The 72,089-nt window shown below is 36.1% G+C and overlaps 1 protein-coding gene, 1 long non-coding RNA gene and 1 other non-coding gene across 5 annotated transcripts; 2 read left to right on the top strand and 1 right to left on the bottom strand.

Annotated features, from left to right (window-relative positions):
* Nucleotides 1–48,154: 48,154 nt before the first annotated feature.
* LOC148198364 (uncharacterized) lies at nt 48,155–49,690 on the top strand. The gene is made up of 2 exons (XR_015786725.1): nt 48,155–48,659; nt 49,317–49,690. It is a non-coding gene; the product is annotated as an uncharacterized LOC148198364 (long non-coding RNA).
* A 587-nt stretch (nt 49,691–50,277) lies between these two features.
* On the bottom strand, nt 50,278–57,216 carry LOC124847107 (uncharacterized). 3 transcript variants are annotated; one of them, XM_088091968.1, is made up of 9 exons: nt 57,067–57,216; nt 56,252–56,357; nt 55,634–55,722; nt 55,413–55,551; nt 51,729–51,803; nt 51,450–51,571; nt 51,303–51,378; nt 51,090–51,149; nt 50,278–50,593 (listed from the first exon to the last, which is right to left on the bottom strand). In XM_088091968.1, the coding sequence occupies exons 1-9, from the start codon at nt 57,144–57,146 to the stop codon at nt 50,465–50,467; spliced, it is 876 nt and encodes a 291-aa protein (XP_087948094.1). In that variant the 5' UTR covers nt 57,147–57,216; the 3' UTR covers nt 50,278–50,464. The 3 variants fall into 3 exon arrangements, with proteins under 3 accessions (XP_087948094.1, XP_087948092.1, XP_087948093.1); XM_088091966.1 differs by lacking the exon at nt 57,067–57,216 and adding an exon at nt 55,836–56,019 and having other exon boundaries at nt 56,252–56,356; XM_088091967.1 differs by lacking the exons at nt 55,413–55,551; nt 55,634–55,722; nt 56,252–56,357; nt 57,067–57,216 and adding an exon at nt 53,600–55,151.
* Nucleotides 57,217–63,661: 6,445 nt separating this feature from the next.
* On the top strand, nt 63,662–63,768 carry LOC124847109 (small nucleolar RNA R71). Its single transcript, XR_007029600.1, has one exon. It is a non-coding gene; the product is annotated as a small nucleolar RNA R71 (small nucleolar RNA).
* Nucleotides 63,769–72,089: the final 8,321 nt, after the last annotated feature.

Here is a 72,089-nt window from a genome sequence, read left to right as displayed (position 1 = left end):
CATGTTTCCTAGAGAGGAACCTGCCATTATGGGGCTGCTCTGGTTCCTTTTCCTTTCTCTTGGTTGCCATGGTTTTCAATCTCTTTCCTGAAGAGGATGCCATTCCTGCATTCAAACATAAATCCAAAACCACAGAACATGATGTTAATCATTAGTAAACACAGAACACAACTCCTTTCGAAGCTAAACCACCGCTGAGGGCCAGAATTTCCCCTCAGCGCCACCAGTGGCACATTCAAACACGCAATAAACCAGAAAAAACAAATCTGGCAGAGTGCCGCTCAGCGGTAAATGCCGCTCAGCGGTGATCTGCAGATTTTTGCAAATCTCTTTTTAAAACAGTCCTAACTCCACCCAAATGCAATTTTCAGTTTTCCAGTTCATAATCAAGCAGTTTAATCGGTTCAAACATCAAATATATCATCAAATCATGCATAGAAACTAAAACCCCTAAGTATTCATGCTTTGACAATCACATTCAAATTCAAGAACCCTAGAATGAACAAAATGCATTTTACTTACTTGGGTGGAGATGCTAGATGATATGAGAATGCTTCCAAACTAGAATGCTCTCTTCCAACCCCAAACTTTGATGGCACACTAGTGAAAAAGTGAATAGAAGAGAAATCTTCTAAAGAGGGAAGAGTAGAAAGATGTGGAAAACCTAAGAGAATGTGTGTGGAAGTGTTTGTGCAGAGAGAAGCCAGAAAATAAACCCTTAAAACGCAGCTTGGGGTATAAAAATACCCTAATGGGCTCGGGTCCCGCTAAGGGGAACTTAAGCCCCTCTGCGATAGTACCGCTCAGCGGTAATTGCCGCTCAGCGGCACTTTCGTGAAGTGCTCCCCTCCTTCTTTTCTTGACCTACGTGCCTTCCCTACATGTCTCTCATAGGTTCCCTGTAATTCAATGTTAAAAATGCTTATGCAAATCCTAACTAAAAATAAACAAACAAAAACAATAAATCAACTGGGTTGCCTCCCAGGTAGCGCTTGTTTAACGTCACGAGCCTGACCCAAAATCCACCAACACCCATCAGTAGGTGTTTCAAACTTACCAGCACCCATCAGTAGGTGCAAACTCTTCTCACCAACACCCATCAGTAGGTGTTACAAACTTAGCATCCTTCAGTAGATGCTAGATCAAACAAAATAATATCCAGAATAATATTCACAAATTATAAATTACAAAACCAAATCAAAAGTTTGTAAATCCACTGGGTTGCCTCCCAGCAAGCGCTTCTTTAATGTCACTAGCTTGACCCTGTTAAAGCTCACGTTCCATCTTCTTTATAGTTGACGTAGTCCTTCCACCAACCTTTCAACTGCTTCCTTTGGACTGTCTTAGATTCTCTAGAATATGGAGACTCTATCTCTATCATCTCCTTCTCTTTAAAGCCTTTAATAACCCACAACTTGTTCTTGAGTCTTACAGGTGTGCCAAGTTGGAGTCTTAATTTTTTCCAGTCTCTAGGAACTTCTTCTCCTTTTCCAATCTCTTCTACCTTGGGTGCCTGAAAATACAAACAATGGTTATCAGAAACCTTAAGATTTTTATTTTTACCTCTAGTTATGGGTGCATCTCGAAATGCAGCTTTATAACTGGCTTCTTCCTCCTTTGCTTGTATCTCATCTTTGAACACATCCACCACCACTTTCTCCTCTCTGTCTTGGAGAACCACTATACCTTCATTCACATCAATGATAGCCCTAGCCGTTTTCATAAACGGCCTTCCAAGTATGAAAGGTATTCTCTCAGTTTCCATCTTCATCACCACAAAGTCTGCCAAGAACTGAAGTTTGCCAACACAAACTACAATATCTTCTGCAATCCCACATGGCTCCTTTGAAGATCCATCAGCCATTACAAGATTAACCTTTACAGGTTTTATTTCAACATGGCCAATTTGCTCCAATAGAGAATAAGGCATCAAGTTAACACTTGAGCCTAAATCAAGGAGAGCTTTCTTTACCTTTTTCTTCCCTATAATGCAAGGAATAGAAAAACTGCCTGGATCTGCTGCTTTTGGTGGGAATGATTCTTTCTTAACAGTTATACACTTTTCTTCCTCATCCTCTTTACGTCTTCTTTTTGTAGAGGTTCCTTCATCTGATTTGGTGTAAACTGCTATTTTCTGTAGAATTTGTTCCCAAGGAGCTTCATTATCAACCATTTTGAATAAATCTGTGAAATTCATTGGTTTCTCCTGATTTGTTAGAAAAGGAAAAGTGTCCTTTCTTTCTTCTTCTCTTCTCTCTTCTGTTTCATCTTCTTCCAACTCAATGATCTCTTCATTTACACTCTTGACCACTTTGCACTCTTCTCTGGGGTTAACCTCAGTATTAGCCCCAAAGTTTCTGTTGGGTCTTTCTTCCAATTGCTTGGTGATCTGACCCATCTGAATCTCCAGATTCTTTATAGCAGCTTCAGTGCTCTTTTGAGAAGATTCAGTTTTTTGAATGAATTGCTGAAGAGTTTCTTCCAACTTTGTTGATCTGTCATTAAGCATAGATAATTGTTGCCACAAAGTTGGTTGCTGCTGCTGCTTATTAAACTGATTAGCCTGCCCAGTTTGTCCTTGGCCAATGCTTGGATGTGGTTTCCAACCCTGATTATAATTTCCTTGACGGTATGGAAACTGATTAGCCATGAAGTTAACATCCTCCAAAGCCTCTACTGGAAAAGCACACTGGCCATTGATGTGATCACCTCCACACAGTTCGCACAACTGGGTTTGTACCTGTGCAGCAGATTTTAACTCTTTAGGTAGTGAAGCAAGAGTTTTGGTCAGAGTTTCCAGCTGTTGAGTTAGAATCTTATTCTGTGCTAGCAGAGCATCATGGGTTTGTAATTGAAGAACCCCTTTCTGTTGCATAGGGGCGCCTCTTTCATTGTGAAGCTCATTATCACTTGTAGCCATATTTTCAATAATTTCAGTTGCTTCCTCTGGAGTTTTCCATTTGATATTGCCTCCAGCTGAGGCATCCAGCATCATCTTGGTTTGTGAACCAAGCCCTCCAAGGAAAGTTAGGACTACTTCTTGATCTTCAAAACCATGCGTGGGAGTTTTACGTAACAAGCTTTTATACCTATCCCATGCATGTCCAAGTGATTCTTCCATGCCCTGCTTGAATGAAGATATCTCTTGCTTTCCCTTAGTCACTTTAGATTGTGGGAAGTATTTATTCAAAAACTTTGCAACCACTGCTTCCCATTCTGTGAAACTTTCTTCTGGAAAAGAGTTCAACCAAAGCTTAGCATTGCCTCCCAATGAGAAAGGAAACAAGCTAAGTTTGATAGCTTCGTCTGGCACCCCATTGATCTTGACCGTGTTGCAGATCTCATTAAATGTTGTAAGGTGCTCATATGGGCTTTCATGTGATAACCCAGTAAATTGATTACTCTTTACCAGTTGAATTAATGCTGGTTTGACCTCCATGTTGGCTGCATTGACTCTAGGTCGAGCTATGCTATTGAAGTGCTGAGGTCCAGCAAGATTAGTGTAATCTGCAAGAGTTCTTCTAGCATTATTATTGTTCTCCATACTCCCTGTGCTGTGAACAGAACCTTGTGGTGATGATTGTAGGAGAGTTTCAGGAGAAGGGAAAAGTTCTCTGGACGTTCTGATTCTTCTCCTCCTTCTACTCTCGTCTAGTCCTTCAAGTAGTGGTTCTGTTGTTTTCTTACTTCTAGTTCGAATTGCCTTCTGCATGCACAAGAAAACAAAACCCTAGAAAAGATTTGTTAGCACAAAAAGATATAGAAGAAAATAAAGATTGAAAAGATATAAGAAGATAAAAGATTTTAGAAGATAGAATCAAATAAAATAGAATAAAACCTAATCTAAAAAAAAAATAAAATCTAATCTAAAAGATAAAATATAATAAAATCTAACCTAACCTACAAGATAGAATAAAATCTAATGAAATAAAATCTAACCTAACCTAAAAGATAAAAATAAAATCTAATAAAATCTAACCTAAAAATAAAAAACAGAAAACAGAAAAACAGAAAACAGAAAAATAAAATAAAAATTCGAAAATAAAATAAAATCTAATCTAAAAAGATAAAAATAAAATCTAACCTAAAAGATAAAAATCAAATCTAAAAAAATAAAATCTAATAAAAACAGAAAAAATAAAAACAGAAATTCAAAATCAAAGTCAAAGGTAATCAATAATCACACAAATTAACCAGTTAAACCACGAGTCCCCGGCAACGGCGCCAAAAACTTGATGGACAAATTTGTAAGCACCAAAATATGATGTCACAAACTTGTTTCACAATCGGCAAGTATGACCGAATCGTTCAAGTAATAAAACTTGGTAAGACCAAGTATCGTTCTTCCCAAAGGACTCACGGCCTAGTTTAGTTATGTGGTTTCTTGATTAACTAAGACTTAAGAAAACAATGATTGAAATTTTAATATGCAAGACGAAAATAAACATGTATGCATGAATTGATCAATGGCAAAGACATAAGATAAACACTTTCAATGGATTAAATGAATGAATATGTTGTTGGGGGTCAATTTCATCTCATCCACTCTCATATATTTTAGGAATTCCTCTTTCAAATCATCATTGTTAATGCCACTCTCTAATGTACCATTCTAGATGGCTTCTCCCTAATCAAATAGTTCATACAATTCCTAGCATTCCTAATGATTAGTTCATGAGTGCAGGAGCTTAAGGCAACCAATATAATGTTGTCAGTAAAATATTGGGAGAAATTCCCCGGATCTAGATTTCCCCGTACGTGTCCGTATCAACAAAACCAATAATCATGCATTAGAATGAGTTAAACAATGCAAGCATTGAGCAAAGAGGAAAAACCCTAACTAATGATGAAAAGAAAGCATATGTCTTAATTCAAAGATGTATTCAACAAATCCATATATGAGAGCTTCAAGAGATTACATTGATTCCCCAACAAACATACAAGGTTTAGTTCACCATATTCATGGTGAACCTAGATGAATAACAATGAAAGTATGAAAGAATAAACCCAATAAAGGTGAAGAGGTAGCCTGAGCATCCAAGATCCTCCTTCAAAGGGGTGAAAGAGAGAGTGTTTGCCTCGTTTCTGCCAAAGATACTAACTAAAGGACGTGCAAGCCCTTAAATACTAATCTAGAGTTACAAAAGATTATAAAAGCCCAAGCCCAAAAAGTGCCGCTCAGCGCCATTTACCGCTCAGCGGTGGTTACGCGTCTTCTTTCTTCCCCTCAGCGGCCATTTGCCCCTCAGCGGTTCCAACGCCACCTCTTGAGTGCCGCTCAGCGGTAGTTTGCCGCTGAGCGGTGCCTTCGACTTCTCCTTTTTGCACTCTTTCTTGTCTTTTCTAATGTCCTCTCTCTCATTCTTCACTTCTTTCACCAAATTCACCTCAAAACCTGCACAAAAACACTCAAATCAAGCATAAACCTGTCCAGCTCTCTTATTTCTGAAAATATAAACAAAATGCATGATTTCAAGCTAGTTTCTAAGTCTAAAGGTTGCTTTTAGTATCACTTTTAAGCATGAAAATAACAGTTTTTCAACTGTTATCACCACTCCAATACCCACCACGTCGAATACCAGAAGACCTTCAATGTTTTCTAGTTGGTTTAAAAGAAAAAAGAAAAAAGAATTCAAAAGGGAGTAACTCTTTGGCTTCTTGCTAAAGAATAAAATGTCGAACCTCTATGGGGCTTCGACATTCTATTGATGGTTTAAAAGAAAAAAGAAAAAATAATAAAAAAGGAAGCGACCTTTGGCTTCTGGATGAAGAAGAAAATGTCGAAGCCCTAGCGAATTCGAAGTATTATTAATGCTCTAGTAACAACACATAATTAATGCTACCAACCACTCTAATTCCCATCACGTTGAAGCCCTGGAGAGTTCGATGTGTTGTGGGAGGTTAACAAGGAAAAAAAAGCATAATTGTATAGGGCTTATGGCTGACAATAATACGTCGAATACTTATAGAGTTCGACGTACTATTGGTGGTTTAAAAGAAAAAAAGAAAAAGAGAATGACATGTTGGTTTAAATATATACCACCATAGAACGTCGAATTGTATAGGGCTTCGACGCTTTATTTAAATAAAACATCGAATTTACCTTATGTTCGACGTTGAATCTATTTTAAAGAATTTAAAAAACATAACACAGTCTCATTGTTTCTTTGCGCTTTCATTTTTGCTTGAACTTTCTTCTTCAAAGACGAGTGCAAACAATAAATAAGGTTAGTTTTTAGTTGTTTATGTCTTGCGAATGTCATTTGATACTCATTTACTTTGTTTTTCATTTGATTTGACCAATTAATTTTTGTTTATCTTTAGGCTTTTTGCGTACGTGGTCAACGAGCTTCATCTTCTTCTCTAGCGACACCATTCCGAGGTTATATTTTTTTTCCTTCGATGTATTACGTATGATATATATGTTCATGTTTAATGTTGTGTTTGTGGATTCTAGACCATTTCTAGGTTACTTCTTTTTCCATCAATGTATTACGATAGATATTTGTGTTCGTGTACGTATGATAGTTTTTTTTCCTTCAACATATGATAGATATTGTTTGTTGGTTCTGGATGTAAGTTATCTTTTTTTTTATGTGGATTCTTTGCTTTTATTGTTTTAAAATTACTTAGAGTAGTATAGATCAAAGCTGGATTAATCAGCATCTTATTAGTGAAGATTATGAGCGAGGGGTTTTTGAGTTCAAAGAATACGTTAAAGAACACGCAAAACCAGTGAGCGAGGCATATTTTTGCCCTTGTGTTCGTTGTCTCAATAAAGTATTTGAAGACTTGGACAACATCCGTGATTATCTGTTCATCTATGGAATAATTAGAAGTTATACATTTTGGACTTGGTATGGGGAAGTATTATATAAGCCAACAACGTTAAGAGGTTCGATTTATGTCGACGAATGGATGAGTGATCATTTAGACGAAATGGTACGTGAAGTTGGCAAAGAAAATTTTGGAAGAGCTCATTTATATGAAAGTCTTAAGAACAATTCAGAGAAAAAGTTGTATCCAGGATGCATCAATTTTTCATGGTTGTTAGCAACTTTGAAATTGTTTTGTTTGAAAGCATGAAACAAATGGACTGATAAAAGTTGCACGGAATTGTTGAAGTTGCTAAAGGAGATGCTTCTAGAAAATAACATGTTACCTATCCATAATTACGACGCGAAGAAAATTCCATGTCCAATAGGTTTGGATTACCAAAATATACATGCATATCCCAATGATGCATACCCCAATGATTGTGTATTGTATAGATATCAGTATAATGTTACCAATAAGGAGTATTGGTAAATCTTGAAGAAAATTGTTTTGATGATGCTACAAGAAGTTTTAGTTGAAGAAGATATTAGAATTATTTAAAAGCAATTTGTAGAAATTAAATATAGTAGGAAAGTCTTGTAAACTTTGTAAAACTTTCATTTTTAACTGCAATAATCGATTATGGAATGGCAATAATCGATTATCACAAAGTCATCCAGGAATAATCGATTATCACCTCATATAATCGATTATCACATTTTTGAAAAACCTGTAACGGACTTGAATAATCGATTATCACTTACAATAATCGATTATTCGTGGCAGTTGAGACTTAACCTTAGATATTCAGAACATCTGGCTATATATTGGGTTTCTCTGAAGATCAAAAGAAGAAGTTGTTGAACAGAAGCTCCTGCAGAATACTGTTTGTCAGAGGAAGTTCTCAGAAGCTATAGTTCAAGTTCCCTTGCTTGGTCTCGTGAACAAGAGGGGCTCGCGTGTCGTGTGTCGATAGTCGGAGCAAGCTCTCTTCGAGTTAGCAAGGTGTTCTTCCTGGTCTCGTGAATAGGAGAAGCTCGCGTTTCGTTTGCCGATAGTCGAAGAGGTTCTCTTCGAGTTGGCAGAGTGTTCTTCTTCCGGTTCGTTCATCGAAAGAAGGTTTATTTATCTGTTTTATTCACTATTTGTTGTAATCTGTGAAACATCTTTTTAGTGGAACTGTTAATCAATTTTTATAGTGATTAACGACTAGATGTAGATTCTGTTGAGTCGAACCAGTATAAAAATTACTCGTGTGATTTTCTATTCCCTACATTTTTTATCTTTTACGCATATCAACTGTTCGATAAATTTTCTGAAAGAAAATTGATTTTCTAAAAACAGACCAATTTATATTATAAAGGTGACCGAACACGCTTTCTGCTACTCTAGATTTATTCTGCTGCGTTACACTCTGTCTGGTACCAATCAACATATAATTCAACTAAGGTGTGTCTGACTTGTGGTTCCTCACGATTTAAGAAGAAACTTAATGGAAATAACGATGAAGACAATTGTTAAAATAGAATGACTTAATTTTTAACACCAAGAGGGGGGGTGAATTGGTGAAACACAAAAACAAGGTTTTCTTTAAATCTTTTTCGCAACGTAGATGCCTTTAAAAGGTTTCTTGAAACGCAAGGGAAAAGACTTTGTAGTGCAGCGGAATATAGTCGAATGAGTAAAATATAAAGTCGACTGAATGTAACAGAGTAGGGATAGAAAGATCAAACACTGGGTTTTTATACTGGTTTGGCAAAGCCTACATCTAGTGTCCTTCCACCACGGGAAGCAAATGCACTATAATGATCAAGGTTTTTACAACAAGGCTTTTATAGAGACGTCCACGTCAAAAACATAAAACACCTCTCTAACCCTCTAATCAAAATATAGGCATACAACACAAAAAGACCAACAACAAGATGTCCCCCTCTTCTACTTTCTACACCCTTTTGAGAAACCCCTCAAAGTCAAGAAAGCAGCACGCTCTTCTTCCTGTAATCACAACAGGGAATCAACCCAATCTTCAGTAGATTGTCAACTATGATCTTTCAGTAAACACATCTCTGTGTAGATTTGATCAACTCTTTCAAAGAACAACAATCTTGCTCTTCAAGAAATCAAAAGAGATGATCACCACGATCTTCTTCTTTGATTCTTGGAGCTTTTCTATGTTCTGTAAGATAACACTAATCTGTAATGAATATGAAAATGTTTGAATTCACAAAAGTTCTTACAGAATTCAAATTCACGTCTATTTATAGTTTTTCACAATTCTAACGCTCTCAAGTCGACTTAGCTACTAATGCAGTCGAATACAACACTTCAGTCAAAGCAGTTAACAGTAACCAATGCAGTTAATTGAATGTACAATTAATGCAGTCGAATCAAAATAAATGTTTGGTCAACATATTTAAAAATATAGCCGTTGTAACATTTAATACAAGCATTAGCAGAATTTCAAAACTGTAACAGACTTAGTCGAATGCAGGTTGCATTTAATCGACTATACAACACAGTTAAACATAGTTTTGAAAAACATTTTCTTCAAAAATTCTCACAGCACGCTTTGAAAAAGTTTTTGCAAAGCCACAATTTTTAATCGACTTACTTCATGATGAAGTCGACTTAAAATTGTTGTTTTGACACATATTATAAGTTCAACAAAAGTGCATGTGGTTTTCCTTTTCTAAACCATATCTCATGTATTCACAGATAAGATCTCATGTAAAACACAGTGAATTGCAATGATCAACACAACACAAACATGTTCTCATATATTCATAATCCTGAAAGTAATGAACATGTAACACATAAACACATGAGTTATTAATTATGTGTTGTCATCACCAAAAACCAGAAACTTTGAGATTGAAGGTTCAGCTACACCAGTGCTCCCCCTATCAACAGTCTCAACAACAATGATGATCCACCGGCTAAAGTCATGTGGTTCTTACCTATAGTACCTAGGTTGAAACAATTGTTTTTTGTTAAAGAAAAAGCGAAGAATCTTATGTGGCACGTTGATGGAAGAAAACGTGATAATCTTCTTCGATACCCAGCTGATTCCTCACAATGTAAAAAGATTGATGAAACATTTCCCGAATTTAGTGCAAAGCACAAAAACTTAAGACTTGCACTTGCTACCAATGGTATGAATCCTTATGGCCACTTAAGTAGCAAACTTAGTTCATGGCTAGTTCTGTTGGTGATTTACAATCTTTCTCTTATGTTGTGCATGAAGAGAAAATACATGATGTTGTCTATGATGATATCGGGTCCCAAAAAACCTCGAAATGACATTGATGTTTATCTAAAATTGTTAATTGATGATTTAAAAATGTTGTGGGAAGAGGGCGTCGAGGTCTTCGATTCATATTCAAAAGAAAACTTTCGTTTGCATGTTGATAACAGTTGAAAAATTGTTATTTTTATACTTAAAATTGACTTCAGTTACAACCTTTATGACATAGAAATTAGCTTGAACTCATGATTTTGCTGAATTGTTGGAAATAAGAGAGTTGGACAGATTTTATGCTTGATTTCCTTGTTTTTTCAGGTTTAAAGATGAATTTGATGAAAGAAGTGAAGTAGGAAAGAGATATAGACAAAAAAGGACACAAAAATTGCAAAAGAAGAGAAACAACAAGTACCGCTCAGTGCCAATTACCGCTGAGTGGCACTTTTTAGTACTCGTTGGCACCGCTGAGGGGAAAATGGCACTGAGGGGAAGAATTGACACGCGCTACTACCGCTGAGCGGCACTTTTTTGGGCTTGGGCCTACTTTTCTGTATTTTTTAGAATAGTATATAAGATTTGGGACGTCCTAGGGTTTTTCAAGATCATTTTTATGATACATGCTTTCTTTCATTAATAGTTAAGGTTTTTCCTCTTTGCTCAAAGCATGCATTGTTTAACTCATTCGATGTCATGATTATTGGTTTTGTCGATATGGACACATACGGGGAAATCTAGATATGGGGAATCTCTCCCATCAGTATATTAAAAACTTAGACATAGGAGTATGATAGTTGGTTGCCTTTAAGCTTCTGTTCACTATAATGCATGATTAATTGCTAGGGAGACAAGATATTGTAAACTAGTGATTATGATTAGGCTTTCTTCGCCGAGACATCGGGTTTTAAGTAATTTAGAAAGTGACATTAACATTAATGAAAATAATGATGAATTCCTAAATACAAGAGAGTGGATAGGATGAAATTGATAAACCCCAACAACATATTCATCCATATATTTCAATTCACATGTTTTTTTTCTTCTTGCCCATTGATCATCACATGCATACATATTTACTTTTCATTCTTTTGCATTTGAAACTTACAACAATTTGTTCATAAGTCTTAAGTAATCAACAAAATCACACAACTGTCTAGGTCGTGAGTCCTTTTGGAGAACGATACTTGGTCTTAGCAGGTTTATTACTTGATACGATTCGGTTACAATTGCCGATGGTTAACAATTTTTTTACTCCATTTTCGGGGATCGAAGATTTGTTCATCACGTGTAATGTTTTTTTGCATCATAAATGATTTCCACACATATGGGAACTTGAGTGGTTATAGTGTTGAAGGTCATTTTACATGTCCGATTTGTGAAAAAAATACTTGTTATCTTCAACTGAAGTATGAGTAGAAAACTGTGTACACAAGACACTGAAGTTTCCTTCTTTGAAATCATCCTTACCGTCAATTGAAAAAAGAGTTTAAGGGAAGTCAAGAAGATTATGTAGTGTCCAGACCCCATAATGGGGAAGAAGTATACAACCAGGTGAGGAACATTCATACTGTCTTCAGAAAACATCAAAAGAAGACCATTGAGAAAAACCTTTGGAAAAAGTCATCAATATTCTTTAATCTTCTATATTGGTGTAAACTTGATGTGCGACATTGCATAGACGTGATGCATGTTGAAAAAATATATGTGATAGTGTTGTTGGGACATTACTAAATATAAAAGGAAAAACAAAAAATGGACTGAAAGCACGACAAGACTCGGTTGACATGGGAATTCGTTCTGAGTTACATCCGCAATCCATAGGAAGATGCACCTATGTTCCTCCAACCTTTCACACTCTTTCAAACAAAGAAAAGCTAACTTTTTGTCAATGTTTACATAGTGTGAAGGTTCCACAAGGTTATTCATCAAATATTAGTAGTCTTGTTTCTATGAAAGATTTAAAGTTAGTTGGTTTAAAGTCTCACGATTGTCATGTCTTAATGTAATAACTTTTACCAGTAGCTATTCGAGCCATATTACCTGCTTCTATTTGAGGTATTCTCACACGTTTGAGTTTGTTTTTCAATGTCATTTGCAAGAAAGTTGTTGATCCTCGATAGTTATATTATTTGCAAAATGAACAGACTATGGTGCCAATTGGAAATGTATTTCCCACCCTCATGTTTTGATATCATGGTTTAGTTGATTGTCCATCTAGTGAGAGAAATTCGAATATGCGGGCCAATTTTTTTGAGGTGGATGTACCCGGTTGAAAGATACATGAAGATCTTAAAGTTTCTTTAAAAATCAGAGTCTTTTAAAATCTTTTTCACAAAAGGATGATCTTTCAAAAGTTTCTTGAATCGCAAGGAATAAGATTTTTTAAGTGTAGCGGAAATAGTTGACTACGTGAAAAGTAAACAAGATGTAACTCAGTCTTCCACCAATCCATACAATGGTTCACCACATTCAAAACTCTTTCTTTCAAGGCAAGTAATTACTCAAATAAGCTCATCACAAAGAATTCAGTCAAGATGAACACATGCTTTGATTTTCACATAATCACATAGTGTCCAACAAATGTTATTCTCATGAATGATCAATTAACTAAGCATAGATGTAATTATGTGCTCATGGAATCTTTCCTCACCAGATAAAGTGTTTCACTTAAACACACAAGTGTATAAGAGGTCACTCATTCACTCTACTATCACAATGTCACATGAATCAACTTTGCCTTTCATTTAACCACAATCAAACACATTCATAAGCAAGTATCACCACAAGGGCTTTTCTATGGCTTATAATGTGGCTGGGCTAACAAGAAAATTGGTTTTTCTTGATCACAAAATCCTTGAGTTAAGTGAATCATCTAAACACAACCATTCTTCCTTCTTCCCAACTTTCTTTTGCATTGAGCTTTTCTTTTTCTTTCTTTTCTTTCCTTTTTATTTTACTTTTCACATGCTTAGCTCAATGCTTTTCATATTCCTTTTTTAGACCTCCCAACAACCCCAAACTTGAACATTTATCCATACCACAAGATATTTTTCAACTCAACTCAAGGTAAAGCTTTTCAAAAAGGATTTTCTATCATGTTCAAGGCTAAGGGTTCAAAGGATAAAACACATTGTGCTCTCTTTTATTGGGCTAAAATCATGCATTTGGCTTATAAAGGGTTACCAATAAATGGCCTTGATCAAATGATACATACAAGAAGGTGATTCAATCATAGAAATCTAGGCAAAGTCATTCATGCTTTCAATGTAATAGCATTCAATCACACAAACTCTGGAGTTCAAAACCTCACATATAAGCTCGTCCAATCATTCCACATACACATCTTGCTTAGCATCATAATCACAATCACAACATCATGCATCTGTTCACATAGCTTGTGAGCAACCACATATATATCAGCATATAGTGCACAATCTCAACATCAATCTATATCCAAGCATCATCAAGCAATACTCATCATGCATAAATCACAAGCAAACCATCATAGCAGATAAAGTTTCACACTGAGTACATCACAACCTATTCTAATAACAAAAGCAAATAAGTTAAAAAGAGTTTAGAACACTAGGGTGCCTCCTAGTAAGCACTTGTTTAACGTCACAAGCTTGACCCAATAAGCTCAAGGATCAACCAACTTCATCACTATAGACAAACGCTCCACTTCTCCTCCTAGATAATGCTTGAGACGTTGACCATTTACTACCCAGCTTCTCGGTGGATCACTAGCAGTTGGATCAACCAATTCAATTGCTCCATGTGGACGCACAACTTTCACTATGAACGGTCCTGACCATTTTGACTTCAACTTTCCAGGAAAAAGCTTCAATCGTGAATTGAACAATAACACCTACTGCCATGTATTAAAGAATTTTCTTATCAACTTCCTGTCATGATAGAATTTTACCTTTTCTTTGTAATTCTTGGATGAATCATATGCATGCAACCACATCTCTTCAAGCTCCAGCATTTGCCTTTTGCGCATGTTCTAAGTTTTAGAAGGATCAAAATTCAACAATTTAAGAGCCCACAAAGCTTTATGCTTCATCTCCACTAGCAAATGACATGTTTTCCCATAGACTAGCTGATAAGGTGATAAACCCATAGATGTCTTCATTGCAGTCCTATACGCGCAGAGAGCATCATTCGGCTTCTATGACCAGTCCTTTCTTGATGAAGCAACTGTTTTCTCCAAGATCCTCTTTATCTCTCTATTAGACACCTCAGCTTGCCCATTGGTCTGTGGATGATAAGGTGCAGCTACCTTATGTCTCACACCATAAGGTGCAGCTACCTTTGTGGATGATAAGTCAGTTGATAATTACAGAAATGAGATCCTCCATCACTAATAAGTACTCTTGGAGTTCCAAACCGTGAGAAGATCTGCCTCTTTAGAAATTTAATCACAGTGCTGGCATCATTTTTGGGACACGCTAATGCTTCCACCCATTTACTCACATAGTCCACCGCCACCAATATGTATTCATTGTTGAAAGATGGTGGAAACAGTCCTACAAAACCAATACCCCAGCAATCAAAAACTTCAACCTCTAAAATGCCTTATAATGGCATCTCATGACGTCTTGAAATAGTCCCAGTTCTTTGACACTTATCACAATTTCTGGCATGGTTATGAGCATCTTTAAACAAGGTAGGCCAATAAAATCTTGACTGGAGAACTTTTGTAGTTGTTCTTTCTCCATTGAAATATCCCCCATAAGGTGAATCATGACAATGCTAGAGAATTCCTTCTACTTCTTCATTTGTCACACACCGCCTCAAAAGATTATCTACTCCAACTTTGAACAAATAAAGATCATCCCAGATGAACTGCTTCGCATCATGTAAAAATTTCTTTCTTTGTTGCCAACTGAAATCCTCTGGAATTACTCCTACAGCTTTGAAATTTGCCATATCAGAAAACCAGAGCCTTTGTTGAATATACATGAGGGTTTCATCTAAAAAAGACTCCCAGATTTCTGCTTCTTTGCTTGTAACCTCACTGTTAACCAACTGTGATAAATGATCAACAATCAAATTATCACTACCCTTCTTGTCACAGATTTCCACATCAAATTCTTGTAATAGAAGCACCCATTTGATCAATCGTGACTTAGAATCTGGCTTTGTCAACAAATACTTTATAATTGCATGATCTGTGTAGATAATCACCTAAGACCCAATAAGATAAGGTCTAAATTTCTCCAAGGCATACACTATAGCCAGAAACTCCTTTTCAGTAATAGCATAATTCAATTGGGCATCATTCAAAACTTTGTTGGCATAATAGATTGTGTGAAATACCTTCTCTTTTCTCTGACCAAGCACAGTTCCTATTGCATAATCACTTGCATCACACATTAGTTCAAAATTCTGATTCCAATCTGGAGCTACAATCACTGGAGCCGATACCAATTTGCTTTTCCAGATGTCAAAGGCTTCCAAACATTCTTCATCCATCACAAAAGGTACGTCCTTAACCAACAGATTACTCAATGGTTTGGCAATTTTTAAGAAATCTTTAATAAATCTTCTATAAAATCCAGCATGGCCTAGAAAGCTTCTGATTCCCTTCACATTTGTTGAGGGAGGAAGTTTCTCAATGACCTCTACTTTGGCTTTATCCAATTCGATCCCCTTAGCAGAAATCTTGTGCCCCAACACAATTCCTTATGTTACCATGAAATGACATTTCTCCCAATTAAGCACAAGATTCATTTGAACACATCTCTTGAGGACAATATCCAAATTCGCCAAACACCTTTGGACAAAATCTCCAAAAACTAAAAAATCATCCATGAAGACTTGAATACACTTCTCTATTATATATGCAAAAATTGCCTGCATACACCTTTGAAACGTGGTTGGAGCATTACATAACCCAAATGACATCTTTCTGTAGGCAAAGACACCAAAAGGACATGTGAATGTCGTCTTCTCTTGGTCTTTTGGATCTACCACAATTTGATTGTATCCAGAGTATCCATCCAAAAAGCAATAAAAAGTCTGACCTGCCAATCTTTCCAGCATCTGATCCATAAAAGGAAGAGGAAAATTATCCTTCCAAGTAGCCTTATTCAACTTCCTGTAATCAATGCACATCCGCCATCCAATAACAGTCTTAGTGGGAATAAGCTCATTCTTCTCATTATGGATTACTGTCATCCCACCTTTCTTTGGCACTACCTATATTGGATTCACCCATTCATTGTCAGAAATTGGATATATGATGTCAGCTTCCAAAAGCTTCAATACTTCTTTTCTAACCACCTCTATCATCACTAGATCTAATCTTCTCTATGGTTGAGCACTTGGCCTATAGTCATCCTCCATAAAGATTTTGGGCATGCAATAAGTTGGGTTTTTTACCTTTGAGATATGAGATTGACCACCCAATAGCTTCTTTGTTGACTTTCAATATTTCTACCAACTGTTCTTCTTCTTCAGGAAGCAAAGAATTACTAATGATAACTGGCTTCGTCCCATCTTCTTTTAAGAAAATATACGTCAAATGTGATGGTAACATCTTTAACTCCATCTTCTTTTCTTTGACTTCTTCTTTGGTATCAATCATCTCAAACTTAGCACCCTCCACTGGAATCTCCTTCAATGTCTCAAAATACGTCATACATTCATCAATCAATTTTTCTTCCTCTTCATTCAAGTCTTCACAAGCATCAATAAGAGTTTTCTCTAATGGAGAAGAATAACGTACCATCCTTTCTTGCACCATACAAACTTCATCAAGTATATCAAATTGAAAACATGCTTTATCATCTTTAGGATGTGTCATGGCTTTGAATACATCAAAATTCACTTCTTCATCTTGAACTCTTGCTTTAAGCTTATTATTCTTCACATTAATTAAAACTCTAGCAGTATTCATAAATGGTCTCCCAAGAATGAGAGGCACCTCTCCATTCTCCTCCATCTCCATTATAACAAAATCCACTGGAAATACAAGTTTGTCAACCTTTACCAGCACATCTTCAACTACCCCATACTGATATTTAAGAGACCTGTCTGCCAATTTGATAACAGTTGAAAAACTGTAATTTTCATGATTAAAATTGACACTAAAAGCAACCTTTACACTTAGAAACTAGCTTGAAATCATGCTTTTCTTCATATTTTCATAAATAAGAGAGCTGGACAGGTTTATGCTTGATTTCAGTGTTTTTGTGCAGGTTTTAAGGTGAATTTGGTGATAGAAGTGAAGAAGGAGAGAGATGGAATCAGAAAAGACATCAAAAAGTGCAAAAGGAGAAGCCGAAGTCACTGCTCAGCGGCAGTTTACCGCTGAGCGGCACTCAGGAGCTTACGGGAGGTCCGCTGAGGGGAAGAAACGACTCACGCACTTACCGCTGAGCGACACTTTTATGGGCTTGGACCTAATTTTCTGTAATTTACGAATAATATATAAGCTTTAGGGTTTCCTAGGGTTAGGTATCTTTGGCTGGAACGAAGCAAACACTCTCTCTTCCACCCCTTTGAAGGAGGATCTTGGATGCTGAGGCTTCCTCTTCACCTTTTTAGGGTTTTATCTTTCATTCTTTCATTGTTATTCATCTAGGTTCACCATGAATATGGTGAACTAAACCTTGTATGTTTGTTGGGGAATCAATGTAATCTTTTGAAGCTCTCATATATGGAATTTGTTTTTACATCTTTTATTTAAGATCTATGCTTTCTTTCATCATTAGTTAGGGTTTCTCCTCTTTGCTTAATGCTTGCATTGTTTAACTCATTTGATGCATGATTATTGGTTTTGTCGATACGGGCGCGTACGGGGAAGTCTAGATCCGGGGAATTTCTCCCAATATTATATTGGTTGTCGTTAAGCTCCTGTACTTATGACCTAATTATTAGGAATGCTAGGAATTGTATGAACTCGTGATTAGGGAGAAGCCTTCTTGAAAGGTACTTTAGAGAGTGGCATTAACAATGATGATTTGAATGTTGAATTCCTAAAATATATGAGAGTGGATAAGATGAAATTGACCCCCAACAACATATTCATACATATATTTCATTGAAAGTGTTTATCTTTTGCTTTTTGCCATTGATCAAAACATTCATGCATACATATTTAATTTTCGTCTTTTGCATATAAAAATCCAAATATTTCGTCTTTAAGTCTTAGCTAATCAATAAACCACACAACTAAACTAGGCCGTGAGTCCTTTGGGAAGAACGATACTTGGTCTTACCAAGTTTATTACTTGAACGATTCGGTCATACTTGCCGATTGAAAACAAGTTTGTGACATCATATTTTGGTGTTCATAAATTTGTCCATCACAATTGAAGTGTCGTTCTAGTAGGTTTGAGTTCCAAACCGTCAATTCATTTGAACATAGAAAGCGGCATTAAATTAAAGTGTCCATCACAATTGAAGTGTCCATCAAGTTTTTGGCGCCGCTGCCGGGGACTCGTGGTTTAAATGGTTAATTTGTGTGATTGTTGATTATCTTTGACTTTAATTTTGAATTTCTGTTTTTATTTTTTTTTTCGGTTTTTATTTTATTTTATTTTATTTTATTTTATTTTCTGTTTTCTGTTTTTATCTTCTCCTATATCTTTTTGTGCTAACCAAATATTCTAGGGTTTTGTGTTCTTGTGTATGCAGGAGGCAATTCGAACTAGGAGCAAGAAAACAGCAGAACCTCTTCTTGAAGGTCTAGACGAGAGTAGACGGAGGAGAAGAATCCGAACATCTAGAGAACTTTTCCCTCCTCCGGAAACTCTGTTGCAACCATCACCACAAGGTTCTGTTCATAGCACAGAAAATATGGAGAACAATAATATCCGAAGAACTCTTGCTGACTACACCAATATAGCTGGACCTCAGCACTTTAACAGTATAGCTAGACCTAGAGTCAATGCAGCTAACATGGAGGTCAAACCAGCACTGATCCAACTGGTGAAAAGCAACCAATTCAATGGGTTATCTCATGAAAGCCCATATGAGCACCTCACAACCTTCAATGAGATTTGCAACACAGTCAAAATTAATGGGGTGCCAGATGAAGCGATCAAACTTAGTTTGTTTCCTTTCTCATTGGGAGGCAATGCTAAACTTTGGTTAAATTCTTTTCCAGAAGGAAGTTTAACAGATTGGGAAGCAGTGGTGACAAAGTTTTTAAACAAGTACTTTCCATAATCTAAGAGGATAAAAGGCAAGTAAGAGATATCTTCATTTAAGCAGGGCATGGAAGAATCACTGGGGCATGCATGGGACAGATATAAAAGCCTGTTACAAAAAACGCCCATGCATGGTTTCAAAGAAGAAGTAGTCCTAACTTTCCTTGGAGGTCTTGGTTCACAAACTAAGATGATGCTTCATGCCTCAGCAGGAGGAAACATTAAATGGAAAACTCCAGAGGAAGCAACTGAAATTATTGAAAATATGGCTATTAGTGACAACGAATTCAACATTGAAAGAGGATATCATAGTCAGAAGGAGTTGTTACAGTCAAATGATGCTTTGCTTATTCAAAATAGAATTATATCTCAACAGCTTGAAGAGGTAATTATGAAGCTTTCTCAAATAACACAGGAAATACAACAGGTCTCAATGGTTCAAGTGCAACAACAAAAATGGCAAATGCAATCTACTCCAATTGAGAAAACAACAAAACTTGAAGAGACTTTCCAAAGATTCTTGAAGACAAATGCGTCTTATTGTCAGAATGTAGATGTTGCATTTAAAAATATGGAGGTTTATGTTAAGAGAATAATTGACAAGATGAAACATGATAATCTCAGAAAGGAGTGTAAAACTGTTGTGACCAGAAGTGGTAGAGTGTTAGAAGAGAGAAAACAAGAAAGAAAAGAGAAAGAAAATGAGAGTGAGAGTGAAAAAGAAACATGTGAGTGGAAAGAAAGAGTTGAGAGAGAGAAAAAGAAAAAAGAAGAAGAGAGAGAGGAGAGACAAAAAGAAAAAGAGTATGAAAAGCCACTTCCTTATCCAAAGAGTTATTCAAGGAAGGAGAAAGAAAAGCAGTTGGAAAGATTCATGGAGTTGTTTAAGAAGCTTGAGATCACCATACCATTTTCTGAAGCATTGCAACAAATGCCAGCATATGCAAAGTTTTTGAAGGAACTCCTCACAAAGAAACACAAGTATATTGAAAAGGAAACTATCAATGTACAGGGTAACTGCAGTGCAATCATACAGAAACTACCTCCTAAACTTAAAGATCCAGGAAGCTTTACTATTCCATGCACCATAGGAGATGTGAAAGTTGGAAGAGCATTGATTGATTTGGGAGCTAGCATTAATCTAATGCCGCTATCCATGTGCAGAACAATTCAGGGGTTGGAAATTAAACCAACCAGAATGGCTCTTCAATTGGCGGACAGGTCTCTTAAATATCCATCTGGAGTGGTTGAAGATGTTCTAGTAAAGGTTGACAAATTTGTATTTCCAGTGGATTTTATTGTGATGGAGATGGAAGGGAATAGTGATGTTCCTCTTATTCTTGGGAGACCTTTTATGAAGACTGCTAGAGTTCTGATTGATGTAGAGAATGGTAAGCTTAAAATGAGAGTTGATGATGAAGAAGTCACTTTTGACGTATCCAAGGCCATGACATATCCAAATGATGACAAAGCATGTTTTCAATTTGATGAACTTGATGAAGTTTGTATGGTGCAAGAAAGGATGGTGCGAAATATTTCTCCATTGGAAAAAACTCTCATTAATGCATGTGAAGATTTAGATGAAGAAGAAGAGAAATTGATTGATGAATGTCTGATGGACTTGGAAACATTGAAAAAGAGTCCGGAGGAAGATCCAATATTCGAAATAATTGATAAAGAAGAAGCAGTCAAAGCACAGACACCAGAATTAAAAAGATTACCATCACATCTGAAATATGTTTTTCTAGAGAAAGATGGAACAAAGCCAGTCATCATCAATAACTCTTTATCTCTACAAGAAGAAGAGCAGTTGATAGAAATTTTGAAAGCCAACAAAGAAGCAATTGGGTGGTCAATATCAGATCTCAAAGGTATTAGCCCAACTTATTGCATGCACAAGATTTTTATGGAAGAAGATTATAAACCAAGTGCTCAACCACATAGAAGGTTAAATCCTATTATGAAGGAGGTGGTCAGAAAATAAGTGTTGAAACTACTAGAAGCAGGTATCATCTATCCAATCTCTGACAGTGAATGGGTGAGTCCAGTACAGGTGGTTCCAAAGAAAGGTGGGATGACAGTAATTTATAATGATAAGAATGAACTTATTCCTACTCGGACAGTTACTGGCTGGCGTATGTGCATTGATTACAGGAAGCTAAATAAAGCTACTAGGAAAGGTCATTTTCCTCTTCCTTTCATGGATCAGATGTTAGAAAGGTTATCAGGGCAGGCTTTCTATTGTTTTCTAGATGGATATTCGGGATCAAATTGTGGTAAACCCAAAAGACCAGGAGAAGACGGCTTTTACTTGTCCTTTTGGTATCTTTGCATATAGAAAGATGCCTTTTGGATTATGTAATGCTCCAGCTACGTTTCAGAGGTGTATGCAGGCAATTTTTGCAGATCTCTTAGAAAAATGCATTGAAGTATTCATGGATGATTTCTCAGTTTTTGGAGATTCTTTCTAGAGATGTTTGGCTAATTTGAACACTGTCCTCAAAAGATGTGTTCAGACAAATCTTGTTCTTAATTGGGAGAAATGTCATTTCATGGTAACTGAAGGAATTGTATTGGGGCATAAAATTTCTGCTAAAGGAATTGAGGTAGACAAAGCTAAAGTAGAAGTCATTGAGAAACTACCTCCACCAACAAATGTAAAGGGGATTAGAAGTTTTCTTGGTCATGCTGGGTTTTATAGAAGATTCATCAAAGATTTCTCAAAAATTGCTAAACCATTGAGTAATCTTTTGATGAAGGATGCGCCTTTTGTATTGAATGAAGAATGTCTGAAAGCTTTTGATATATTGAAGAAGAAGTTAGTGTCAGCTCCAGTAATTGTAGCGCCAGATTGGAATCAAAATTTTGAATTAATGTGTGATGCGAGTGATTATGCAATAGGAGTTGTCCTTGGCCAGCGGAAAGAACAAAAGTTTCATCCAATTTATTATGCTAGCAAGGTTCTGAATGATGCTCAATTGAATTATGCTACCACAGTAGAGAAATTTAGACCTTATCTTATTGGGTCCAAGGTGACTGTCTATACAGATCATGCAGCTATCAAATATTTATTGACAAAACCAGATTCTAAGCCACGTCTGATTAGATGGGTATTACTATTGCAAGAATTTGATGTAGACATCCGTGATAAGAAAGGAAGTGAAAACTTAATTGCTGATCATTTGTCACGGTTAGTCAACAATGAGGTAACTAGCAAGGAGTCTGAAATCTGGGAATCTTTTTCAGATGAATCACTCATGTATATTCAGTAGAGACCCTGGTTTGCTGATATGGCTAATTTCAAAGCTGCAAGGGTCATGCCGGAAGACTTAACTTGGCAACAAAGAAAGAAATTTTTGCATGATGCCAAGCAGTTTGTTTGGGATGATCCTTATTTGTTCAAAATTGGAGCAGATAATCTTCTGAGGAGATGTGTTACAAATGAAGAAGCAGAAGGAATTCTCTAGCATTGTCATGATTCACCTTATGGAGGACATTTTAATGGAGAAAGAACAGCAGCAAAAGTTCTCCAATCAGGATTTTATTGGCCAACTTTGTTTAAAGATGCCCATAATCATGCTAGAAATTGTGATAAATGTCAAAGAGCAGGGACAATCACTAAACGTCATGAGATGCCTTTACAAGGTATTTTAGAGGTTGAGGTTTTTGATTGTTGGGGTATTGATTTTGTTGGACCCTTCCCTCCATCTTTCAACAATGAATATATTCTGGTAGTAGTAGATTATGTGAGTAAATGGGTGGAAGCATTAGCTTGTCCTAAAAATGATGCTAGCACGGTAATTAAATTCTTGAAGAGGCAGATATTCTCACGTTTCGGCACTCCAAGAGTGTTGATCAGTGATGGAGGATCTCATTTTTGCAATTATCAGCTAGAGAAAGTACTCAAACACTATGGAGTAAAACATAAGGTAGCTGCACCTTATCATCCACAAACTAATGGACAAGCTGAGGTGTCTAACAGGGAGATAAAAAGGATCCTGGAAAAAACAGTGACTTCATCAAGAAATGATTGGTCTCTCAAATTGGATGATGCTCTTTGGGCTTATAGGACAGCAATGAAGACGTCTATGGGATTATCACCATTTCAATTAGTCTATGGGAAAGCATGCCATTTGCCAGTAGAATTGGAGCATAGAGCATTATGGGCTTTGAAATTCTTGAATTTTGATCCTTATGAAACTCAATGCACACGCAGACGGCAGATTTTGGAGCTTGAAGAAATGCGATTACATGCATATGATTCATCCAAGGCTTACAAAGAAAAAATTAAATTTTATCATGACAAGAAGTTGGTGAATAGAGTTTTCAATCCAGGACAACAGGTACTATTGTTCAATTCAAGATTGAAGATATTTCCTGGGAAGCTGAAGTCAAAATGGTCAGGACCATATGTGATAAAAGAAGTGCATCCGCTTGGAGCAATTGAAATATTTAATCCAGCTGCTGATGATTGATAACAGTTGAAAAACTGTTATTTTTATGCTTAAATTTGACACTAAAACCAACCTTTACACTTAGAAACTAGCTTGAAATCATGTTTTTCTTTATATTTTTGGAAATAAGAGAGCTGGACAGGTTTATGCTTGATTTCAGTGTTTTTGTGCAGGTTTTAAGGTGAATTTGGTGAAAGAAGTGAAGAAGGAGAGAGATGAAATCAGAAAAGACAATAAAAAGTGCAAAAGGAGAAGCCGAAGTCACCGCTCAGCGGCAGTTTACCGCTGAGCGGCACTCAGGAGCTTGCGAGAGGTCCGCTGAGGGGCAAAATGGCCGCTGAGGGGAGAAAACGAGTCACGCACTCACCGCTGAGCGGTAGTTTACCGCTGAGCGGTAGTTTACCGCTGAGCGGTACTTTGGAAGTCACGGGAGATCCGCTGAGGGGCAAAATGGCCGCTGAGGGGAGAAAACAAGTCACGCAATCACCGCTGAGCGGTAGTTTACCGCTGAGCGGCACTCTAATGGGCTTGGACTTGACTTTTTGTAATTTACGAGTGATACATAAGCTTTAGGGTTTCCTAGGGTTAGGTATCTCTGGCTGGAACGAGGCAAACACTCTCTCTACCACCCCTTTGAAGGAGGATCTTGGATGCTGAGGCTTCCTCTTCACCTTTTTAGGGTTTATTCTTTCATTCTTTCATTGTAATTCATCTAGGTTCACCATGAATATGGTGAACTAAACTCTGTATGTTTGTTGGGGAATCAATGTAATCTTGTGAAACTCTCATATATGGAATCTGTTTTTACATCTTTTAATTAAGATTTATGCTTTCTTTCATCATTAGTTAGGGTTTTTCCTCTTTGCTTAATGCTTGCATTGTTTAACTCATTCGATGCATGATTATTGGTTTTGTCGATACGGGAACGTACGGGGAAGTTCTCCCAATTTTATATTGGTTGTCGTTAAGCTCCTGTACTTATGAACTGATCATTAGGAATGCTAGGAATTGTATGAACTCGTGATTAGGGAGAAGCCTTCTGGAAAGGTACATTAGAGAGTGGCATTAACAATGGTGATTTGACTGTTGAATTCCTTAAAATATATGAGAGTGGATAAGATGAAATTGACCCCCAACAAACATATTCATATCTATAATTCATTGAAAGTGTTTAGCTTTTGATTTTTGCCATTGATCAATATTCATGCATACATGTTTATTTTCTGTCTTGCATTCTAAACCACAAATATTACGTTTGTAAGTCTTAGTTAATTAAGAAACCACATAACTAAACTAGGCCGTGAGTCCTTTGGGAAGAACGATACTTGGTCTTACCAAGTTTTATTACATGAACGATTCGGTCATACTTGCCGATTGAAAACAAGTTTGTGACATCATAATTTGGTGTTCATAAATTTGTCCATCAAGTTTTTGGTGCCGTTGCCGGGGACTCGTGGTTTAACTGGTTAATTTGTGTGATTATTGATTACCTTTGACTTTAATTTTGAATTTCTGTTTTATTTTCTGTTTTTATTTTTTTTGGTTATTATTTTATTTTATTTTCTGTTTTTATTTTATTTTATTTTATTTTCTGTTTTTATTTTATTTTATTTTATTTTTCTGTTTTTATTTTATTTTATTTTATTTTTCTGTTTTTATTTTTCTGTTTTTATTTCCTATCTTCTTATCTTTTCAATTATATCCTTTGTTTTTTTTTTCTCTATCTTTTTGTGCTAACAATTGTTTTTAGGGTTTTGTGCCTAATGTCTGCAGAATGCAATTTGGTCAAGAATTTAACTATATGTGCACTCAATTCTACCAAAGTAATCTCAACCACTGGTGGGAACATGACTCAAGCATGGATCAAAGCCAATCTTGGCAAGCTGCCGGACAATTTGAGAACCAACCACAACAACAATGGCAGCAACAAAGCTTTAAAATCAACAAAGGGAAGCAAGAGATCTCTTCATTTAGACAAGGCATGGAAGAATCACTGGGGCATGCATGGGACAGGTATAAAAGCCTATTACGAAAGACTCCCAAGCATGGATTTAACGAAGGAGAAGTAGTCCTAATCTTCCTTGGAGGTCTTGGTTCACAAACCAAGATGATGCTTGACGCCTCAGCTGGAGGCAATATCAAATGGAAGACTCCAGAGGAAGCCACAGAAATAATTGAAAACATGACTACTAATAAGTGGAACAGTGAAAGAGGAGCTCCTATTCAACAAAAAGGAGTTCTACAGTTGCAATCAAATGATGCTTTGATAGCTCAGAACAAGTTAATAACTCAACAATTGGAGAATCTCTCAAAGATACTTGAACAATTGCCACAAGAGTTAAAGACTGTTGCACAGGTACAATCCCAGTTATGCGAATTGTGTGGAGGTGACCATATCAATGGTCAATGTGCCTTTCCAGTTGAAGCCGTAGAGGATGTAAACTACATGACCAATCAGTACCGTCAAGGGAGCTACAATCAAGGGTGGAAACCACACCCAAGTATTGGTCAGGAACAAAGTGGGCAAGCTGGACAAACTGGGCAATTTAACAAGCAACAGCAACAAACCTTTCTATCAGGAAGTTTGGATGACACCCTTCAACAATTTTTGAAAAATTCTGACGCTACTCAGAAAAGCATTGAAGAATCATGTAAAAGGATGGAGATGCAGCTTCATTCCATTAGTCAGAGATTGAATGATGAGGTTAATACTGAAGTTAACCCTAAGGAGGAAGGGCAAGCCATTATCACTGAAAGTGACAAGATTCTTGATGAGAAAAAAATAGGGGGCGATGAGGAAAAGATAGAGAGAAAAGAAAAAGAAGAATTGAGTGAGAGAAATAAAGATGAAGAAAAAGAGAAAGAAGTGGTTGAGAGAGAAGAGAGAAAGAAAATTTGTGTGGAAATAAAGAAGTTGGAAAGAAAAAGAAAAGGGAAGAAAAAAATAAAAGAAAAGAAAAAGAGAAAATTTAGGGAGAGAAAAAGGAAGAAAAAAAAGATGAGAGGAAAGAAGAAGAAATCATATGAAAAATCACATCCTCATCTAAAGAAGAATCATAGGAAGGAAAAGAAATTCAAGTGCTTTATGGAAATCTTCAAGAAATTGGAGATTAAAGTTCCTATGGTTGAGACATTGCAACAGGTTCCTGGTTTGATCAAATTTCTGAAGAAGTTCAGTAGAAAGAAGAAAAAGAAGAAGGAACTTGAGGTTGGGTCAAGCTAATGACGTTAAAAGAGCGCTTGCTGGGAGGCAACCCAATGAACTTAAAAACTTTTGATTTGGTTTTGTAATTTTTAATTTGTGAACATTATTTTTGTATTTATTTTGTTGGATATAGCATCTACTGAAGGATGCTAGGTGGTTAAGTATCTATTGAAGGATACAATGGCTGTAACACCTACTGATGGGTGTTGGTAAGAAAATTTTGCACCTACTGAAGGGTGTTGGTGGATTTTGGGTCAGGCTCGTGACGTTAAACAAGCGCTACCTGGGAGGCAACCCAGTTGATTGAATATTTTTGTTGATTTGTTTTAGTTAGGGTTTGCATAAGCATTTTTGAACATTGAATTGCAGGAAGCCAGTGAGGGGCATGTCTAGGAGGCACGTAGGTTAAGAAAAGAAGGAGAAGAACACATCACGAAAGTGCCGCTGAGCGGTACTTTACCGCTGAGCGGTACTCTCGCAGAATAGGGTTTTAGTTCCCCTTAGCGGGACCCGAGCCCATTAGGGTATTTTTAAACCCTAAGCTGCGCATTCTTTCACACTTTCAGACTTTTCTTTGCACAAACACTCCCACATACCTTCTCCAAGGTTTTCCACATCTTTTCACTCTTCCCTCTTAAGAAAATTTCTCTTCCACTCACTTTTTCACTAGTGTGCCATCAAAGTTTGGGGTTGGAAGAGAGCATTCTAGCTTGGAAGCATTCTCATTGCATCTAGTATCTCCACCCAAGTAAGTAAAATGCATTTTGTTCATTCTAGGGTTTTGATTTTGAATATGATGGTCAAAGCATGAAGATTTAGGGGTTTTGATTTCTTGGCATGATTTGATGATATATTTGATGTTTGAACCGATTAAACTGCATGATTATGAACTGGAAAACTGAAAATTGCATTTGGGTGGAGTTAGGAAAGCTTTAAAACAGGTTTTTCAAAAATCTGCAGAGTTACCGCTGAGGGGTAAACTGCCGCTGAGCGGCACTCTGCCAGATTTGATTTTTCTGGTTTTTTGTGATATGAAATGTGGTACTGGTGGCGCTGAGGGGGAATTCTGGCCCTCAGCGGTGGTTTAGCTTCGAAAGGAGTTGTGTTCTGTGTTTTACTAATGATTAACATCATGTTCTGTGGTTTTGTTTGTGTTCTGAATGTAGGAATGGCATCCTCTTCAGGAAAAAGATTGAAAACCATGGCAACCAAGAGAAAGGAAAAGGAACCAGAGCAACCCCACTCAAGCAGGTTCCTCTCTAGGAAACATGAGAAGCACTTTAAAGTGGTTCAGGACAGGAGACTTCTGATGGAGAGAAAGGTTGGAATGATACCTAACCTTGCTCCTCAATTTGGAGAGCAAGTTTTAGGGAATGACTGGGGAAAGCTAGCCACTTATCCTGCACCTGCCAACATAGCTGTGGTTAAGGAATTTTACACCAATGCAAAGAAGATTGGTGATTATCCAGCTGAGAATTATTTGGGCTATGTCAGAGGCCATGCTATCAGGTATGATCCTGATTCAATTAATAACTTTCTGGACACTGTATGGGCTGGTGAGCAGTGCCAGTTTGCTCTTTGCATGGAGGAAGGTGCTGATTATGAGGATGTGGAGAGAGTACTGTGTATACCTGGAGGACACTTCCAAAGGAATCGATCTGGCTCAGTGGTTAACATTAGGAGGACAGATTTGACTCCTCTTGCAAAGTATTGGATGGCGTTTTCTCATGCCAACATTCAGCCATGTTCACATGTGTCAGATATTACTCTCAGCAGGGCATTCTTCATCTACTGTGCTATCAGAAACTTGAATGTTAATATTGGGCACGTGATAGCTGATGAGATTAGTGTGTGCGCCAATACTTCAAACAACAAAGCACCACTGGGACATCCTTCTTTGATCACACACCTTTGCAAGATAGCTGGGGTGGACACTTCTGCTCCACCATTTGAGAGGCCAAGAAAAGCTATTGATGAGGCCTATTATAGACAGTACTGTGGAGGTGATGATGCAGCTCAGCCAGTTCCACCACGCCGGGCTCGTAGAGAGAGAGGGCCAGCACAGAGCCAGACATCTGCTGATACACATGAAGCAGAACCATTCCAGATGAGGGACATGTACATGTCTCTTATAGGTGCTCAGTTGCAGTCCATTCACAGAGGGCAGGTGGCCACTGCTGAGATGATTGTGGGGATGTATGATACACCTCCAGCCCACAGGTGGACTATGGATGAATTCCATAATGTGGTAGCTTGGCCAGAGGAACCAGTGCATGGAGGAGGAGCTGAAGCAGCTGAAGCTTCAGCTAGAGATATGGAAGAAGATGAAGCTGATGAAGATGATGCATTTGAAGATGATGAAGATGAGGAGGAAGAGGAAGATACAGAGGACAGCTCAGATTGATGAGGAGCTGAGATAGCATTTACTGATGAATGTTATCATGTGCTTATGTTTTGTGGTTTAAGTTTTCTGAACTTATTTGTTTTTGTTTTTAGATTAAGGTTTGATGTACTTTATTTGAAACCTGGTTTGTTGTGATGGTTTGCTATTAACTGTGATTCTGTGATAAGTAATTCTGAATGATGCTTATGATTGATTGATGTTGAGTGATGTGCACATTAAAATGCTTATACAGGTGATTCACAAGCTTTATGAACAAATGCATGATATCATGATTGTGATTGTGAAATTAAGCAGGATGTGTATGTCAAATGTGAATGAGCTTATATGTGAGATTTTGAGCTCCAGAGTTGTTATTGTTGAATGCTATTATTTTGAATGCATGAATGGTTTTGCCCAGGTTTTCTATGATTGAATCAATTGCTTGTTTTGCATCACATGATCAAGGCCATTTGTTGAAAACCTTTTTATTGGCCAAATTCATAAAATTAGCCCACTAAAAGAGAACACTGTGTGTTCTATCCTTTGAACCCTTAGCCTTGAACATACACTGAAAACCCTTTGATTGAAAAATCTTTACCTTGAGTTAAGTAGAAAATCTTGTGTGGTATTGTTAAATGTTCAAGTTTGGGGTTGTTGGGAAAACATGAAAAGCATTGAACTAAGAGCTAAAAAGTAAGAATGTGCAAAGAAAAAGAAAAGAAAAAGAAGTAAAGCGCAATGCAAAGGCAAAAGAAAGTTGGGAATGAATAAGATGATTGTGTTGTTATGATTCTCTTAACTCAAGGGTTTTGTGATCTAGAAAAACCAATTTTCTTGTTAGCCCAGCCACATTATAAGCCATTGAAAAGTCCTTGTGATGATGCATGCTTGTGAATGTTTTTGATTGTGGTAAAATGAAAGGCAAAGTTAATTCATGTAACATTGTGATAGTAGAGTGAATGAGTGATCATCTCTTATACACTTGAGTGTGAGTGAAACACTTGATTTAGTGAGGAAATATCACATGAACACATGAACATCCATGCTTAATTGATTGATCATTCATGAAAATAGCATTTGTTGGAATTTAAATGACTTTGTGAACACTAAAGCATGTGCACATCTTGATTGAACTCTTGGTCATAAGTTTGAGTGAAGTTTTTGCTTATCTTGAAAAGAAGATTTTTGAATGAAGTGAACCATCATATGAATTGGTTGAAGATGGAGTTACATATTAATTGCTTGAGGATAAGCAAAGTTTTAAGTTTGGGGTTGTGATAACAGTTGAAAAACTGTTATTTTTATGCTTAAATTTGACACTAAAAGCAACCTTTACACTTAGAAACTAGCTTGAAATCATGTTTTTCTTTATATTTTTGGAAATAAGAGAGCTGGACAGGTTTATGCTTGATTTCAGTGTTTTTGTGCAGGTTTTAAGGTGAATTTGGTGAAAGAAGTGAAGAAGGAGAGAGATGAAATCAGAAAAGACAATAAAAAGTGCAAAAGGAGAAGCCGAAGTCACCGCTCAGCGGCAGTTTACCGCTAAGCGGCACTCAGGAGCTTGCGGGAGGTCTGCTGAGGGGCAAAATGGCCGCTGAGGGGAGAAAACGAGTCACGCACTCACCGTTGAGCGGTATTTTACCGCTGAGCGGTACTCTGGAAGTCACGGGAGATCCGCTGAGGGGCAAAATGGCCGCTGAGGGGAGAAAACAAGTCACGCAATCACCGCTGAGCGGTAGTTTACCGCTGAGCGGCACTCTAATGGGCTTGGACTTGACTTTTTGTAATTTACGAGTGATACATAAGCTTTAGGGTTTCCTAGGGTTAGGTATCTCTGGCTGGAACGAGGCAAACACTCTCTCTACCACCCCTTTGAAGGAGGATCTTGGATGCTGAGGCTTCCTCTTCACCTTTTTAGGGTTTATTCTTTCATTCTTTCATTGTAATTCATCTAGGTTCACCATGAATATGGTGAACTAAACTCTGTATGTTTGTTGGGGAATCAATGTAATCTTGTGAAACTCTCATATATGGAATCTGTTTTTACATCTTTTAATTAAGATTTATGCTTTCTTTCATCATTAGTTAGGGTTTTTCCTCTTTGCTTAATGCTTGCATTGTTTAACTCATTCGATGCATGATTATTGGTTTTGTCGATACGGGAACGTACGGGGAAGTCTAGATCCGGGGAATTTCTCCCAATTTTATATTGGTTGTCGTTAAGCTCCTGTACTTATGAACTGATCATTAGGAATGCTAGGAATTGTATGAACTCGTGATTAGGGAGAAGCCTTCTGGAAAGGTACATTAGAGAGTGGCATTAACAATGGTGATTTGACTGTTGAATTCCTTAAAATATATGAGAGTGGATAAGATGAAATTGACCCCCAACAAACATATTCATATCTATAATTCATTGAAAGTGTTTAGCTTTTGATTTTTGCCATTGATCAATATTCATGCATACATGTTTATTTTCTGTCTTGCATTCTAAACCACAAATATTTCGTTTGTAAGTCTTAGTTAATTAAGAAACCACATAACTAAACTAGGCCGTGAGTCCTTTGGGAAGAACGATACTTGGTCTTACCAAGTTTTATTACTTGAACGATTCGGTCATACTTGCCGATTGAAAACAAGTTTGTGACATCATAATTTGGTGTTCATAAATTTGTCCATCAATGATCCACAGAGAAGTTGGGTGGTGAATGGTCAACGTCTCAAACCCTATCTAGGGGGAGAGGTGCAACAATTTTCCACAATGATGTTGTTGGTTGATCCTTGAAAGTTTAGGTCAGGCTCGTGACGTTAAACAAGCGCTTACTGGTAGGCAACCCAGTATTCTGTAAGTATTGTATGTTTTTAGATTAGAGTTTGATGTACTCTATTGAACACTTGGTTTGTTATGATGGTTTGCTATTAACTATGATTGTGTGATAAGTAATGCTGAATGATGCTTATTGATTGATTGATGTTGAGATGATGTGCACATTAAAATGCTTATACAGGTGACTCACAAGCTTTGTAAACAAATGCATTATATTATGATTGTGATTGTGAAATTAAGCAGGATGTGTATGTCAAATGTGAATGAGCTTATATGTGAGGTTTTGAGCTCCAGAGTTGTTATGTTTGAATGCTATTACTCTGAAAGCATGAATGACCTTGTGATGATGCATGCTTGTGAATGTTTTTGATTGTGGTAAAATGAAAGGCAAAGTTGATTCATGTGACATTGTGATAGTAGAGTGAATGAGTGATTACCTCTTATACACTTGTGTGTTGAGTGAGACACTTTACCTAGTGAGGAAATATTCCATTAGCACATGAACATCCATGCTTAATTGATTGGTCATTCATGAAAAAGAGCATTTGTTGGGTATTAACTGACTTTGTGTAACACTAAAGCATGTGCACATCTTGATTGAACTCTTGGTCATAAGTTTGATTGAAGTTTTTACTTATCTAAAAAGAGGATTTTTGAATGAGTGAACCATCATATGAATAGGTTGAAGAGTGAGTTACATCTTGTTTGCTTGAGGACAAGCAAAGTTTTAAGTTTGGGGTTGTGATAACAGTTGAAAAACTGTTATTTTCATGATTAAAATTGACACTAAAAGCAACCTTTACACTTAGAAACTAGCTTGAAATCATGCTTTTCTTCATATTTTCAGAAATAAGAGAGCTGGACAGGTTTATGCTTCATTTCAGTGTTTTTGTGCAGGTTTTAAGGTGAATTTGGTGAAAGAAGTGAAGAAGGAGAGAGATGGAATCAGAAAAGACATCAAAAAGTGCAAAAGGAGAAGCCGAAGTCATCGCTAAGCGGCAGTTTATCGCTGAGCGGCACTCAGGAGCTTACGGGAGGTCCGCTGAGGGGCAAAATGGCCGCTGAGGGGAAGAAACGACTCACGCACTTACCGTTGAGCGGTACTTTACCGCTGAGCGGCACTTTTATGGGCTTGGACCTAATTTTCTGTAATTTACGAATAATATATAAGCTTTAGGGTTTCCTAGGGTTAGGTATCTTTGGCTGGAACGAAGCAAACACTCTCTCTTCCACCCCTTTGAAGGAGGATCTTGGATGTTGAGGCTTCCTCTTCACCTTTTTAGGGTTTTATCTTTCATTCTTTCATTGTTATTCATCTAGGTTCACCATGAATATGGTGAACTAAACCTTGTATGTTTGTTGGGGAATCAATGTAATCTTTTGAAGCTCTCATATATGGAATTTGTTTTTACATCTTTTATTTAAGATCTATGCTTTATTTCATCATTAGTTAGGGTTTTTCCTCTTTGCTTAATGCTTGCATTGTTTAACTCATTCGATGCATGATTATTGGTTTTGTCGATACGGGCGCGTACGGGGAAGTCTAGATCCGGGGAATTTCTCCCAATATTATATTGGTTGTCGTTAAGCTCCTGTACTTATGACCTAATTATTAGGAATGCTAGGAATTGTATGAACTCGTGATTAGGGAGAAGCCTTCTTGAAAGGTACTTTAGAGAGTGGCATTAACAATGATGATTTGAATGTTGAATTCCTAAAATATATGAGAGTGGATAAGATGAAATTGACCCCCAATAACATATTCATACATATATTTCATTGAAAGTGTTTATCTTTTGCTTTTTGCCATTGATCAAAACATTCATGCATACATATTTAATTTTCGTCTTTTGCATATAAAAATCCAAATATTTCGTCTTTAAGTCTTAGCTAATCAATAAACCACACAACTAAACTAGGCCGTGAGTCCTTTGGGAAGAACGATACTTGGTCTTACCAAGTTTATTACTTGAACGATTCGGTCATACTTGCCGATTGAAAACAAGTTTGTGACATCATATTTTGGTGTTCATAAATTTGTCCATCACAATTGAAGTGTCGTTCTAGTAGGTTTGAGTTCCAAACCGTCAATTCATTTGAACATAGAAAGCGGCATTAAATTAATGCTAGCTTCCAAATCAATCAACGCCCTTCCAACTTCCAACTCTCCTATGGTGCATGGAATAGTGAAGCTCCCTGGATCTTTAAACTTAGGAGGTAATTTTTGTATGATTGCACTTCAGTTACCTTGCACTTCAATGGTCTCCTTTTCAATATATTTTCTTTTCTTTGTAAGGAGTTCCTTCAAAAATTTTGCATATGATGGCATCTGTTGCAATGCTTCAGAGAAAGGTATGGTAATCTCCAGTTTTCTAAACATCTCCATGGATCGCTCAAGTTGTTTTTCTTTCTCCTTCCTTGAATAAATCTTTGGATAAGGAAGTGATCTTTCACAAGCTCTCTCTTTTTTTCTATCGTCTTCTTTCTCTCTCTCTCTCTTTTTCTCTCATCTACCTCTTCTTTCTTTTTTTCTCTCTCAATCCTCTCTTTCCACTCAAGTGTTTCTTTCTCACTCTCATTTTCTTTCTCTTTTCTCTCTCTTTTTCTTTCCTCTAACACTTTGCCACGTTTTATAACAATGGTTTTACACTCTTCCCTTAAATTAATCTTAGCATCCTTCTCACAACCCTCCATCTTGTTGACCAATTGCCCAATGTGCATCTTCATATTGTTAAATGCAGTACAATAAGAGACGCTCATTTTCATGAATTGCTGAAAAGTCTCCTCCAGCTTTGTGGTTTTCTCATTTGGAGTAGGTTGTGGCTGCCACTGTTCTGCTGCCTTTGAACCATCGAAATATTATATATCTCTTGAGGTAATAAAGAAAGCTTCTTTGTCACTTCTTCCAACTACTAAGTGATGATCTTATTTTGTGCAAGCAGGGCATCTTGAGATTGCAATTGTAGGACCCCCTTCTGTTGAGGTGGAGCTCCTCTTTCACTATGCATCTTGTTGTCAATAGTAGCCATGTTGTCTATCAATTCAAAAGCTTCCTCTGGAGTCTTGCATTTAATGTTACCTCTAGTTGAGGCATCTAGCATCAATTTGGTTTGTGAACCAAGACCTCCAAGGAAAAAAATGACTATTGTTGCTTCGTCAAATCCATGAGTGGGCCTCTTTCTCAAAAAGCTCTTGTATATATCTCATTCTTGACCTAACGTCTCCTCCATGCCTTGTCTAAAAGAAGAAATCTCTTGCTTTCCTGTGTTGATTTTGGACTGTGGGAAGTACTTGTTTAAAAACTTTGAAACCACGACTTCCCATTTAGTAAAGCTATCCTCCGGATAATAATTCAACCATAGCTTTGCATTGCCTCACGACACTAACAAGTTATGTGATTACTCAACTAATTAAGACTTTTGAAGAACAATTTAGGGGTTTTGAATGCAAATGCAATAAAAATAAACATGAATGCAATTTGATCAATTGAGGCTAAACACAAAGATGAATGGACGATAATGAAAATATGAGATGAATATGTTGTTGGGGTTTAGATTTCGCCAAGTTTCCTCTCATGCATGTCTGAATTCATCTTCTTCATTAATGTTAATATCACTTTCTAAATTACTTAAAACCCGATGTCTCGATAAAGAAAGTATATCCTTAATTACTAGTTTACAATGTCTTGTCTCCATAGCAATTAATTCTGCATTACATACGCACAGAAGCTTAAGATAACCAAAACTCATATCCCTATGTATAGGCAATACTGCTTTTGGGAGAAATTCTCCAAATCTAGGTTTCCCCGTATGTGTCTATATCACGAAAACCAATAATCATCCCATGAATGAGTTACACATAACAATGCATAGAGCGAAGAAGAATAACCCTAACAATTAATGAAAGAAGCATCAATCAATCATAATCAATTTAAAATACATGAGAGTTTAAAAGGTTACATCTTTCTCAACAACAAATAAGGTTTAGTTCTCCAGTATCATGGAGAAACTAGATGAACCATGGAATGAAAGAATGGAAGAGATAGAAAAATCCTAGAAAGAGAAAAGGAGAGTTGTCACATCCCCAAATCTACCCCCAAGAAAGAGAAGAGGAAAGCTGTCACATCCCCAAATCTGCCCCCAAAGGGGTAAAAAGTGTGTTTTTGTGCTCAAGCCATCAAAATATAAAATCCCTAGGACATCCAAGTCCTTAAATAGAACATAAAAATAACAGAAAACGGGTCCAAGCCCACTTTGCTGGCGCTCAACGCCCTAAGTGGGGCGCCCAGGTGTGGTACAGGACAAAACTGGTGCTTAGGCGCCCTACACTACACAAACTGGCGCTCAGGCGCCCATAATGGGGCGCTTAGGTGCCCTGCGTAACGTCCTATGCTCCTTTTTTTATGCTTTAACTATCCCTCTTGAATTCCAACTTCTTGATATTTTTGCTCTTCTTTTAAATCATTCCAATAACCTACAAAATCAAGGGAAATTAGTGATAAAATCATCAAGTATACCCTCTACTCACTTATTCACAAAACTAAAGAAAAAACATGAGTTCAAGCAAGCTTCTAAGTCCAAAAAGGGTGTGTTTAGGATCAAAATCAGATAACGGTATTTTCAACCGTTATCACATAAAAATTACACTAAAAATCATTAAAAAAATACAAAACTTTTCAAAATCACAAAAATAATTTTATCTTCTACTTGTTTCGTTTCTAGCTCGTTGTTCATGTAATGACACTTTTTAAATAATTCAAAAACACAAAAAAAAAATCATAAAATCTTCAAAATAAAAAATATCAAACTTTCAAATGAAAATCTAAAACTATGTAATCCTTGATTCTCCATCAAGAGTGATGATACGTAGGAGTGAGGTCAATCCTTGTCAGGTTCACTTTCCAAAAATTCAAAATAATCTTCCAAACAATTTCCCAAATCAATTTCTCAAACATCTTTCCAAACTTATTTCCTAAAGAACTACGTATCCCTAATTTCTCACATGAGAATACGTAGGAGCAAGGTTAATCCTTGTCGGGTTTCCTAAAAAATAAAAAATATTGTTTTATTTGTATTGCTTGCATTATTATTTTCGGGGAAAATAACCATTTTGAAAACCAAATCAACTTTGCACAGTTAATTAAAGGTATTGTCTTCAGGTAGGCACTGCGGGGTGCTAATACCTTCCCTACGCGTAACCGACTCCCTAATCCATAATCTCTTGTTTCGTAGACCATGCCTTTATTTTATGATTTTTTTTCATAGTTTTCTAGAATAAACTATGGTTGCGACTCCAAACTACTATTTTTAAACCATTAATTCTTTTTAAGAGTTTCGCTGTCTCCCTGTCTCGATCCGCGGTTGCGATAGACGTGTTGTGCGGTGACCCTTTGGCTTCATCCGCATAATAAAACATTGAAGCCACCAATACAAGGACGTTTTATGGGTTGGTTTAAAAGAAAGAATGAAAAGAATAATTTCTGGAAAATAAAACGTCGAATTCATAAAAGAATTTAACGTTTTGTGGTTGGTTTAAAAAAAAGAAAAAATAATAAAAAAGGGATTGAGGCTTTGGCTTCAGGCTGGTCAATAACACGTCGAAGCCGTTATCAATTCGACGTTTTGTGGGTTGATTTAAAAGAAAAATAAAAAATATATGTTTCCTATAATATACAGCATCTAATTTTTGTTATGGTCGATGTCATATTTAGTCAATCACTATTTAGTATTTATTTATTTTGTATTGAACATTTGCTGTTTCCTTAGATGACGTTATGTGATTACCAAGGTCATTGTTTTACGTCGACTTGGTGTATGGTTGGATGTTATTTTCTTTTAAGACGGCGGTTACAAAATCCAATCGATGTGGAGCGAATGCTTTTATTTACAATAATGCCATAGGTCACTATTAATGTTGGTTGTTCTTTTGTGGGACGTTGAACGGGTAATGTTATACGGGATTTTTGTACTATTGTAGTGGTGGTTTGTGACAACACTAATGGTGGTCTACGACAGCATTGTGGAGGTCTCTCTCTTCTGTGGTGGTGATGGTGACGTTTAGGTGCTAGATAGAGTGGTTTTCCCGCATTGTTTGCTTGGATCACGAGGAACTTATGTTTTCTGGTCTAGTTTTCTTTTTTCGGGTGACACACGTAGTGGTGTTCATTGTTGCTCGCGGTTTTACATCTGTAATAGAGATAGACACGATTTGCAACTACGTGTGGTTTTGCATCTTGGAAGTCCAATCTAGGTTGTGATAGAGATTCTCGTGTTTGTTGGCCCGTGATGTAGGTTCAACGATGATGTTTCGTGGTAGCAGACCTTTGAAATTTCCTTCTCCGACGAGGGAAGAAGGAGATCCGATAATTTTGGCTAGTGAGAGATTTTTCTATAACGGTTGTATCTTTAACTTGCATAAAAAGTGACATTTTCTATATATCGGTTCTGGAACTAGTATAAAAAGTCAATACTTTTTATTGGAAGTCGTACATCGACTAAAGATAAGACCAATTTAGAATATATATGTGAGTGCACACCTCACCTTACAAACTGGTTTTGTGAGGTTGAGTTAGGCTTAAAGTCTACTTTTTAACATGGTATCAGAGTCGATGGTTAGTCTTAGTGACCAGCTCAGTGAGTACAACGGTCCTTGTACCAAAAGTTTTTCTATCAAGAGTTCTAGGTAAGCGTGTCTCGTTAAAGATCAATGATGGTACGGAAAAAAGGTACTCGATTGTGGTTGAGAATGCTTTCGTTGGAGGGGGAGTGTAACAATGTGGAAGGACTCAACCTTGAAGGGGGAGATTGCTAGAATTCCAGGTGAGTTTAAGTCCCACATTAGGTTGAAATGAGAAAGTAAAGCACAATATAATGGTAGACCCATTAACCCATTGCCTTATAATTTAGGGTAGATAGTGGTTTTAATCCCTTATATGGTTGGACTCAGATCTCATTAGTATTGTGTCCTAGGGGAGTCTTCTAGCTTGGTATGTCATCTTCGCAAATCCTTACACTAGTGTTTAACGTCACCCAATAGACGTCGGTCCACCAAAACCCCAACGTAAATAATTGACCGGTGGCATAAATGTAAATAATTGAGTGTGGAGACGTCAATTCTGGAGGGGGCCGGACGTCTATAATATTATAGACGTCCGGCCCCTCTAACGGACATTCAAAAGGCTGACGGGGGGTTGAAGAGTTGATTACTTCAGCCTCTTGAACGTCCATTCTAGAGGGGGCCGGAGGTCTATAATATTGTAGACGTTCGGCCCCCTCCAGAACGGACGTTCAATAGGCTGATGGTGGGAGTTGAAGAGTTGATTGCTTCAGCCTTCTGAACATCCGTTCTGGATGGGCGGACGTCTATAATATTGTAGACGTCCGGCCCCCTCCAGAACGAACATTCAAGAGACTGACGGGGAGAGTTGAAGAGTTGATTGCTTCAGCCTTCTGAACGTCCGTTCTTGAGGGGGTCGGACGTCTACAATATTATAGACGTTCAAAAGGCTGAAGCAATCAACTCTTCAACTCCCCCCGTCAGTCTTTTGAACGTCCGTTCTGGAGGGGGCCGGACGTCTACAATATTATATACGTCCGGCCCCCTCCAGAACGGACGTTCAAGAGGCTGACAGGGGGGCCCCTCCAGAAGGACGTTTGTTGAGAGGGTCGCACCTCACACAAAAGTTGATTGCAAAATTAATGCAGTATAGTTACTAGGAAGTGACCCCTAGGTCGTCTCTCAAGGACCAATATCGTGGGTTCAGTCTCAGATTTAACACGAAGTGGGGGTGTTTTGTAAGGTTTTGTGCAGAAAATTAAATTAAATTAAAATTGGGAGTTAAAGACAACTAACAAAATTAAAAACTGAAAGCAGAAAACCGAACGGTTCTAACCATAAGTGTTAAAACCGAACGGTGATATAAAAGACCGAACGGTCTAAAGCACTGACCGAACGGTGTACTATAAATTGCACATAAGTAAAAACCGAGCGGTAATAACATTGAGACCGAACGGTCTCCGAAAAAGGAAATGAGCGAACGGTCGCTAAATGCCAAGCGTCCTAACAAGGAACAAGACAAGCCGAACGTCACAGAGCAACGATAATAAAAAGCAGAACAAAGAAATGGACGAACGATCTCTAACAGTGACGTTAGAGACCGAACGGTTGTGCACCTAGGCCGAACGTTAAGAAAACAACAGATATTGAAAATTGAGCAGAAAAAGTTGAACGGTCTCTTAACATGTTAGAGACCGAACGGTACAAAGTTAAAAACCGGACTGTTTAAATGGAGAAGCACAAAACGTTGCAGAAATGAACCAGAAAACGCGGTGAACAGTAAATTGAACTAGTTGAATTGGAATTAACATGCAGAGCTGGAATGAAGAAAAACGAACTTTTAAACACAACTAGAAAACGTAAATCAAACCACAAACAGAGGTTGTAGTGAAAATAAGCTGAAAAACATAAATGAACAAAGTTGAAAACGTAAAATGGAAACAAAAATCTGACAGAATTAAAATGCACAATTGGAAATAAACAATGAAACTGGATGAAACGAATTAAGCAGAGACGATACTCACAATAAATTGGAAAATGAAAGTAATTGGATCCAAAATCTAAATGTGAAAACGGGATTGGAAACGAAAGGTAATGCGTAGATGAAAACAAAGACTCAACAACATCAAATAAAGAACGCAAAGTGGAAATTAGAATTTACATTAGATAAGATTCAATACATGAAGATGAAGATGGAAAATGAAAACAAACCCAAAACCTCCCAAGGGGAGGAGGAAAAAGATGCTCCCAGGAGAAAACGTCTAGTGGCGGCTGGAAGACTTAGGTCAAGTGAAGGTGAATTTTGGGGTATATAGACCCCAAAAGACAAAACTGCCCTTCTAACACTGACATGGCCACCCTCTTGAATTCCTAAAATGTATTTGCAATATCTGGTCATCTCATCTTACCGTTCGGTTAATAAAGGATCCCACCGTTCGGTCACTAGAGGCTCAAGAGATGGTGTGCAGTTCAGTCTTTACAAGACCGTTCGGTCAACAGCAATTGCTGAGACCGTTCATTTTATGGTGCTCGTACTTTCGGTTTATGCTCTAGCTCACCGTTTGGTCACTACAATTCCATTCCCGTGCTCGCCCATTATTGGTAGCTGACCGTTCGGTTCAATGAAAGGTTCATGCCATTCGGTTCAATGATCAAATGCACTGCCGTTCAATGAGGATTGTTCGGCCATTTAATGTAATCTTTCACAGACCGTTCGTTCAATCCTTCAGCAAACCGATCGTTCACGTTCTCAACATACCGTTCGGTCATGTCTTCAGTAGATCGTTCGGTTAATGCTCAATCCTTTAGAAGACCGTTCGTTACTGTTTTTGGCAGACCATTCGGTCAAGGCTTTAGCAGTTCGTTCGGTCATCTTGAGCAGATCTTTCTCAACCTTTCAACCGTGATTGTTCTGCACAAAATGTGATTGAAATAATTAAGCCCAAATAATGCAAATTAAATAAAATAAGAATTAGTCTTGAAATTGAGCCCAAATAATGAAAATGCAAGAATAATTGATAATTAAGCACAATTCACTAACAAAATATGGTGCTGGAAGCTAAGTGTATAATGAAAAATGGTGACTCATCAACGTTCAAAAGGCTGACGGGTTCAACTACCCTGTCAGCCTCTTGAACGTCCGTTCTGGAGGGGACCGGACGTCTGCAATATTATAGACGTCTGGCCCCCTCCATAATGGACGTTCAAGAGGCTGATAGGGGGCCCCATCCAGAAGGACGTTCAAAAGGCTGACAGGGGGACCCCTCCAGAAGGACGTTCAAAATACTGACGGGTTCAACTACCCTATCAGCCTCTTGAACGTCCGTCTTGGAGGGGGTCGGACGTCTATAATATTGTAGACGTCCGGCCCCCTCCAAAACGGACGTTCAAAAGACTAACGGGGGGAGTTGAAGAGTTGATTGCTTCAGCCTTTTGAACGTCCGTTCTGGAGGGGGCCAGATGTGTATAATATTATAGACGTCCGGCCCCCTCCAGAACGGACGTTTAAAAGACGTTTAAAAGAAGGACATATATACCAAAACGCGAACCCGCGAGGAGTTACGCGCTTCCGTGAGAGTTCCCTCTGCGCCTTGCATTTCCAGGTTGGTTTTTATCTGTTTTGGACTATTTAATCTTACTTTTATTCCGATTAAGTTGTTCAGTGATGAAATATCTTTCATTTGGACCGATTAAAAATCGTTTTCGGCGCGTTTTGGTGTAGTTTGTTGCGTGTTCTTGGGCGGCGTTTTTGGCCTACGTTTTAGGTTGTGCACTCCTCCATTTCCCTCCATTTTCATTTTAAATCTGCTCTTCAGGTTAGTTTCTTCGTTAATAATTTTTTGATAGCGTTTTGTGTATGCATGTTTTTGACGTGTTATTATATTTTTCATTGAGTGACCCTTAGACGTCTGGCAGTGCACAAACATACGTCCAAACCCCGTAACCCTAAATAACCCGATCAGCCATATAGACGTCCGTTCCGACACAAACGGACATCTATATAGACGTCTGTTGTGTCGGAACGGACGTCTATATAGACGTCCAACCTGGCACAACAGACGTCTGGTTAACGTCACCCACAAAGACGTCGGGTGCATGTCGGACGTCAAAAGGCCAAAATAACATACGTCTAAAGCCCTTTCTGCACTAGTGTTATATGGCCTAAAACAGTCTCCTAGGGTATGGTTTGAAAATTTTAGTAACATTGTTCAACAATTTGGTACGACTCGGATTGAGGCGAATCATTTAGTCTTTTACCGTCACTTGAGTGTTGGATGTGTCTGCTTGATAGTTTATGTTGATGACATCATTTTTATAGGCAAGGACAATCATGGCATCTATCAAATGAAACAACATCTTTGCAACCATTTTCAAGCCACAAATCTTGGCAAACTTAGATATTTCTTGGATATTGAGGTGATAACCGTTGAAAAACTGTTATTTTTATGCTTAAAATTGATACTAAAAGCAACCTTTAACACTCAAAAACTAGCTTAGAATCATGCTTTTGTTCATATTTTTAGAAATAAGAGAGTTGGACAGGTTTATGCTTGATTTCAGTGTTTTATGCAGGTTTTAAGGTGAATTTGGTGAAAGAAGTGAAGAAGGATAGAGATGGAATCAGAAAAGAACTCAAAAAGTGCAAAACAAGAGAAGCCGCAAGTACCGCTCAACGCCAGTTTACCGCTGAGCGGCACTGAGGAACACCTGTTGGCTCTGCTGAGGGGTGAAAGTGCAGCTGAGGGGAGAATTGACTACGCGCTAGTACCGCTGAGCGGCAGTTTACCGCTGAGCGGCAGTTTACCGCTGAGCGGTGGTCTTTTGGGCTTAGGCTCACTTTTCTGTAATATTTCAAATAGTATATAAGCTTTAGGACGTCCTAGGGTTTGTATCTTTGGCTGAGACGAAGCAAACACTCACTTTCCACCCCTTGGAGTAAGATCTTGGATGTTGAGGCTACTTACTCATCTTTCTAGGGTTCTATCTTTCATTCTTTAATTATTGTTCATCTAGTTTCACCATGAATATGGTGAACTAAACCTTGTATTGTTGTTGGGGAATCAATGTAATCTTGTGAAACTCTCATATATGGAATTTGTGTTTAAACATCTTATTTGAGATACATGCTTTCTTTCATCATTAGTTAGGGTTTTTCCTCTTTGCTCAAAGCATGCATTGTTTAACTCATTCGATGTCATGATTATTGATTTTGTCGATGTGGGAACGTACGGGGAAATCTAGATCCGGGGAAAATCTCCCAATAGCATATTGCCTAGACATAGGAATATGAGGATTGGTTGCCTTTAAGCTTCTGTGCTTCAGAATTAATTATTAGGGATGCTAGGAATTGTATGAACTCGTAATTAAGGATAGGCCTTCTTGCAAGGTGATTTAGAGAGTGGCATTAACATTGATGAAAAGAATGATTGATAACAGTTAAAAAACTGTTATTTTCATGCTTAAAATTGATACTAAAAGCAACCTTTATACTTAGAAACTAGCTTGAAATCAAGCTTTTCTTCATATTTTCAGAAATAAGAGAGCTGGACAGGTTTATGCTTGATTTAAGTGTTTTTGTGCAGGTTTTAAGGTGAATTTAGTGAAAGAAGTGAAGAAGGAGAGAGATGGAATCAGAAAAGACATCAAAAAGTGCAAAAGGAGAAGTCGCAAGTACCGCTCAGCGGTAGTTTACCGCTGAGCGGCACTCAGGAGCTCACGGGAGGACCGCTGAGGGGCAAAATGGCCGCTGAGGGCAAGAAACTACTCACGTACTTACCGCTGAGCGGCACTTTACCGCTGAGCGGCACACTTATGGGCTTGGACCTAGATTTTTTGTAATTTTAGAATAGTATATAAGCTTTAGGACGTCCTAGGGTTTGTATCTTTGGCAAAGACGAAGCAAACACTCTCTCTTCCACCCCTTTGAAGGAGTGTCTTGGATGCTCAGGCTACCTTTTCACCTTTCTAGGGTTTTATCTTTCATTCTTTCATTATTGTTCATCTAGGTTCACCATGAATATGGTGAACTAAACCTTGTATGTTTGTTGGGGAATCAATGTAATCTTTTGAAGCTCTCATATATGGAATTTGTGCTTGCATCTTAATCTAAGATTTATGCTTTCTTTCATCATTAGTTAGGGTTTTTCCTCTTTGCTTAATGCTTGCTTTGTTTAACTCATTCAATGCATGATTATTGATTTTGTCGATACGGGAACGTACGGGGAAGTCTAGATCCGGGGAATTTCTCCCCATAAGTATATTGGTTGCCTTAAGCTCCTGCACTTGATGAACTAATTATTAGGAATGCTAGGAATTGTATGAACTCGTAATTAGGGAGAAGCCTTCTTGAAAGGTACTTTAGAGAGTGGCATTAATAATGATGATTTGAATGTTGAATTCCTAAAATATATGAGAGTGGATAAGATGAAATTGAACCCCAACAACATATTCATATATATATTTCATTGAAAGTGCTTGTCTTTTGCTTTTGCCATTGATCAAAATCTCATGCATACATGTTTATTTTCTGTTTTGCATATTAAACTTCAAATATTTCGTTCTTAAGTCTTAGCTAATCAACGAACCACACAACTAAACTAGGCCGTGAGTCCTTTGGGAGAACGATACTTGGTCTTACCGAGTTTATTACTTGAAACGATTCGGTCATACTTGCCGATTGTTCAACAAGTTTGTGACATCATATTTTGGTGATCATAAATTTGTCCATCAATGATGAATTTCTAAAAGTATATGAGAGTGGATAAGATGAAATTGATAACCCCAACAACATACTCATCCATCTAATTTGTTCAAGTGTTTTTGTTCCTCTTTTCCATTGATCAAACTCATGCATACATGTTTAATTATTGTTCTTTGCATTTGAAACCTATAATCAATTGTTCACAAGTCTTAAATAATCAACAAATCATATAACTAACTAGGCCGTGAGTCCTTTGGGAGAACGATACTTGGTCTTACCGAGTTTATTACTTGATACGATTCGGTCACACTTGCCGAGGGTTAAACAAGTTTTTGGCACCGTTTTTCGGTGTTCATAAATTTGTCATCATGAGGTGGCACAATCCAACGATTATATTGTTATATCTCAAACAAATTATGCATTGGATATTTTGGAGGAAATTGTGTTGATATATTCAAAATTTGTTGACACACTCATGGATCGTAATACTAAAATTCTACCAAAACAGTAGGAGCCTATGTGAGACCCCAAGAAATATAGGCTAGTTGGAGAATTGAATTATCTTACAATTACTTGTCCTAACATTTCCTTTGTAGTTAATGTGGTACGCCAATTCCTTAATTTCTCGTGTGAAGATCATTAGAATGCAATTATCCGTATATTAAAGTACATTAAAGAATCTCTTGGAAAACGGTTGGTATATGGTTCCTTTAACCATACAAAAGCGGTTTGTTATTCAAATGTTGATTGCACACAATCTCCTTTTAATAGAAGGTCTACATCTTGATAATGTGTCTCTATTGGTGGTATCAGAGTCATTATTAGGGCCTATCCTAGTGAGATTTATTGTTTGTTGGGCATATTGTTCCATCCATTACTAGGCCACTTGTAGACCATCCATTAATGTTGAGTCCTACGCACGAGATTTATATACCTCGACATGAGGAGGGGTGTTAGAAGTTCTACATTGATTAGAGATAAGACCAGTTTTGAGTGTATATGTGAGTGCAAACCTCATCTTACAAGTCAGTTTTGTGTTAGGCTTAAAATTCACTTCTTAACATTTTTTATACCCCTACTTCTATATTGGTCATATAAAAAGTCTTTTTTAATATGTATAAAAAAGACTTAGTTTAGTGTACTAGTGAAATGTTTTGAAACCTCGTAATTGTGTAGCTTAGTTTAGTGTCTGTTATATGAATTGTACAAAGAAGAGAACAATGAAATTTCTATCTTTTAAAGTATGGACTCATGAAAGGGAAAAGAAAGGTGTGGAGAAGTAATGTTTAGTCTTGTCTAATAATCCATGTATCCGGGGATGTCGAGTTTAAGTTGCACTTTTGAAAATGTTTTAATCAATTTGGGTTTTGAAGACCTCGAATTTTCTTGTTTGAATGTCATTCAATTGCCTAAAATTTAAAGCTTGCTTATAGGTTCTTCAGTACGAATCAAGAATTGAAAAGAAAAAGAAAAGAGTTTTATTGAATATAATAATAATAATAATAATAATAATAATAATAATAATAATACTTTTTTTGTTTCTATTTTTGTCGACTTTATTTAATGTAAAATTTTTTTTTGTGTTCAATATGGTCCTAATTTTCATAATTTATGTTCAATTTGATTTTCTTTTTTTTATGACGTCCTCTAAATTGTTAACAATAGACTATACATATTGGCACTATTTGAATTAGGTGTTCATTTTTATCATATGTGGCCTATCCAACATATTAACGTAACAATATCATGTCATAATCTTCAACCTCCTAACACGTCAGAAACCCTAACCACCACCGTCAACCACCATACACATTCACTGCACAATGTTAGTGACATGTCATCTTCTTCCAAAGTGTGAACCACACTTGCATCTTTGTTGGTTTCCTTATTCTGGCTCCACCAAGTGTGGCCCGCATTTTGGAAGAAGATGGTGTGTCGCCAACACTGTGTAGGAGAGATGTGTGGTGGGTGACGGTGGTGGCTAGGGTTTCTAATGTGTTGGGAGGTTCAATATAATGTTGTGGCAATGTGTACACTGTGTTGGACTTGCCACATATGAAAAAATTGGACGCGTTATTCAAACTGTGACAACATATACATTATGTAGTTAATGATTTATACAGTAACATGAAAAAGGATCAAATTGAACATAAATTAAGAAAATTGTCACCATATTGAATACTTGAACAAAATAAGTCTCACATGTAACAAAGTCAACAAAAATAGTGACTAAAAGAATATTTAAGTCTAGTTATTACTATTTTATATGTTAAATATATGAACAAGGAAGTTTTTCTAAAAAAAACAATTTATCAACATCAAGCACCATTATAGAAAAATGTTGTTTACTTTTTTATTATCTGTAATTTAGGACGAGTAACAAATGACATTGTAATTATTTGCTAACTTTAACTTTTACATTTTTTCTTTTACATGATTTGATATTAAAGTTGTAGACTTGGTTCTTTAGTCATTTTATGAATGTTACATGCAAATTATAAATACTAAAAAAGCGTTATTGATATTGGGGTGCATTATTTTAATTAAAATAATAAAACATTATTTAACATTTTTCGTCGGAACTTTAGAAGCTATCTATTGATAATTTTATAGTAATATTTTATAATTTTTTATTTGTTTTAAGATTTATGTACATATAAAAAATGCAACAAAATCATATCAGGGTTTGAAACCCCAAAGAAAAAGCAATTATGTTGACATGAGGGGTTTTATACCGTTAGTATAAAATGGCAAGCCGCAGATAACATAATTAGTATAGGAGATAAAACCCTCGTAAAATATAATCTACGTTAGAATTACTATTTTTAATATAATCTATATTAAAATTTCTATTTTTTTTAGTGATCTATTATTCCTTTTCTGCTTAGAAGCTACAATTTAGAAGACAACAAAGTTTAAGATATCGGTTCATTTTTTAACAGATTTAAATGAATGTTTTTGAGTGGGCTAATCCTCTCCCTGACTTAAATTTAGGTTTTAACCTATTTTATTTGTAGTGTCACTCAGAAATTATATCTTTCTCCCTCCCACGCCATTTGTGATTTGAATTCCATCTTCCTTCCAATGATTTGTGTTACCATCTCTCCTCCAATCGGCGACATCCACTTCCGGCAGCGTACCAGCAACGACGGAACCACGGTGACAGAACAACGCCGTCCTAACAACGATTTGCATTTTTCTCCACCTCTAGAGATTTGCGAGCCCTTCTCCCTCTAGTCGGGGACGTCCACTTCCAGCGACAGACCAGTGGAAAATTGACAACGAAGCAACGACCACGGCAGCAGAAGTTCTCTCTAGAGGTACAAACAATGTTCCTATTTTGTTCTTAGACTCTAATTTGGACTGCAACTGTGTTAGTTATATGGGTAAGTTGTCTTTGTTTGTGTGCCAAAACAAGAAGTTGTACGTAGAATTGAAGATTCTCGTGGAGAATTGAAAGAGATAAAGTGACAAAAATTGAGTCTGTTCAGGTGTTTAAGAATGCAGAGGATTATTTCAGGGTTTTATATGTTGGATTTTCATGTCACTTATGCGTTGCAGTACTATTTGTTTTTAAGCACCGGCCTGAAATGGTTAGATATGGTAAAACCCGTTAATAGTTTGGTCATGTTAGGACATGGAGGGTTTATGAGAGGCCAAAGGTGAGGAAGAGTACTTAACTGTAAACAGTTAAGTGGGGCGGGAAAAAGGTCTCTATAAAAGGACCTCTGTTATTGTTTTCAGTTAGGCAGTTTTTACTCTTGAGTTGCAGATCAGTTTAGACTTGGTGAAGGAGGTTAAGCTCCTGGTTTCCCAATTGTATTCATGATTCTTTGATGTGAATACAAGTCATTTCTTTTACCATTGCTTGCTGTTAGAGTACTGAAGTGTGAGAGTAAGGGAGATAGTTAGGATTCTTACCAAGGTTCCTAACAGGTCATGACACTGTTAATAACTACTTTATGTTTGTTGTGTAGCATTTGGTTTGTGTCTTTGCAGAACCCCAATTAAATTGTGTTGGCTTATGAAAGAGGAAGCAAAATAGAGGAGATGGACTGTGTGAAGTGAAGAACATTCCCATCCAACTAGCTGCTTTCGGACAATATCATTTTTCATTTGGTACTTTGTGAAATGAAAAGATCATCAGGATTTTCGATTTTATCCAATGATATACACAAAGTTGGTTTGGTTTTGAGCTTTTTTATCTTCCTTTTAATATACTGCAATATGTGCTATTTTTTGTAGTGTATATCTCTGCATATTACAAACACTTCTTATGCAGATCCAGATTATGGTGTTATTGAATACATAACTTTAAGTTTAGATAATGTCAGAATGAGTTTCTAGCTCAGTTGGTGCTTGTCAGAATTAAGGATTTAATGATATTATTATGTGTTCTGTTAACCTGCTTTCTTACTTTAACAGATTCTGGAACCTTCTCTCTTTCGTATATATGACCTATACAAGTTAATTTTATTATTTTGAAAAATTATTTTATTATAAAGTGTTAATGAAGTATTTTAGTTTAGGTTAAAAGACTAATACTTTAAGTATTTTTTTTCCTTTTTGTTTAGGTATTTTAGTTGCAACACTAAGTTATATTACTAGTATTTTAGTTAAAGACTAGTTAACTAATATATTAGATAGAAAAACCGATATTAGAATCACACAATTATATATATTAGAAAATTTGCTTTTCTAACATTGTTGATACTTGTAATGGTTATTTTATGATTTAGCAGTTTATATTATGTTTTCTTAGTTATTTAATTGATTATTATGTGTAACTGTTACTTTATAATTTATATTATTTTGTGTAGTCTAGACTATTAATGACATAAGTAATATTAATTAATTATTTGTCAAACTACAAATAATATTATTAAAATGATCTAGAACCATTGAATAAAAATAAAACGAATAAGAATAAGAGATTAATTGAAAATATAAAACTTAACTATGTTGCACATAAATCACCTCTGGTCTATATATTTATAAATATTAAAAAGCAGAAATGTTTATACAATAAGTTCAGATCCACATGGGAAGCAATGTGAGGTTGATATCAACATGGGTAGTGTTAACCTATACATTTTCTTCAGAAAGTTTCTCTAACAAGATTATTTCACTGTCTCTTTGCCAATGTCTTCCTCAACCCTTTGATAATCTTTGCAAACCAAACCAAGTTCATAACAGATAGCACCACTGGCACAGCAACAACTAGTATCTGCCCAAAGGGGTGCATCTGCTCAACCTGTTGAATAATTTCACAAACCTGTGATTCTTATACCATTACAAACCACATTGTTTTCCTGATATTTGCACAAGAAACATTCTGAAGGCCAGTTATCATCCAAGACAATAATGTGCAGACATATTTTGATTTTTAAGAGGCAACCAATGGCAAAAGCACCAAAATAGTGCAATTTTAACTTCAAAATTATCAAAGTGGTAAAATTTTGAAGTCGTGTCAGCTTCTTACGATTTCATTTTAAAGAGTCTTGCCTGTTTGGTATGAATTCAGTTTATTGTAATTTTTGTTTAATTTTAATCGTAGTTGTGCCAACTTTAGTGTATTGTGATTTAAACTGAATTCATATCAGTTTAATACAATATAATCAAGTCATACCAAGTTTACGAGACATCAAATTACCAACTTGAAGATAAAATTGCACCATTTTTGGGCTTTTTCCAACAAAGCACACTGCACAGCAGACAATTTTTAAATTCAGGGGAGGAACAATTCTTACCTGATCAAAGTGCAAGTAGACGTGGTAAAACATGTATATGAACAGAAGTATTCTAGCAACCTGCGGATGGACCATTTTGGTAAGCAACCGCATAAGATAAGAACACGAATTCTTTCAACCTTACTAAATATGATAATGCTTGATTGGATGACAATTACTGTGTATGTGTGTGAGCATACTTACTTGTATGTATTTCAAACAAACTACACTCACCAGCCAAGAAATGAATATTACAACCCCATTGATGAGATAAGCTTTGGACTTTTTCATTCCAGCCACATCAAGATACCTTCACAGACACCACAACATTAACAATGAAAAATACTGAGTTACTAGAATTCAACTTAAAGAAAAATTTACCATCTTAAATTGATCCCTGGAGTAGTTGTCTCTGAGATGAGGACCATGAACGTGTAAAGCTGTCCTTCCCCACTCAACATTGAGTATGCTACTGCTACTAAAGACAACAGATGATGAATCACCTGAACCAATGTTAATATGAAGTCAGGTTAAACCCTGACCATAATCATCTCCAGCAGGGCTCCTATCAAGTGAAATATCTTAAAATTGAATAAGATAGTTCAACTTTATGAGACAGGTTGGATGAAACTTTGCACGTCAAAAAGATATTATCCTTACATACTCATATCCACCAAGAGAAGGAAAAAACCATAATATCGACCCTAGATCAGAAATGAAGTACCCAACAGAAACCTGTTTCAATAAATATTAAACATAGTAAACAAAGACTTCACTGCATAAAACAAAGTCATGCAGATCACAAAATGGTTATTGAATGAATCAGGAGAACCAAGAAGATAACAGTTCAAGCAAGTCAATCTCAATCGTTACAAGTAAAAAATATAATGAATATCTTGAAAAGGAAATATTAGAAGCATACATACACCAAGAAAATGAGAAGACGCAAAAGGAGATTATGGAACAGACAGAATAGTATGGTAATGGAGGGAGGTGATTGAGGATCTGACAAAACTCTCAAATCTAGTCTGCATAACAATTAAAACAACAGCTCACAGGCGTTTTATTGGATGACTAGCTATGTAAGAAATGTATCGAACCATCGCAGGAATGCTGTGTTTGATTGCCAAAGTTTATTTATTTCTGGATTTGGACTTGCAGTTATAAATAAGCCTTCTCCAACACGTCCTGTGCGGATTTGGAACTTGCGCGTATGTGAAATCTGTTAGGTTTCTTCGGAACAAGAAACCAGATTTTCAGATTCAGTAAAGAAATAAGCACTCAAATCTTACTGCACAACGTAAGATAATACTTTAATTAAAGAAAATATTCAACAGCTTCCAAGGGAAATAAATCCCTTCTACACAGGACAAGCCCTGTTCCAAAAACGAAAACACAACCCACCCATCAGGAGGAACCATTTCCTCCTTAAATGATACCCCTTCCTAAACTTAATAACTACCTCTAATCACCCCTAAACTGCTCAACCACCCTTAACTGTCAAGAAACCTCTGATTTTGAACCTTCTTCCTAACATACACCTTAAAGGTCTTATCAAAATCATGCAAAAATCTTGTTAATCTGGATAAACAGAATGAATTTGGAGTTCTCTTGTTACATTTTTTATTTGATATTCAATGAATATGATCAAGAATGTTTTCTAAGCATAACAAACTTAGAGCATCTCTTTAGAATACACGGAGAAGAGAAATTAGTTAAGACCGTTAGAATATTCATGAGTCAGTTACTTGAGTAGATAGTTAGAAATAAATAGGAAAGAAGTAGAGGGGAAAGGTTTTTATTGAATATAATGAAAAGAATAAGAAATACGAGAGCACTCTCTCCTTCAAGGGTTCCCCTTCACAAAGAGCTAAAACTCAATCTACAAAATTCACCTCCTTTCCCCTCTTCTCTCCTTCTTTCCCATTTATATCTAACTAACACCTCAAATAACTTACTCATGAATATTCTAACTATCTTAACTAATTTATATTGAACTGCCATCGATTAGAAACCATTTATATTGATTGTTAATTCTGTGGTATTTATATGTTATGTTTTCTTTTGTGCCTTTAAAATGTTTTGTGATCTATAGAAGCTTAAGAATTCATTGAGCTTGTTCTTGTATAGTAATCAAACCAAGGTCCGTCATTGGAGAAGCTGCTAAAAAAACTATTGATAGGATATAATGTGATAGGTTATAATGGGTAATAAGTGTAGGACAGAGGAAACAATTTAGGAATTAGTTGTTAGTTTGGTTAGTTGGTTGGGGGGGCCTTTATAAGAAGGCAAGGAGCTCTTGTGTCAGGACACTTTTGGATAATCTTATAGATTGGGGTTTGGCTATTTGGGAAAGGGAAACCCTGGGAGGAGAGAGTGCTCTCCTATTCTGTGTCCTATACAGTCTATAAAATAAAGAATATTACTCTTTCGTCTCTTTTCAATTCTGGGTTCCAATCAATTGGTCCGACCTGCCGGATCAAAGGTTGCAGATCAAGAAAGGGCAGAAGCATAGAAGGAAGAGATAGTACCTTGAAGAGGAGGACCAACGAACAGAAAATGAGCATGGCATAACCGAAAATGAGCATGGTAGGATGGAGAAGAAATATGCAAGAAATGCGGCAGGAAATGAGGATTCTCATAAAGGGCTTATAAAGAAGTGTGAAATCTGTCATGAAATGAAAGAAAGAGGGAAAAATGGATAGGTATGTTGTGAAAGGTAGTCTACTAGACATCAAGAAAACCAAGAAACCCTCATATGGAGGAGAAAATTCAACCAATAGGGAGAAGAAAAGAGAAATGAAAGTTGTTGTTTTGAATGTTGATGGTTTGGCAAGAAATAGAGGGAAGGATAGGAGAGAACAAAATATATTTAAAGAGGAAGGCAATGACGAAAATTGTGATGGAGATATTGGTGTGGCTACTGTTGAGAATGTTGCAAAAGTTGCTGTTTTTAGTGGAGCTAGTGTGGTAGGTTGTGGTGTGTAAGTCAAAACAGTGAAGAAGAGGGAAGAATTGTCGAGACCTGGGGTTAAAATAGTGATGTCAGGGAGCAACCTAGTTGAGGTTGTTTACAAGCAAGAGAGGAACTTTTGCAAGACATCAAGAAAGGCAAGAAATTCTCTGAAGAAGGAGTGTACTTGGCTAATGAAGAGAAGAAGGAGGAAAGATGTCCACAGGGCAGTAAACCAGATGAAGAACCACTTTTCTTGTGGGTTGAAGGAGTGGAGTTGTCCACAATTGAAGGGAATAGCACCCATGGTCAAACAACAAGGGAAGCAAATGTTTTTGAAGTTCAAAACATTGAAGGATCAACAAAGGTTCACCCAACAGTCAATAACATGGAAGAAAATGCAATCCAAGGGTTCAAGACCTGGCCCAAAAATCCAAGAACCTTTCTTGGAAAAATCTAGCAACAACTCTACTAAGGATAGTTGAAGGGATCAGGAAAAACATGTTATGTGAGAGTTGGGCAGTAGTAACACAAATTGGGAGTGTGACAATTTTACGTGAGAGTTTGAAAGTAGATGGAGCAACTGCTGAAAGTGTTGTTGCTACAAGAACCGATGAAGTCAGAGATGTGATTTTGAGTATTTCACAAAATTGGACCAAAAGAATCTAGGAAGAGTGGAAGTCATTGGAGGAGGATATCTCATATCAACCACCACCCAATCTTCCAGATCTAAAATTGCAAATAGTAGCAGTGGGTTCCCTTCATATGATAACACGTTGTTGAAGATGACCCATGAGATCAAGTTTCACTGTTCCAACCTTGAGGACAAGGTTGTTTTGCAGCAGGGTGTAATGATAGGATATCATGTGATAGGTTATAATGGGTAATAGATGCAGGACAGAGGAAACAATTTAGGAATTAGTTGTTAGTTTGGTTAATTGGTTGGGAGGCCTTTATAAGAAGGCTGGAGCTCTTGTGTCTGGACACTTTTGGATAATCTTGTAGATTGGGTTTTGGCTCTTTGTGAAGGAGAAACCCTTGGAGGAGAGAACTCTCTCCTATTCTTTGTGTCCTATACAGTCTATAGAATAAAGAATATTGCTCTTTTGTCTGTTCTCAATTTTGGGTTCCTATCAACAGTTGTTGAACGTTGCTTCACTGTTGCAACTGCATAATTTTCTCAGCTCTAGAATGCATCTTCTTTATCATCTTAGGATGACATTCTTTTGGGTTTTTTCCAACATGCAAATTTACAATATTTGAAATTCTTTACTATCACATGCAGTGGAACTCCATTTGAACAGGAAACTACTCAGCGCCATGTAAACATATGAAGGAATAAGAATATAGTTCCATAGTTTAACTCTGATACCAATTCAGATTGCTCTTACCCCCAGTGCAAAAGTTGATAGTGTAGACCTTCGAACAGTAATAAGTTCAGAAGAAGGGTTGTCCCGAAATAGACTTGAGCAAAACACCAAGTACAATGATATAGTAGTTATGAAAATAGCATGTGTAGTTGATACAGCACTGCACAAAGAACAAAATTCTATTAAGATCTTGTTACACTGAGCAAAGCAGAAGAACTTTTCTACTCATAGTATCCAGTCACCGGTTATTCCACTCAATACGTTGGACTTTGGAGAAGTTGGAATGAATCTTAAAGTAATTAGAACCAAGAAACTGAGTAAGATCGAAGACCTGGAAAACAGGAAAGGAAATAATTAAAGATTGTGAAACCATGAAAAATTTAAAGTGTCTTATAAGACAATCTTGAGGAAATTAGAACGACAACATTTTACAAATGTAAATACCATCTTGCAAGCTAACATGCCACTGATAACAGAAGTATATGGAATCAGAGAGTCTGCCAGTAAATATTCCTTCACAAACAAATTAGCCCTGTCCTGGTATGATTTGAATGTCATATTTTCATCGGAAGTCATTGCAACACTCTTAAAAAGCTTATACGCTCTTCAACTTTCCACTTCCAGTTACCTATTACATGAACAAATACAAGATATTGAAAAAATAAACAACATAGGATACATCAAAACATGGAGGTTAAGGATTACAACCGGCTTCAGAAAAGTTATCAGTGTCCATGGGGCTTAAAGACACCAAGTGATTACTTTTTCTTAAGAACAGCTAAAGTTTTTTCCAGATGAAATAAGGCAAGCAAAGAAAAACAGGACAAGGTATCCTCACTATAGAAAACAATACAGAATACCATATCTCTCAGCCTGCTTATCAAGGTGATTCCCAGGACGAAACCACCCAAGCACATCAAAGAAAATAAGCCATGAAAAATATCTTCTCCTTGATCCTGACCGTGTCTGTACATAACAAATTTTCACCAAAAGATCAAAAATCTATATTCCATTTTCCAAATACAGCTTCTCAACATTGTGAAAATAAATAACAAAAACTAACAGCAACAACATCAATAATTCTCCAACCAACAAAAGCAAAGGATAACCATTAAAATCTCACTGCAAGAGATGCATTATTCATTTTGAAATGCTAGAAGGAAAAGGAGACTACAATGTGCTTCAATCATGAAATTAGTTCATGAAAACAATGGAACTATTAATGATAATAACACTAAATAACTCAAATAAGCTTGATTAGTTACCACTCCAATAACTGAATCAAGCTAGTAATCTGAACATCAGTTAACATTGAAGTATGCAAAGCAGACAATTAAAAAATGTATAAATAACAAAAATCGCCCACTCAAAATTACCGAGCCATGGAAAAAAAGATAAATACATGTGGAATTTAATGAATCTCAAGGCTAAAAGAATTATTTAGTAATAAAACTTCGAAATTTTTAATTGACATATTGCGATTAATAAAATTATAAAGAAATAAATCACGAACAAAATCAACCTTTTAAACTACAGCATTACACTCCAATATAAAACCTTTAAAGATTACAAAATATTCTGAATGAAACACTAGCATGCACCATCTAAATGTCCCAATCAACAGAACATGACATGTGAAATTCCTGTATTTGGAATAAGGATCAAAACATCGTACCCTGTGGAACGATGATGTGCAGTCGGGGAATCCAAGCTATGGAAGAGTCGAGATCTTAGACTGCGTGTTTTGAGATTCATTCATAAACGCGTAAATTAATTTGGGGAATTATGGAAACCCTAGAAGGATGAACATGATCAAGTTATTAGATTGAGATGCCCAATAGAATCGTTACATAACCGCCAACCGTTACTTTTATGTTTTAATTTATTATTATTTTCGAGAATAATATGATACAAGTTACTAAAGTAATTTTTTTTATTTGTGTTAATCCCTCATTATTGATTTTTACTATTTTAGTATTTTAAAGAAAAATAACCTCGTTCTTAATGATAGGTTATGTGATGCAGAATTGGAAAATCATATAAGGTTTAATCATTTTCCAACTAATACATATTCTCTACCTATCTCACAAATAGTTATTATCTCACAAATAGTTAACATAGAAATGAACATGGAACACACTCATTGATCTTACATGACCCAATATACAGAACCGAAGGTATTATACAAAGATTTTTTTTTTCACAATTTCTCTGATCCTCTTATTTATTAAGACAAAATCAGAATGTTTGACAACTTAAGCTTTTTTAAGTTTATCAAATAACAATCAATAAAATATTATTCATAGAAAAAGCATTTAAAGAAAGAAAATATTTTTCAAACATATGTAATAGAAGGTCTAATAAGAATGTCTAAAATATTACTCATGCTAGCACCAAACGTTAGGAAACGTCTTTCAAGAATATCCTAAAATCTATATATGATCAAAAGTGAAAAGTTGTTAAAAATAATAAAGCCTACTTGAAGAAATATTTTATAACTTTTGAACTGAAGATTATAAATAACATTTTAGACAAAATTGTTTAAATGAATCAAAAAATTATAAATAACGTCTTAATGAAAGCATCTCAATGAATTCATCTAATAGATTATATGAGCAAAACAAGCAAGCGTCTTAGGTAGACAAAAGTCTATCTTTTATATAACACTAAAGTTAATAAATCTTTATTTAATACAAGTGTTATATCAAGCAAAGCTTTCTAAAAAAACATCGTCTTATAAATGACCATAAACGCTATAGCCTTTAAAAAAGCGTCTTATGTTGATATCGTTTTATGATTATACATGTTGTATGTCTAACCAAATGATGTATTTACGAATGAAATGACAAATGATAAAATGTCTTGAACATGCTAATCTATCTAATGTTTATCAACGTTCAAAACATTTAGTGCATGTACGAAAAAAAAAGTACTTTGATGCTTTTATACTTTGTTCTTGGTATTCGTGCAGATCAATAAAGCAAAAAGATATGATCAAAATCATGGTACCTAAGAAAAATACATTGTGAGAGAAGAAAATTTTAATGTTTCCCTTGAAACTCTTTACTTAGTCACATCGTACAAGCTCAAGTATCACTTAAGGCTATAATAAAAAGCTCTGAACTCTACCACGTAGACCTGAATATGATCAAGCTATTGGAAAAGTCTATAAAGCTTATCAGGATTTCAACTCAATAACTAACGCTCATCCCATGAAGTTGCATATATAAAGAAGATCAACCAAAGTGAAAGAAGTTGTTGGAGTAGAAAATGAAGAGAGGGAATATCCAAGACCATCTCTATCCCAATACTCATTGTCTAAATGCTCCTCAATCTAAGAGAGCTTGTTGAAGAAGAAATGAAAAGAACTAAGAGATGATAAAGAAAGAAAAATAGTATGCTTAAGAACGGTCATAAAATATAAGATATACGCTATCCCAACTCTTATATCATCTGATGATCTTCAACCCAAAGGAAGATGATGAAAGCAAGCCCGAGCAAAAGAAAATATGAAGAAAAAACTATCATCATATCTCGCTTTCTACTACACCACACCAAGCTTACAACATCTGAAGCTTTCAAAATTAAAGGAAGAGTAAAAGAAGAAGAGAAAAGAGAAAAGAGAAAAGAGAGAAAGAACTTTATGCGCTCATATCATTTAATGCTCTTCAACCCAAGAGAAGAAACTTTATGGGTTCACAGATTGATTTGTATCTTTGTAATCCTTTGTATGAGAGTTTATTCAATTTGTATTTGTAAACAAACACCAAACGTGTTTGTATTATACTCCTTTCTTATACTAGTCAAAATAAACTAGGGAACCAGGTGTGGTTGACAATACTTGGGAACCAGGAGTGGTCATAATACTTGTAACCAAGAGTGGGTTATACTCAAATGTTAGGAGCGTCATAGAATACTCAACTAGATGTCTAGGGATGTCAAGAGTGACAAATAATACTTGTAACCAAGAGTGGGTTATACTCGGATGCTAGGACTAGTGGATAATACTTGTAACCAAGAGTGGTGAAAATACTCTGTGACATTTTGGAAAGGAAAAACTCGTTGTAATTTGAAAAAATAATGGAACCCCTTAAGAGTTTTAAGGGAGAACTAAACGTAGCTCAAGTTTGGGTGAACTAGTATAAAAATTGTACTGTGTTGTTTTCCTTCCTTAAAATCGTTTATTGACTTTTCTATGACATCCTCTGAAGAATACTTTTATTTAGTAATCCTTTGAAAACCCATCAAACATTATTGGCAAAAAGATTTAGAAAACACTATTCAACCCCCTCCCTCGCTTATAGTGTTTTCTTGTGCATTTCCCTATTTATATTATTGAAAGGCGATGCCTGCAAAAGATTCTCCAACGCTCAAGTTAGCACTTAGTCAGAGCTCTCTAGTCAAATCTCAATTAAAACAAAAGTTGAATAGTAAATCATCATTAATGCGTTATTTATAGGTTTACATTATTAACCTTAGATCCATTCGAATGAGCCACAACTTATGAGTTCATTGGCCGTAAGGCCCAATGGCCAACTTACCTTTGAAGTAAGGCTCACTTTTGGTTAAGTCTTGTAACATTGGAGTACCCTAAGTGGACACTAAAAGTTATCGATATATTATGCCCGATATCCAACATCCAACAAAACCCTTCTTTGAAGCATTCTCAAGATTCCCACATTGATTGTAAATTATCCAGTACGAAGTCCCTAGTATCGATGGCAATTATACCTAAGTTGTAAACCTTAATTAGCAGGGTCGATAGGTCTTTAGCAGTATACAATACCAGCCTTCTAGTCTTTTCATGCTTGGAAGGTATGCAGAGAATGTCAATACTCTACCTATCACTAAAGCGAATTAGTGCAGAAAGGGCTTTAGACGTCTGTTATTTTGGGCTTTTAACGTTAGATCCCGATCCGACGTCTTTATGGGTGACGTTAATGGGACGTAGAGTCCGACGTCTATAAAGACGTAGGATTACACCAAAACCGACATCTATAAAGACATCGGATTACACCAAATTGACGTCTATAAAGACGTCGGATTACACCAAACCGACGTCTATAAAGATGTCGGATTACACCAAAATCGACGTCTAAGGGCACTATAGACGTCGGACATGGCATTGACCGATGTCTACTGTAGCTCGTGTCTTTGGGTAGCGTAGTAGCACCTTCTTCCTTGCGTGTTTCGTCATAAGAACTAGGCAAGGACCCAGGTTCGGTTTTGGGTTGAAATGCTAAAAGACATCTAAAAGACGCAAGCTTTCCTTACGAGGAAACTAGCAAACGGAGAAGGTGCTACTACGCTACCCAAAGACACGAGAAAAAATGCACCAAAACACAACGAAAATTCATTTTAATCAGTTCAAATGGAAGATAATCCATCAAAGACTAATTTAATCGGAGTAAAAGTAAGTTTAAACGGTTCAAAAGAAACAAAATGCACCTGAAAATGCAATACCGCGGAGAAAAAAGTCGAGAAGGAAGACGATGAAGTGTGCGTAACCGCGGGTTCGATTTCTGATTTAACAGGAACCAAGACGTCGGGCACAGGGGGCACCGACGTCTATTCTCGACTAGACGTCGGGAACCTTACTAATATGATGTCCATTCTACTTAAAAATTAATATTCGCAGTGTATATCGACGTCAGATGTAAGGGGAGGCGACGTCCAAAACAACTTTTCACCTACCCTGTCAGGCCATTTAGACGTCAGATGGTGGGATCAGACGTCTATATGGTGGAAAAAACAACTTTTCACCTACCTGTCAGGCATATAGATGTCGGTGACAGCGGGGCCGACATCGATAATCGTATATAGACGTCGGATGATGGGATCAGACGTCTATATGGTGGAAAAAACAACTTTTCACCCACCTGTCAGGCATATAGACGTCGATGACAGCGGGGCCGACGTCGATAATCGTATATAGACTTCGGGATGGCTGGATCAGACGTCTATATGGCGGAAAAAAAAACTTTTCATCTACCTATCAGACATATAAACGTCTGTTAGGAGGGGCACCGACGTCTATAATATTATAGACGTCGGGGACCCCCCTAACCGACGTCTATATGCCCAACTTATTTACGAAAATGCCACCGGTCAATAATTTAAGTTAGTTATTTTGAGGTCCGACGTCTACGGGGTGACGTTAAAGGTCAATTTTGCACTAGTGCAGGGTCCCGGTATCGACATTTGGTAGTCCAAATGTTTTATAATTTGTTAAAGGAAATTTTCAAAAAATTGTTATCTTTGGTTGTACCCACATGTATAGTAGGCCCCAGCCTTAAGGAGTACAATGACGAAGAGGTTCAAATGATGAACCTCAAGATCTGAGGGAAAGAGATTGTTGGTAGCAAGCTTAGCACACAAATCAAAGCATTGATTTATGCAAAGGTGACAAAGGTTCGAGAAGGGATGGTTGAGGAGGCATGAAGGGTTTGTGGGCTCACCTAGGATGGGTTTTGTTTGAGATAACGGTGAGTAAGCCATAGTTCACTACTAAGTTTTGTTTAAATTTTTTCTAGTTCATGCTTGTTAAAGAAGTTTATCTTTGTTGAAGTACAATGATTGTCTCTTTTTAAAAGTATGTTAGAATTTGATAGTGGTAATAATATTAGTAGTCAAGTGTCGGTATCTTTAGATCCCACATCTTCAAGTGTCTCTTTTTAAAAACCGTTATTTTTATACTTAATTTTGATATTAAAAACACCCTTTTTGACTTCGAAGCTTGTTTGAACTCATGTTTTTTTGCTTTAGTTTTGTGAATAAGAGAGTTGAAGATGAATTTAATGGTTTTATGCTAGATTCCCTAGATTTTGTAGGCTATTGGAATGATTTGAAATAAGAGTTAAAGTACTGAATGGTTGGTGTAACGCCCCAACAACTTACAGGGAATATTGACTGCCCCTACACATCAACACGAGGCTTTCTAATGTGCTTTGTCCTCACTCGCACACTTTTCGGGAAAACATCCCAGATGGTCACCCATCCCTAAATTACTCCAGGCTAAGCACGCTTAACCGTGGAATTCTTATAGGTTAGGCTACCGAAAAGCAAATGCATTTTGGTGATATACAATTGAAGGATAGCTTGAAGGGATTGATTTGGCTACTCATTTCTGTTATTTTTATGTTCTATTTAAGGACTTGGACGTCCTAAGGACTGTATCTTTTGACGGAAGAGACACAAAAACACATCCTTTGACCCCTCGGAGACGGATTTGGATGCGGAAGCTCTTATCTTCAACTTCTAGGGTTTTATCTTTCATTCTTTTCCATTATTCATCTAGTTTCACCATGCTAATGGTGAACTAAACTCTATTTCTTGTTGGGGAATGATGTAAACCTTTGTAAACTCTCATGTATTGAATTGATTCTTAATTATATATGCTTCCTTCATTAATTGTTAGGGTAATTCTTCTTCACTCAATGCTTGCTTTGTTTAACTCATTCATTAGCATGATAAATGATTTGCATGAGTACCGGAAGGTATCTTACAATTCAGGTTCTGGAGAATAATTCCCAGAAGCTGTATTGCTCAAGAATGGGGGTATGAGTTCTGGTTGTATTAAGCTACTAATAGTAATGCAGAATTAATTGTTAGGGATGCAAGAAATTGTGACCTAGTAATTAAGGATAGACTTTCTTCGCCGAGGAATCGGGATTTTAGTACTTTAGATAGTGACATTGACATTAATGAAGAAGTAGAATTCGTATATACATGAGAGTAAACTAGGTGAAATCTAACCCCAATAACATATTCATCCCATAATATCAAATATATTCGTTCATCTCTGCACTTTTGTCCAATTGATCAAGTTGCATGCATATTTACTTTTCTGTATTTGCATTTTAAACCAAAAGATTTTGTTTTCAAGTCTATTTAATAAAGAAATCACAACTATTTAGGTCGTGAGTCTCTAGGAAAACGATACTTGGTCTTACCATGTTTATTACTTGATACGATTCGGTACACTTGTCGGTGTCTTAACAGTCACCAAATTCACAAGAGTATCAAGCTTGCTTTCCATCTTTTTATCTTTAGAGGAGGAGGAATGAGAAGCCACATCATGAACTCCTCTAATAATAATAACATTATTTCTCGCAATGAATTGCTGGGAGTTAGAGGTCATCTTCTCAGTCAAATGCCTAGCCTGAGTAGGCATCATATCTCCAAGAGCTTCATCACTGGCATCGTCAATCATACTCATCTCCATACTATTCAAACCTTCATAAGATTAGTGAAGAAAGAGTTGCTCAGAAATCTAGTGGTGTGGACAACTTGCACTTAGCTTCTTAAATCTCTCCTAGTACTTATACAAGCTTTCACCACTAAGCTGTCTAATTCCAGAAATGTCTTCTCTTATAGTCGTGGTCCTAGATGCTGCGAAGAATTTCTCCAAAAAACAATCTCTTAAGATCATCCCAACTAGTGATATACCTAGGCGCAAGATACTATAGCCTATGTGGAATAGACTATGTGGAACTCCTTCAGATGTTTATGTGGGCATTCACCTATAAGACCATGAAACTTGGGCAACAAATGGATTAGTCCAGTTTTGAAAACATATGGAACATCTTCATCAGGATATTGGATGCGCAAGCTTTCATAAATGAAATCAGGTGTGGTCATCTCCCTAAGAGTCCTCTAACGAGGTGGAGGTTGAGCCATATTATTCTCAATATAAAAAAACACCAGAGTCAGAATCATATGTAGTATACACAAAATAGGGAGTGGTAGACAAAAAAGGAGAATGCTCAGAATTATGCATACTAATGTTATCTAATGTTATTGACTCTGGATATAAATTCCTAGAAGGCCTAACTAATCTATGAAAGGTCCTATCTATTTCAGGATCAAAGGGTGGTAGTGGTCCAAGATTGCCCATAGTCATGTACTAAGTCAACGCATATCATGCAAAGTCAACACAAGCATACATAGGGGGTACAATTGCAAGTATACTCAAACTTTATCCAAATGAGATGAAAATTTGTGAGGAACACCCTAAAATCATGAAAAGATATCACAAAAATTTTTAAAGCAAAATTCAAAGTATAATTATTTAACCACTAAAAGAAATTTAGGAAAAACATGAAAATATAACTTGAAAAATAAAAAAGAAATAGTAAATGACATTTTCTACCCCAAAGGCATATGTGATATGTCTAATTCTGATAAGAGGATCAAAAGTTATGGCAGTTTGAAAGTTTTCACAAATTTGGGTTTCAAAAATTTTTGTATCTCAAAATTAGGACTACCATAAGTGTTTTTAGAATTTTTCTATGAAAATATGGACAAAAAGAAGTTCACACAAAAACTTTCAAAGAAAAATAACACCTCTAGCTATCAAAACAAAAAATGCCAACTAATTAGGAAAATTGGGTACTATTCATGATTGTTTTTAGGGTGGTTTTCAGGGTGGTTTTCATGGTTTCATATTTTCATGCATAAACATGCCAAATAGCTCCAATTAACATAATTTTGACTGGTTGAACATGCAATCAGTAGCTACTAAAATATAACACAACACAAAACTCACAAAATGAACACACAAAACACACAAAAATTAAAAATAGTACACTCAAACAGAACACACACTAAATAGAACAAACTAATACGAAACAAAACCTAAGACAAAACGCTGGTCCTCAACAACGACAAATTTGATGTTGATGTCGCGCTCCTCTCACCCCTAATCAAACAAGAATTAATAGACTAAACGAAGAATAATCCAATTTTCAATAGAGCGAATTAAGAAAATACTATGCACCTATTTAATCACTTTGTCCCATACAAATTAAGCAATTGCGGGTCTAATCAATTAAGCGAATATTTATACAAATCAAACTATTAAGCGTGAACCCAATTTGAAACGCATAGAACAGATTATATGATGCAAGTTAAGAAGAACAGAACCATAATGATAATGCAGTAATCTCAAGGAAGCAATGCAATCTCCCTGATTACCAACCCAGCAAAATCCAATCTTCCATTAAGAACGAAATGCAAACAAAGAAGAAAATGAATGAGTAAAATACAAAGTCGACTAAATGTAACAGAGTAGAGATAGAAAGATCAAACACTAAGTTTTATACTGGTTCGGCCAAGCCTACATCTAGTGTCCTTCCACCACAGGAAGCAAATGCGCTATAATGATCAAGGTTTTTACAACAAGGATTTTATAGAGACCTCCATGTCAAAAATATAAAACACCTCTCTAACCCTCTAATCAAAATAAAGGCATACAACAAGAATCCCCTCTCTTACCTTCTTCAACCCTATGAGAAACCCCTCAAAGTCAAGAACGTCACATGCTCTTCTTCCTATAATCACAAAAGGGAATCATCCCAATCTTCAATAGATTTTCAACTCTGATCTTCCAGTAAACACCTCTCTGTGCAGATTTGATTAGCTCTTTGAAAACCCAACAACCTTGCTTCTCAAGAAATCACAAATTGATAATCACATGTTCAACCTTGTTTCTTGGAGCGTTTCTCTCTTTCTGTAAGTTTCACACTTTCTGGAAAAGATATCAAAATGATTAGAATCACAAAAGCACTTACAGCATTCAAATTCACGTCAATTTATAGCAATAGAACATGTAACACAATGTAACACAAAATAACATATTATAGATGTGTTATCAATTATGTGTTGTCATCATAAAAAGCAAACAGAGACATTACTGAGATATCAACAATCTCAAAAATCTCCCCCTTTTTTGATGATGCACAACAATGATTGATAATCAACCATGTTGCACAATTCAACACCTGTAAACAATCAATTACAATCATCAAAATTCTCCCCCTTTGGACATTAGCAAAAAAGGTAAGCACAAAGTAATTGATTTGCATGTAACCAGTCATAGAGATGCATCAGATATAACAATTTAATCAGATTATGATGCTCCCCCTTAAACAGATATTCACATGAATTTAAAAATCTCTCCCCCTTAAATGAAGGCATGTGAATTTTATGAATCATATGCAATACTCCCCCTATCATTATGCATGTATTCATCTCAAGTTACAGATACATAATGCAGTATACAAAATCAGTATTAGAGCACATTACAACATATCAGCAGCTAAGCATATCATATATATCACACTAATATCACAACATTAATGATATAATTCTCACTCATCAAAACAATTTTATCTCTTTATCATTTCAAGACATGTAACAGAGATAAGAATAAGCAGTTTATATCACAAATATCAAGAGTTAAAGATATTAGATATTCCAGTTTTTGGAATCTTTAAACCCTTGTTGAAACACAGTCGATTAGTGCACAGTCTTAAACGACTTCATTGCTGTTCTGAGATTTGATTTTCCAGATTTATCCTTCCAATCAGCAATGTTCCTATAAAACCTTTCAAGACCTTTACAGATCAAGCATTTTAGAATCAATAATATACAGGAAATATCACAGATAAGAAATGAGTATGCAAATGTATTAATGAAACAATAATCAGTAACACACTATACTTCATATTTAACATAATCAACTTCAATCAGATTAACAAAGGTATTTTCAATACTGACTAATTAAAGCAAACATCTGATTTCATTGATATTAAACATGAATTACAATCAGAGTTAAATGATTCTGCAACATCATATGCAATATTAAAAAATGAAGCATATGAAATATTTTTCAAAAACAGTTTTGAGCAATATGCAATCATTTTGATGCTAAACATGTATAGAATAACAATATGAACATGTTAAGCAGTTTATTTTAGCAGAAATACACTTACAAACCAATGAAACATTTTTTAATCGATTGATTACAATCTAACTAATAAAAATCTTGCTGAGTGAATGTGTTCAATAACACATATAAGATCATTACAGCAATAATCCTGCATAAGACAACTTTTCTCAACATTATTGAGTGTTAGTCTAGTAAAATATAGTACTTACGATGCAATTTGCAATATCAAATAAGTATGAATATGCAATGAAGTATATGACAGTGAAAATAACATATTTGCATTCATACAATAGATCCAGTACTCATGTATCATGTGCAATGTGTATGTATCAAAGAGTATTATACACAAAGAACAAAGATATATCAAATATAGTGCAGTAGAAAATATGATTCCAGTTTAATCAGAGTAGTATCAAAGCATTATGGTTCACAAATATGCATATCAAAAGAATGATGATTTGTAAATCAATTTTGAGCTCTATGCATTCTATGATTTAAAACTTGTGCTAAACATGTGTATTAGTATATTTGAAACCAGTTTGGCATCATAGAAATCAGTTAAAAGCAGGTAAGAACATGTAAGACAAGTGTTTCATACTTTAACAGATTAAATTTAAAAAATCTGATAGACTTAATCGACTTTGTAATTAGTGTAATCTGTTAAAGTTCGCAGATTTTATTTTTAACAGAAAGTTCGCAGATTTTATTTTTAACAGAGTATAAGATTTTAGAACCTGTTTTGATTGCTGTAAAAACATTTTCTCAACATTTCAACATGTTAGTATCATCATAAATTTGATACTTGCAGTAATTGAATGTTAATATGTATGATTTATGAATGATATAACATGATCAATTTATGTGTCAGATTATGAAAACTTCAGTTCAAAGTACTTAATCAACTATGAAATTTGTTTAATCCATTAAAATTCGCAGATACAATCAAGAATCAAAGTTCATGTATATAGATCTGTTTTGCTCACATCAATACCTACAAAAACATCTTTCTCAACATTTTGCAATGTTAGTATCCAATAATCATGAAATGAACCCGTCGTTTTATAATGTATAAGCAAAGAAAGACTATGATCATTGAACTATGTCATCAAGTGAAATATTAGTTTTAACAATCATAGCATGATCAATATAGTCATTCAATGCATTTATCTAAATCACAAAGCATTTAGATATGCAAATATTGGAGTCAACACAATCATCCAAAACAGTTTTTAACCATTGATTAAGAGACGAGGTTAAATCTGTTTGAAACAACAAAGAAACTCTCTCTGGAGCAGATTTAACAGACTACGTTTTTAACGTAACAGATTAAATTTCACAGAAACTATCATTTTGCATATTTTCACACTATCTCTTCATATCAAGCAACAAGCACACATCACATACATCAAAATGATTATGTAGAACACAAATGATACACATTTTATCAAATTTACAGCTTGTTACCACTTTTGATGACTCTCAAGATGACATGATCACTTTAAATGTGAGATTTTCTTCAGCTTTATGCATCATCTTGAGTCTAGTCCTTTTCCATTGCTTTCAATCTTCTGCAAAACAGTTTACAAGTTTTGATGTAGATACCCATTTGAATTTGGGTCCTTTCATGTTAGAAGATTTTAATGGTTCCTTAGGAATCCATTTAACCTTTGCTTTTGGAACTTCATAATTTTTGTAATAACATGAATTTGATGCATGGCCTAACTGGTTGTAGTAAAAACAGACAATTAAAGAGGGTTTGCTTATGTCAATAAATCTTCTGGTTCTAAATCTATTACTTTTACCGGAATACCCTATTCCTTCTTTATTCAACAGACCCCTTTGTGAACCAAGTAGAGCATCAAGATTTGAACTACCTAGTGTGAATTTTGATAAAGTTTTCATAAGATATTTAATTCTTTCCAACTGTCTTGGACAGATTTCACACTTTTGATCACACTTCTTGTTCACATGCATAGTGTTTTTGGATATATTCTCTAGAGATTCTAGCTTTGATTTCAAACTATTATTTTCATTATAAAGAACCTCTAATCTATTTTCCAGCCTCTTGTTTTCCTTTCTAAACTTGATGATTAAGTGCCGCAGTTTCATAGCTTCATCATACAATTCTTGAAAGGCATCAAGTAGTTGATAGTACCTATTTTCGGTGCAGTAAGATATTATAGATTTTTCCATCCAGCAGAAGTTTGTTTCCTCTTGCTCTCTTTCTTTTTCTTTACTACCATCATCTCCATCATCTTCTTCCTCAACCTCATCATCTGTTGCTACTCTTTCATCACCCAGATTTTGATTCCCAATTAGCTTCTGGAGTGAATCAATCTCTTGATCCATTTTGTCAAGCTTGGATGTGTAAGTGGAGTGATGATTAACCAGTGTTTGCATTTACTCGACCATATGTCTTTCAAAGTCAGTCTTTGGTCTATAGGGAGTTACTCAAGTAGAAATTTCCACACTTAATGGATCATCATCTTGTCCTTTAGTGGGTTGGTGTTCATCTCTGCCTTCATGTTCTTTTTTTAGTCTTTGCTTCAATTTCAGTGAATTTCCTTCTCTTTCACATACAGTATTGGAAGAAGTAGCATCTTCATCTTGTTTTCTAGAGTGCTCTTTATTTCTTGCAAGATTCAAGTTAGTTTCTCTTTTGCAGAACAAGAATTTAGAAAACCTTTCAGCCATAAGATCAGTTTTTTCATCCTCTGAGCTTTCTACATTTTCAACAGCAGGTTTCATTCTTTTTGATCTGGAATCCGACTTATCAACACAATTTTCTTCGTTTCGCAAGAACCCTATTTCAAAAGATTCATAAAATCCGTTAGTAATAGAATTTAACTTGGCATTGCAAGTAACGGATACTAGTTCAAATGCAGATTCACTTGTCCTTCCTGTTTGAGAAAAATAAGCCATTTTCCAAGATCAATCGACTTAATGAAAGTAATCGACTTGTTGAAAACCAACTCTGATATCAATTGTTGAAATAGAAAGGCTTAATTTCTCACACCAAAAGGGGGGTGAATTGGTGAAATGTAAAAACAATTTTTTCTTTAAATCTTTTTCGCAAAGTGGATGCCTTTAAAAGCTTTCTTGAAACGCAAGGAAAAAGACTTTGTTGTGCAGCGAAATATAATCGAATGAGTAAAATACAAAGTCGACTGAATGTAACAGAGTAGATATAGAAAGATCAAATACTGAGTTTTTATATTGGTTCGGCCAAATGTACTATAATGATCAAGGTTTTTACAACAAACCTTTTATAGAGACCTCCATGTCAAAAATATAAAACACCTCTTTAATCCTCTAATCAAAATATAGGCATACAACAGAAAGACCAGCAGCAAGAATCCCCTCTTCTGTCGTCTTCAACCCTTTGAGAAACCCCTCAAAGTCAAGAACGCCGCATGCTCTTCTTCCTACAATCACAACAGGGAATCCACCCAATCTTCAATAGATTGTCAACTCTGATCTTCTAGTAAACACCTCTCTTTATAGATTTTATCAGCTATTTGAAAACCCAGCAACCTTCCTTCTCAAGAAATCACAAATTCATAATCACACGTTCAATCGTGTTTCTTAGAGCATTTCTCTCTTTCAGTAAGTTTCACACTTTCTGCAAATGATATCAAATTGATTAGAATCACAAAAGGACTTACAGAATTCAAATTCGCATCAATTTATAGCAATTCGCAACTCTGATGCATTTTAGTCGACTTTGCTACTAATGCAGTCGAATATAACAAAACAATTATAACAATTAGCAGCAATCAATGCAGTTAATTGATTTAGCAATTAATGCAGTCGAATCTCATTTAATGTTTGGTCAACATATTTAAAAATATGACCGTTAGACTGTTATATCAATCATTAACAGAATTTCAAAACATAACAGACTTAGTCGAATGCAATGGGCATGTAGTCGACTATGTAACAGTGTAAAGTATAGTTTTGAAAAACTTTCTCTTTGAAAACTCTCACAACACACTTTGAAAAAGTCTGTGCAAAGACACGAGTTTTAATCGACTTACCCCATAATGAAGTCAACTTAAAACTGTTGTTTTGCCACACAATTTAAGTTCAATAAAAGTGCTTGTGGTTTTCTTTTTATAAAACTTCAGACATGCATTCACCAATAAAATTAATTATATAGCATAGTGAAATGCAATGTATCAACAAAATCATGTTCTCCAAATGCTTTAAACAGATTCACACAATGATCAAAATCATATAGCATATAAGCAATAGAACATGTAACACAGTGTAACACAAAATAACAGATTATACATGTGTTATCAATTATGTGTTGCCATCATAAAAAACAAACATAGATATTACTGAGATATCAACAATCTCAACAAAATGTAATTCATTCACTGATTAAGGTCTGAAAATACAAGGCAAAATAAAATGTAAAATAAGCAGCAAAACATAAAATTAGCAGCAAAACCAAATGGAGAACAAGGTAACAAAATTGGAAATGAAATGCATAAGTAAAATAAGAGAAACAAAGCAAGACCGTAAAATGAAAATAGAATTAAATTGCAAAACAAATTCATAAATGATAAATGAACTAAAGAGAGAGAAACAAAAAACCTAATGAAGTTCTTACTGTTCACATCCCCCAAGAGATTAAAATGAGCGCATTATACATTTCAGAAGTTGTAAAATGAAAGAGTGGCTCATGGACACTAAAACCTAGGCTAGCAAGTGAGCCCCCAAATTTGGGCTTTTCCTAAATACTCAAAATTGGGCCCAAAGTGTTAAGTTTGACTCAAAATACAAAGAAAACAAAATTACAAATGAAATAAAACTAAAACGTTGAGATGGAAAATGGTAAATGACGTGGCAGCCCTCTCGAAGTCCCAAAATATAATTTCAAAATTGTCCTGAAAATAGTAATTGAAATAATTAAGATCAGATAATTCAAATTAATCAAAATATGAATTATTGGTCAAATT

This window comes from Vigna umbellata, chromosome 5 (assembly GCF_029865625.1).
Source record: "Vigna umbellata cultivar VRB3 chromosome 5, Vumbellata_1.0, whole genome shotgun sequence".
NCBI classification, from domain to species: Eukaryota; Viridiplantae; Streptophyta; class Magnoliopsida; order Fabales; family Fabaceae; genus Vigna; species Vigna umbellata.
Note: the sequence above shows the minus strand (reverse complement) of the source record. Positions and strands in the feature narration are given on the sequence as shown.

Coding starts and splice junctions, on each gene's coding strand:
- LOC124847107 (XM_088091968.1), bottom strand. CDS start 57,146: ATGAATCTCAAAACACGCAGTCTAAGATCTCGACTCTTCCATAGCTTG. Junction 56,358..57,066: donor GCACATCATCGTTCCACAGG/GTACGATGTTTT, acceptor TGTTATGTACAG/ACACGGTCAGGATCAAGGAG. Junction 50,594..51,089: donor TCTACTTGCACTTTGATCAG/GTAAGAATTGTT, acceptor ATTATTCAACAG/GTTGAGCAGATGCACCCCTT.